Below are 71,388 nucleotides of genomic sequence, written 5' to 3'. Positions count from 1 at the left end.
CGTGTTCTCCACATCACCCACACCTGCATGTTATCTACATAACACCCACTCTGTGTTGCAAATAAGAGGAGATTCCCAGCTGGCATAAACTATCCAAGATCCATTGAAGTCACCTGTCTGATGATCTTCCTGGATATTCTATTGTAAAAACTTAAAAGCGTGTTTTATTGCTATGCTATTTGCATTAGAGCAGATGTTAGGATCATTATTCTATTGTTTCTTGAGGGTTTTATCAACTATTCTCTTATTCCAGCCCCCCACTCTCTCCTGAGCTTTTCCATGGCACCCAAACAAACCTTTGAAGGGTCAGCTTTCAAGGCGAGCATGCAGTTTTTATCCAACCCTCTTATATAAAAGGATGCACCAGCCTGACTGTGAAGTGCAGACTGGCTCAGTAGAAAAAGTTAATGGAAAGGTGAAACTACTTATTTTAGTAACTGGAATGTTGGCTTTTGAGGCAAATAAGTACTTAGCAATGTACAAAATCCCAGAAACTCCCAGACCTCCACTCTTCACTCATGACCATCAGAAAATGACTTTCACAAATGCTCTGCAGTGCTTTGTGTAAGCTGAGTTTCCCCATTTCCCCTCATTGTATTCCTCTGTGCAATTCATATTTGGAAATCATTCCAGGAAACTTTTTATTAACTCACAAGAGCCCTCCAAGACAATATCCTGTAGTTTCCACTGGTCTGAGTCAGACCTGCTCCTATCAGCTGAGAAATATCCATGACCTTTCTGTGTCGTTTTACTTGTGGTGATCACAGCAAACCGAAGGAACTCTTGGGTGAAGTTCTGCTTCACCGTTTGGAAGGGGAAAGTTTTGCCCATTCTTACAGCCCAGCTGAATTCACACTAAATAATTTCATTATGCCTCTGTAAATTCCCCTTACAGCTTGAAAGGCACCGAGTGCTTTTCTTTCATTGATTACAGCTGAGTAGTCTAACGCAGCTGCATTTCAATGGGAGTGAAGTGATTCCTGTATATTATAGCTATTTTGCCAACAGCATATGGTGTGAGGTGGATGAAAAGGACAATATTACAGACAGACACATCAGAACCTCATCTATCGTACTCTGAACCTCCTATAGCACGGTTTTTATGTCTCTCCATCACTAGCTGACTCCTCCTTGCAGTGACAGGAGGACCCACAGTTTCCTCCAAGCAGCTCAGACATCAGATCTTCTGATTCATTTCAACCCCAGCTCAACAAAACCCATTTCCTCTCCAAAAGCAAGAAATGCCACCACGTTAGGGCTGCAGGGGAAACATTAATGAGGGCAGGTGTGTTTTCCCATCCTCTCTTTTGCAGCATCACAACCCAGCAACCACGGTACCCAACGGGGGAGCCGCTGTTGATGTCAGAAGCGACCGGTGGCCCTGGGATATGGGGACTTCTGTGCCACCAGAGCCACAGGCTGTCAGGTGTATTTTTGCCATGAGCTACAGGTTGCAGGGCAGCCCTTTGTACAGTGGGATCATGATTTTTTTCTAGCAAAAATGAAGAACATTACCTACTGCATCCGAAACCACCTCCTGACAAACACTGCTTCCCAAGAAAGACAGAAACTCATTTTCCTTTGTTTTCATCCGCTTTCACAGTGTACTGCTGCCGAGCTGACTGACATTTGAATAAGCCCCAGGAGAATTCTACCTAGGACGTTTCTACTAAATATTGCTGTTGGAGTAGGAGGGTGCAAACGCAAGGGAGGCATTTGGAACAGGCTTGTAAACAGTTGCCTTGGTACTACCTCATTAGAGTGTTACATTGTCTGGTGGGATCCACTCCCAGGAATGTGAATAGCCTGGATTAACTTTTCCAGAGCCAGGGTGGTAGACTGTAAGCAGGCAAGATGAGGAAATCATTCGTAAAAGGAGCTGGGGCGCTTTTGAATCTCTTTTCTTGGGGGCTTTTTTTGCTGGTGAGAAGAAAAGAGGTTGTTCTGTCTGATACAGCAGCAGCTGTGCCTGTAAAACCGAGGGGTCCAGGTTCTTTAATGGGAGAAATTGTCCTTCATCCTCTGCCTGTGCGGTTGCTCCTGTGGGAAGCAGCGTGGTCCAAGGAACCATCTCCAGAGGACTTCAAAGCCCTGGGGTTTTACTGCTAGGTTTGCTTTTGACCTGTTTGGCAACCAAAACACTTTTTCAGCCCTTGCTCATACCTTCTGAATTGTGTTTTCCTGGTCCTGAGGCTCTACAGGTGTACCAATCTGTGCAGGAGCCAAGGCACACCGAGGTGCACATGGTAACGTGTCTAAGGAGGTTTCAGGACTGTATCATCTGGGTACCATTTGAAGCATCCTTCTCTCAACACTGCCATGAATTCTTCTACAGACCTTATCTATTGTCCAAATAATCTTGTGCTTTTTGCATCTTTTAAAATGTTTTATATTCACCTAATTTGTCATACTTACCAATGTCACCACCCATTATGACTCCAGATATGAGGCTATATGTATATATACATATATAGATATAGCATATGGCTATGGGAGAGCCATCAGGTGAGTATGTTCTGAGCTACTTCCTTCTTCAGAACTAGTCTATGGCTTGGTATAACGCAAAAATCACGTGCCCACCTTCTATGCTACCAGGGAATATTGGTAGAGCATCTCTGAATAAGGAAAAAAGGATCCTGATTTTCTCCTCACTCAGAATTCCCAGGAGCTTTCTGGAAGTCTTTGCTAAGCAAAGGACTGCTGAGAATGCAAATACTGGTACTTGAGGCTGGGTGGAAGATTTGTGCATGCAGGAGATCTCCTGGAAAAGGAAAGGAAGTGTTCTCATCCCTCAAGAGAGAATCAGCAACACAAGGTGATCTTCCCTGTGCAGAGGATCAGACTTGACTTAGGATATACGAGAGATCTCATTAACACAGTCTAGCCATTTATTGCACACACTAATTACTTACTTAATGGTATTGCTATTTGATTATTTAATGGCTGTAGCATCCCTTTTGATCATTCTTTTGTACACGCTTAAGTGGAGCAATTTTCAATTAATTAAATGGCTTTGGATTTCATATTACTATTTAAATCAGGAGAGGTTAAAGCCATTTGAATAAATACTGGGATTCCTGAGATTATTTTTTTCTAAGTCTGTTTGCTCAGTTACAGAGGAAAAGTATTTCCAGGTTCTGAATTCTGAATGTCCAGAGGTAAAAAAGGCTGGGGACCACAAAACCGAGAGCAATGTTTCTATGGGGCTTCTGATAACCATCCTTGTGAAGACATCTAGATAACGTAATTTCAGCAACTTGCCCTACTGTGATTTTTTCCCCTCTATAACGGCAGCAGAATTTCTGCTAAATGTATTTAAAGTGATTTAAAAATGTTAAAACTACCTGAAAAAAAACCAAAATACAAACTTGCCACCACAGATCTGACCGTGAGCTCATCCGGCATCGTGTCCATTGGAAATGCAATCAATTCCACCATAAATCCTCCTTTTATTAATGAGTAGCTGATTGGATTTGGCTTGCGTGAACAAGGTCCACCTGCAGCTTTTGTGGCTTCAACCGTCCCGTTTTAGAAGGTTTTTTCCTCTTGCTGTCTTTCCATCATTGTGACAAAAAACCGCACCCTTGAAGAACAAAAGGAAACTCCTGAAGTGACCGCACAGTGGAAACACTGAAACCAAACACCCCGTCCGCAGAGCGATATCGGATTAACCGAGTAAACAACCTGGGAAGGCGGAGATGAGCCCATTCTTCCCGTCTCGTTTTAGTGATCTTAGACGTTATTTCTGACCACAGCCAAAAATCAGACAGAAAGGGGATTTTGAGGAGTTTAAAAATCTATGTCAGGACTCTGGTGGAGCCGCTCCTGGTTCAGCCAGGTCAGGCTTGGCCAGGTCAGGATGCGTCCCTGGGAGCCCGAGGTGGCAGAATTCGGGTTGTTTGCTCTCTCCATCTAAAACATGGTGTTCTTTATATTGGTGTTAAGTGAGTCACTAGCCAGGAACTGCGTATCATGCGGACCATATGCAGGGAGCTGCAAAGATCTGACTCAGAGATGTAAATCTGTGTCGTGGTGAGGCACCGAGGGGTTCAGTGGCACTTTATTCTTTCCGCCTTTCCTGCTGCTGTGGGGGGGAGGTAAAAGAAACCTTTTGTCATTTGGGGGATGTCTCCTTGGGGAGAAATCGATTTCTTCCCTATGGTTGTGACCAGGGGTGCGTGGAAACCGCGCCGGAGCTCGGATGCTCCCGGGGTCAATCGCCTACAAAAAAATCCCTGGAGGTCTCCGGCGAGATGATACGTGAATCCGATCGCTCGCATTCCTCTCGCCAGGACCACCCACATCCGATGGGAGCCGTGGAGGCATGGAAATCATTTTGCCTGCGTGTGTATGTGTGTGTCTGAGCGTGTAACCTCAGCGCTACGACAGCCCGGCTCAGTTTGGGGCGCTGAAAGCTGAGGCCACCAACCCGTCCTCTCTCAGGTCGGGGATGGCTCAGCGGGGTGGCAAGAGGCACCCAGTGCTGCCCCGCTCCCGGGGGATGCCGGGGGGTTGGTGGTGGGTGTTTTTCCCAGCTCCCTGCCCTAGGGAATGCCCAGCACCCATGGGTGTCCCCCCAGGTCCCGTCCTACCCGTGTGAGGCTCCACTCCGGCTTTTAGGGCGCCGCATATTTTGCTCATGACATATGGAGCGTCTGGGGGTTCACGGCAAGAGGTGGGGTGGACTTTGCCTGGGGAAACCTGGATCCTCATTGAAAAACCCTCATTCATCCAGAGCAAAGAGAGGGAAAGGAAGAAAACCCAACCCAGCTGCAGCGCCTGCAGGCAGGCTCTGCTCTGCTGTAAACAGACGCTGCTTGTTTTACACCCATTCACTGCACGGTACCACTGGATCATGGAGCGGATTTCTCCAGGTACACTGGCTACCTGTGCTGATGCCAGCGGGCTGTGCCCTGGTTCTTTGTGTTGCTTTGATACCTGGAATTATCATCTGGTAAAATCTTCCACTGGGATGGGGAGGAGGAAATGAAAGGTGTTAATGGGGCTCGCTCAGGAGGAGCGGCTTCTTTACATGTGGAGCTATAAAGTTTTGGGACACGACCACAGGTGGGCATCCTGTTGACAAAGTCTTCCTTAGCCTGAGCAAAGCTTCACTCCGTGCCTTTCCCATACAAAATGGCCTTTGTCATTGGAGAGAGAAGCTGCCGCAGGCATCAAGCTGGGCAGAAGAAACCTAAACTGAAGAATCAGTTGGCTTTTTTAGTTAAACAATTAAAATCTGAGCAAATCGAAAAGAAAACAGCATTTCCAATGCCTTTTGTCTCGTTTCTAAGGGCTGACAGCACTGCTCGAGGCCCACTTCTGCTTCTCAAGTTTGGGTCCTTGGTCTTGCAACTATTACAGACCCTGTGCAAGAGCTGCTTGAGGCTGGACCATTGCATCATGCCCATAAACTGCAGATGGACTTTGCATAACTCTGCAGGTTTAATTCTGCTGTTACAGCACGCTCTGGGTGTCTGCAGTGGCTCCTCTGAGCAGTGCACGTTCAGAAGCTTTCCAGAGGCTGGAGCAAAGGAAGATCTTAATCTCAGTGGTGCTGTTCCTGATGGAACACAGGGGTTGTGCTCTGGGGCTGTGCATAAGCTCATTCAGGGCCTGCTGTAAGCTTGGAGAATGTCAGGACCATCCTAACTGTTGATCTGCTTCTCCCTAACCCTCAAAAGCTGAGCAGACCCTAACAGAGGGAATGCAGGCTGCACATCTGCATTCTCTGTTGGGAAAGCCCGTTAGTGGGGAATACACTCAAGTGGCCACATCTTCCCATAAACCATGACAAGGAGGTGTTAGTGCAAGGCTGAAAATCAGGTGGTGGCTGCTGTGTCCAGAGGGATGCCCAAAGAGCGGGTCCAGCAGCCACACCATGAGCAGGGCGGGAGGAGCTTGGGATGCCCGTGTGCCTCTTTCCTCCCATCTCCTGCTGCTGGTCCTCCTGGGGAAACTTGGATTTCATTTTGCCACTCGTGAGAAGAGCAACTGGAGGCTGGGGGTGCTTCCTGGCAGACTGCACCGCACAGGCTGGGTAAGGCAGGAGCAATGTGCAATGGCAGAAAGAAAGAGGATGGGGGAATAAAAGCAGGAGCTACAGGTCTGGGCACAGTCATGCCGTGGGTAGGAATTTTGCAAGTCCCTGTCTGCATAGTGTTGTTGTTGATTTTGCCATCTTTGATCCAGGTAAACAGGACTTGTGTGCACAATGAAAACAAACAAGCCAGGCTGGAAAATATCATGAGTCAATGAGGCTCTTTGGGTGCCTCCACCTTTCCTAACCCCGAGTCAGCAAATGCCTCAGTGCTTGGGAAATCAAAGGAAGAGCCCAGGACTCAAAGCCTGGGGCAGCCCAGCCTCCACACTGGGCTCCAGCCACCTTCTCCTGCTTAATTAAAAGACCATCAACGAAATGCTTAAATACTGGGCAATCAGCGTTGTCTTATGCATAATTGTAGTGACACTACTGGAGAGCAGGTTCCCTCTGCATCTGACACCCACTGCAGAGGATCCTCCCAAGTTAAATCTGTGGATCAGCAACACACCATTCTTCTCTCGCTGCAGATTAGCAGCTCACTCCCTGCACTCCTTCTCACCTCTTTCATGTCGATACCATCAGCCAGGACTTACTCACTTTGTTACAACGCAGCTCTTTACTTTCATCTGGAGCCATCTCTCGGGATGATGCAAAGTTTGGTCGTTTCTTCAATGTTTTCTGCATTAGGCTGATGGAAAAAAAAGATCAAGTGGAAATGTAAAACCCATTCTCTTTCTTTGTGTATTTTTACTCTGGCTGGATCACTTCCTACATTATTTTTATGACGAAGCACTCATGCTTTTTGACATCAAGATGAATACTGGAAACCTTCCAGGAGCCCAGGAAGTGCAGTGCATATTAAAACTGCTCAGGCTGTCTTCTGGTGTGAATGGAAGTTAGCTGGGATGGAAAGAGCTTTTCCTGAGCACTCGTTCTATGCCCTCTAATAGGCTCTATCAACTCTGCCCCACAATACATCCCTCAGCTCTGCAGCCTGGGATGCTCGTAAAATTGAATGTATATTATTAACACAGCACAGACCGGTTGTGCGCCATGTGGGTGCTTTAAATTTGATTCTTGCAGTCTTTGTTCCCTTCTCAAAACGTGCTCACCCTCTCCCCAGTTAAGCCAGAAGGGCCTGGCATCTCTGAGCATCATTTAATTGCTCTTAAACCTCTTCTTTTACTTCATTTATTTAGCTCTAAGAACACTAGAAGTCATAGAATCATAGAATAGTTAGGGTTGGAAAGGACCTTAAGATCATCCAGTTCCAACCCCCCTGCCATGGGCAGGGACACCTCACACTAAATCATATCACCCAAGGCCTCGTCCAACCTGGCCTCGAACACTGCCAGGGATGGAGCATTCACAACCTCCCTGGGCAACCCATTCCAGTGCCTCACCACCCTAACAGGAAAGAATTTCCTCCTTATATCCAATCTAAACTTCCCCTGTTGAAGTTTTAACCCGTTACCCCTTGTCTTGTCACACTTCTCATCATTAACACTCTTCTGTTTTATCTGTAGGTGAGACCTGTGATGCTCTTCCCCACTCACTGGAGTTGATGCTCCCGTTGACCTGCACAGGATTATGCATAGGTGATGGTCCAAGAGACCCAGGGTGGGAATTCCCAACACATCCCTGACACAGAGCAGTTGCTCCCTTGTACCAGAACATGTGGGACACGTCTTTGCTCAGCATCATCCTTCCCCGTGGGGATCACCTATCTCGGCTTTTCAAAACCCAAAGCCGAACACCCCTGGGAGCAGTTTGTCCCTTCCAGAGTGGTCTTTGTGACTCTTTCCAACCTCCTAATTCACACCTAATTTCTCCCTCTTCTTGTAAGCGTGGCTATTTTTCCCTTACAGACCAAAGATCAGCAACACCCCCCCGTTGTGACTGATCAGCTGCTCCTTAGCAGGCTTTTTTTAATGCCCTGATGCCTCAGTGATGGCAATGTGGGAGCACTGCAATGAAAGTTCAAGATTCCAGGAGGAAAAGATGTTGGAGACTCCCCCAAGAAACCAGGGGTGGGGGTCACCTCAACAAACTCGTCCTCTCTCCGTGACACCCCACGGGCATGTGAAATCATTTCACTCATATGGACACGCTGGCATCTAAATGGCTTAATGGCAATTTTGTTATTACTTTGAAGAACTCATGAGTACTGGATATTTGGGAACCTACAAAGAGAACTCAGCCCCTGCCTAGATTTAAAATTACATGCTTTGTTGAATAAATGAACACAAAGCACTGAACAATTTCTCATTTCTGGGTGAGTTTGAATAGACAATAAAAACCCCCAAGATAGTAGATACCATTTTATTGCAGAACACAAATTAATCTGTCTAATTTAGGAGAGAAAATACCACCCCAAAGTTAAACACTGGACTCCTAAAAAGTGCTACAGTAATTAAATAACAGAACTAATAATAAGGATGTCCCACAGAATTATCTCTGGTTTCATCATCCGTCGCTCTTAGAAGCACTTCTGATTATTCCCGTTTTATTTTCTTGTTTGAAAAAAAGAAAAAAACCCAGAATTTTATTATTTCCATATTTAAAACCTTGCCCACAAACGAAATGAAACCTTTTATTCCTGCATTGCTGAAATGAAGTACCATTATTTCTATTCCAGAAGTATCCTCTGTAAAAGTATAAAAACTCTAATGGAACGAGAACAGTAGAAGGGGTCTTCTTTTTGCAATATTTGACTTGTTCTTTGGAACAGTTTTACCGTTTTCAGTAGAAATATTTGTCTGTCCACTTCATGAAGAGCCATTCCCTGTAACTGGTTCCTCAGCAGCTATTTTAACCTTTTCTGGTTTAAATTAAATTCTTTTAAGCACAGATTTGATGTAAAACTTATCCAGACCAGCACCCATTGCTATAGCTAAACCACTTCACTGATGATGCACCGGTCAATGGACCAGAGAACTGTACAGATAATTCTCTTTAGTTAGTTTTCAGACTAACAGAGTATCTTGATGTTAACTTTGCTTCTTCTAGAAAAAGAATGAGTTTTCCAATTTAGGGTTTTTAAGGGAATAGCCAGTAAGAGGAATTAAACATATTGCATTTTCCAATAGCTTTCTGCTGGGGCTTTGTGAAAAATGGTCCCATACCCAGGCACTTTACTAAGTATTTTTTCCATTGAGTGTAACGGGAATTTATGTGAAAATGGCCATCAGGCTTTGCTGTGCAATAGATCTGATTCCCTCCTCAGTACTACAAGAGTAAATCAGGTGTAACTGCTGCACCCAGTGGAGTTGTGTTTGTGTAAAACCACCGAGAGCAGAGCTAGAGGGTGAGTGCTTAAGAAACACAGCTATTTTCCTAACAGGAACCCAACCTGTAAAACTGATTGTCTCTGATGATCTTTAACTCTTTTCATGTACAAGTAAAGACGCCCCAGTTTGTTGCTTTCAAAGACATTTAATGGCAGTCAATGCAGTGGCAGTGCGTGGTTTCTGAAGAGAACAAATCTGTCCCTCTGTATCCATCCCGTGGGTAACCAGTACCCGGGGCCATGATAAAAGAAATCTGAGTAATTCTGAACATGTGCTACAAGGAGCAGCCAAAACACCAGTTGTGACAGAGCAGTCGTGGCTCTTGTGGCGGCAGGGGTCTGCCCTACCCCCGGAGAAGTCGATCCCATAGCAAAGCCTACGCCTGCTCCACGTCGAAACAGAAAGGCAGATGTGGCAGAGTGTAGTTTTATTAGCATCCTTTATTTTTAATTGCATCAATTGGGTTGTAAGTGAGGGGGCTGGAAAGCTTCCCTTCGGATACGCGCATGCAGCCCTTCCATGGCATTCACAGCCATCGTTTGGATTATTAGAATAATGTCTGGAAAACCCAGCTCTGAAACGTGATGCCCGTGTCCCAGGAGCCGTACAGACTCAGAGCCAAAAGGATAATCCTTGAATTCCCCAACCTAAATAAATCACAGCGGTTTTCAGGAGCTGCGTGCAGGATTGGTAAGGTTTGCTGAAACTGTTATTTTGCTTTGAAATTGGTGATGGAAGAGTGACTGCCTCAAACGAAATGAAACCAAAATTATGCCTTTGGTAGAATCAGGCAAAATTTTCCCATCACAGTGTTATTGTATTTTATATGTTTTATATATATATATTCTCTTCAATATATTATCTTTATTTTATTTATTATATAATAATTATTCAGGCTTGCATTAAAATGGGAAATATGAATAGCGTCATTCTGCATTTTTAATACTGAAAAAAACACAAATGAAAGTGTAAAACCGATGGGCTTTAATTAACTCCTTTTTCTTTGCAAGTAAATTAGTAACTTTTCAATCTGCATTTTTCCCATCGACTCCTGAGTTTCCTGATTGCAGCCATGACCAGGCTCAGAATCAATAAAATTCGATGAGAAAGGACAATTCCCAGAGCTTTCTGAGCCAACATTATCCACCTCACAGGCTGGGATCATTCAAATAAAGATCAGTTTGATACCAGAACTTTTGGTTCTTTATCCAAACAGCTGAGTCCTTTCCAGCTGGCCCGTCGCAGCTCAATAATCATATAGAGTTATATCAGTGATGCTCATTCATATTTCACAGGCTATAATAAACACAGCAAAAATTAGATGAGGTTCTGTGTGAGGTTAAATGTTTCCATGAGATAATAATTTCTGTTTATAACAAGAAAGGGGGAAAAAAAAAGGACCACTGGTCTATTTTTAAACCCTAATTTAGAGCCGGTATCCAAAATACCAGTTCACAACAAAGCATGAATGAGACAGGGTTATGGTCTCCTCTTCATAGTGCTAAATGTAAATGAGGGTGTCAGGAACTCTGCTGTGTGGAGGCTGAGTGAGAGGGAGCTGCAAGCCTTTGTCTTGCCCACATTGCAGCTGGGTTTTGTTGTATCATCCCCAACAACTCGCACAATAACAGATTTTCCTGCCCTGTCCAGGGCAGAGCCTTTACGTCCTTGTGCCACATCCTGGTCTGTCCATGAAACTTGAAATCATCCCAAGGAAGAGGCACCGCATCCCTTTCTGCTCCCTCACTTACTGGGTTTGTGGTCCAGTCCTGGGTACCTCCTGCAGCACCATGGGGACAGTGGGATGTCACCAACTGGGACATCAATACTGGGCAAGAGCATGGAAAGACAAACAGGGGGAAATGACAACACAAGTTCACACTGGGAAGGACACAGTTTCCATTGCCATGGAGCTCGCCCAGTGCTGTGGGCACACAGGAATGGGCAACATCACCCAGGAGTGTCCAGTGCAGCAGTGGGTTTGGCTATTTGTCAGTGGGAACCTTCAAACAAGCACTTAGAAACACCCCCCCGTTGATGACACCAGAACACGCGGCTCTTTGGAGCTGTAGGTAAGCAGGAGCCTGATAGGGAGAACAATGCTGCTGCCTCGCTAAAGGGAAGCAGGACCAAAGAGTTGTTCATTGTAGCTTACCAGTGTGCCCAAGGCTCAGCTGAAGTCTGAGCTGCGATGTGCTGGGTGCTGAGGAAAGGCACCAGCAAAACACGGTCCCGTGCTGCAGAGCTTCCCGGTGAGAGGAAAGGGTGAGAGGTAAATGCATTTGTCTTGTTTTGCAGTTAGGAAACTGCAGCAGCAGAGCATTTGCAGGTGATTTTCCTCAGGGTCCTACTAAAAGTCCGGGATAAAGGTTGAGCACAGCTCTGAGGCTATGTTCAGCACCGTGTTCACCTGGTTCTCCTCCCTGTGTTGAGCTTGCAGCTGCGCTTCCTGCCCTCTCCTTGACTTCAATGGATATGTAGGGCATGCAGAGAGCAAAACTTCCATGAATCCAGGCACCGATGTGTTAAAGAGCACTCCAAATGCTTTCCCTGTTTTTGCATGGTTTCTCTTTCTTTGAATCATATGGTTATTTGGTGTTCAGGTATTTCTGCCTACGGAGCTGTATGTTCTGGTTTTATGCCATGTTGCTGGCAAGCCATAGGCTGCAGTGTCTTTTCAACCAGAAAACAGTAAAACTACTTGCTTTTGTTTCCTTTCAGGCACAGAATATTATACTAGCTAAGAGGTGCCTCTTAGAACCATAGCTCTGCTTGTGGAAGAGGGCTATTAACATGTTACCCCATCCTCCAGCAGCTATAATTCATTGTGCTATTAAGACGGTGTCACAGGCTGATAGCGAAATAAATAGCTATGAGAAAACGTTCAGTAAATTATCCTGCAACTTGAGGTTATTCAAAGTGTGCCCTTTAGCCTGGCTGCCTCAGAAAGATTAGGCAAGGCAACAGGGGATGATCCTCCTCTTCCTGCGGTGGGCAGAAAGGTGTCAGGGCAATGCAGCAGGTCCCACCAGGATGAAGGAGATCGGCTGCTGCCAGCCCACCCATGGGATGGAGCCTGGGCCATGACACAGATTCCTTTGCTCCTCTGCAGACAGCTCAGGCATGAGGCTGGAATTCATGATCTACATTAGCGCAGACAGAAACCTCCTTTCCATTGGGGTAAAGAAGAAATGAAGCAATCCAGATAACTCCAGCAATGTGACCCTGCAGGAAACTCCATAGGGGGAAGGTGGGGAGGAGGCACCATCCCTCAGACCCACCGCTCTCGGGCCCTTGTGTTTGTGCCCATTTCCTTTCGGTAAACCGCAGGGCCGGTTATCGAGTGTTCAGGGGAAAATCCCCAATTCTGGAAGTTTTGCTGTTGCAGAGCCAGATGAGCTCAGAACGAGAAGCAGGGCTTCAGCATCAGGCAGACACTGAGTGCTCTTTGGGAGCGTGCAGTTGGAAGCCCTGTCCCTAGGGACAAACGATGGAGCTCCTTTCCACTGAGGAGGAGCAGATGCAGCAGGCTGGTGCTTGGCTTAGGGCATGCGGTGGAGCTGAGGAGTAACTTGGGATTGTTCAGCCCATAGCACTGCCAAGGAAATTAATACAATTAATACCCCTGCAGTGTGGTTTCATTGCTCCTTCCCGTGAGATGCAGCTGAAAGAGAGCATCTTATGTCAAAATCTGAGGGAAATCAGGAACTGTGGGACTTGAGGCTTCCTTCCAGGAAAACAAAGCCTGTTTGGCAGAGGGAGGGTTTCCAGGCAGGACATAGCTGCCCATACAAACAGGCAGTGAGCGGAGGGAGGGATTTTGGACATCTAAGCAGTGTTTAAGTATCATTAGATGTGGCTTTGTTTTAAAGCAGACCGGTAACTGGGAAAGCTCCACTCAGCCCAGTTTGGGACTGGAGATACCCCATATGTTTTGCACTGTAGCTTCATGCTAATTGTGCTTGCTAAGGGCTAGCTCAGCCTCCCCAGCATCCCTCCCTCCATACCCCTCCTCCATGCACAGTCTCACCTCCCCAGTGCCCATCAGAGGGTGCTGGGGGCCAGGTCCTGTGCTCCGGGTGGGTTCCTGTCAGCATGGAGATCTCCTGTGGGCAGATGTTCCGCTCCCAGGCGGAAGGGCTGGACGAGGAGGTGGGAAAGGGAAAAATCCTCAGCAATTCCCCCCTGTTCAACAACTGTAAAGTGGATGGCACTGATTGTCTTCGTGGTGCAGTGTGTTTGGCGCACGGAGACAACACAAAAGCATGAATGAAGATTAACTCCTTTCCCCAGCCCCAGAAAACGCTGAAGAGAGTTACCAGAGTATTTGAACATGTTCTTTAATAGTTTGGAACAACTAAATTTAGCCAAGCTGCACACAGGCCTCTCTTTATTACAGCTCGAGTTACTATGGCAACATGCTACAATTATTTATCGCCATGACGATCCAGTGTAGAGTTTTTAAATGCATTATCTATTTTGGTTTGCATTGTCATTCCTGCCAGGGGAGGGAAGCCACCGATTTGGTGCGCTCTGAAATGGTCAGCATTGCATCCAGAGGCTGGGGGGGGTTTAAAAGGAGCAGCAGTAAAAGCCAAGGAACAACCCCTCGCAAGGTTATGGGTTTTCCCCTTTTTCAATCAAAAATAAGTTCCTGTTTCTAACTGACAAGTGAATGGAAGCTTGTTCTCTGCCGGTCTTCCTCCTGGCTGCTCTTTGATAATCTGAGGTACCAGAAACAAATGTGAATGAATGAAGTTCTGTGGCACCCGTGAGCCATTGTTATCTGTGCCGTGGAGGAAGGGAAATGTGAACAAGCTACATTAGGCAACTTCTCTAAGGTCACATCACCAGGCAGTGATAAGGGCGTGATTAAGGCCTGCTTCCTTGCCCACATCCTCCAGTGTGGCAGCAACATCACGATGACAGTGCCACTGTCACAAGTGCTCTGTGTTGTTATCATATATATCAGCTCACTATGGGAAGCTGGAAAAGCCTGCCCATCCCTCGTTTGCAGGAGGAAGAGAAGGATATCTGCTATGTGTTGCAGCTTCAGTTTAGCTGCGACAGTACAGGCGTTCCACCAGCTCACTATGGGATGTTTCTTGGGTGCAGAATGGGTTTCCACTGACCTTGCTCAGCTCACGTCAGTGTTTCAGGATGTGGGAGCTGGGTGCTCCAACCCAGAGATGTCTTACCTTGGCTGAGGTATGGTGGTGGCAACCCTGCCTCATTCAGGAATCACACCATGCACCTCCCTGGACTCCTCTGGGGGAAGATGCTCAAGTGGAGTGGACACGCTTGAGGAGAGGATGGTGGATACTGCTCTGACACATCCAAATAACGCTCTGCTGGCCTTGTCCGGAGTGGTGGTGAAGTAATCCTAAGGAGGACTTGGAAAGAGCTCCCTTTGTGGCTCTCTGACTAATGAAAAGCCCTTTATATAATCCTGCAATCAACTGCATGGGGCTGCTGGGACGGGTAATTGGGCTAAGAACAGGCTCCATTTACAGGAGATGATGTAATTTACCGTTCGGCCACCATCCGCTCCCAAAACCGTGATCCTTTCTCCAAGGCCTGCATTCCCAGAGGGACACGTAATGACCAAGACTTGGCCCTTCACATCTTACATCATGAACGGATGCAGCTGGTTCAGGTGACACGGGTGTGTGTGCGTCACCGCCTCCAGAGTCCATTGCAAGGGTCCATGAGCAGAGAGAACAGGAGCAGGTGGGTCACCGTGGCTCGAGACCCTGAGGATGAGGAGGCTGCACTGAAGCGAATGGGATTTCCCCGGCTTTGCAGGTTTGATGCAGGATGGGGACAGGGTGAGCGCACCCCTGGTGTCGGTGCCAAGGGGAACATGAGGTCACTTTTGCAACACAGCGTGAGATGACAGCTCCAGCACAAGCCTGTGCAAACGGGACCTCTGCAAGTCCCTTTGTCCCCAGGTAACTCAGCTCCTGCTTGGGAAGATGCACATATAGGTGGGTTTTCATGAGCTTTGCAGGACAAGGTTTTAGGCCCAACAGCTCCCTCCGGGTACAAAGAAAAGGTGGGATTTCAACAGGAAACTGGAAATAGGAGCACATTCAGTGCACTCAGCAGAGTGCTTTCTCTGCTCAGACCATTTACTGATGTGAAAACCCAAACCCTGCCTGCAAAATCAGCCCCACACTGTTTGGAAAGGTGTTTTCTAAGAATTAAACCTGGTCACAGCCCTGAGCCATTCTTCGCACTGGGGGCCGTTGCAGTGGAGGACAGATTTAGGTTTAGGACAGGTCTGTGGGGTCACAGTGAGCCCTCTGATGCCTCCCAAGTGATGAATTACTCCAAGGAAGAACCTGGGCTATGGCTGCCCTTATGTCATGGTGGCAGGGTGAGAGAGGGTGACTTTTAAATGTTAATTAGCAAGGGAAGAGCTGTCTTGCAGCTGAACACAGAGATCTCCGGTGATGGCAGGAGGCAAAGGAGAGCCATAGAGCATTTCATTTGTAATGCATGTTTTTATTTCACCTTGGAGATCCCACTCATTGATGGATTTGGCAGGCAGATAATGAAACTGCATTGCTGTAGGGTTCCCGAGTGCAAGGTGCTTAAGCACAAAGGGAAGCTCCTAGGAAACCTCCTGGCAGGGGGCATGAAGCCTGACACTTGGCAGGGATTATGGGAAGAGGTAACAGGAAAGAGTTGTACCTGCAAGCAGGTGAGAGACTGCAGAGGCTGCTGATGCAGTGCCCAGCTGGGCAAGGGAGGGTGAAATGGCAGAGGGAGGATGGAGCGATCCTATGCAATAAGACAAAAAGGAGGAGCTGGGTGATGGGGCCAGCTGGAGCTCACGTGCTCCTTTCTGCTGCTTCCTTTTTCATGTTGAGATCCAAGCAAACCCCACTCATGCACCATTGCCATCAAGCTGGGAGCAGTTTCCAGTCCTCCAGCTTCGATTCCCATCACCCAAAGCCTTCTCATTAAGCAGACAGGGGTGCCACGGCTCTACCACGTGCAGTGTTTGAAACACAGCCAAACCGGGGGCATGGTTCTCCCCTGCCCTGCCCCGGTGCTGTACTTTGCACTGGGAAGAACCGGGTGCTGAACGCTACCGCATCGGAGCAGCCACGGCTCTGGGGCTACATGGGGTTTGCTGGAGTGGTGATGTGCCAAACCCCACACCAACGGCTGCATGCTCAGAGCAGACCTCCAGCCACTGCTCTGACTGGGTTTCCTCCAGCGGGGGCACATGGATGCTACCACAAAGGCTGGACTTCTGCCCCAGGCTGCCCTCTTGTCCCATGGAGAGCGATGGTGGGCTTATGGCAACCTCCACAACTCAGCCGTATCTCAGTTGCAGCAAAACCCACCTACAGGCCCTCCTAAACTGGTGTGAATCACAAATGACTTCACTGATGTTAGAAGGGCCATGTACGGTGTCAGACAAGAACGAAGCCCGACGCTTGTGCCTCAATCCTTCCCTCTAGTTCAGCTTCAGTCACTGGAAAATAAGAGCTGGGCAGAGGAACCGGCTGATAACGTGTGCTGGGCTGGTGCAACCGGCGGCTGTGCCTCTCCTCAGGGACTGCTGGCTTCAGTGGCTGCATTCTGCTCAGTTGCAGAGGTTTTAAGGTGCTTTATGACCCAGGATGAACAGTGCTGCCTACACGTCGCATTGCCCCATGGAGCTGTCTGGCTGTCCCCAGAGCACGCTCTGCAGCTTGCTTATTTTCTGTGGCTAAGGGGAACCACAGTTAGAGTACTCCTGCACGTTCACCATTATTTCCAAGTCCCTCTTGACTTCCCTTTTCATCCTTCTCCAGGGCTATGTTTAGACTCCGATTTCCAATCTCCAGGACTGAGATTGTTATTAAAATGCAGCACTGGTAAGGCTCCATGCATCCCAGCCATAACAAACCACTGCAAGCAAGCACAGCGGCGGGGAGGGGGTCTCTGAGTGACCACGCAGTGTTTAGGCTTTAAAACCAGCCAGGTTTGCTTTGTTTTGATAGATCTAAAGACTATTCCCATCTACTGTATACAAATATAGCAATGGGGAAAGCAGAGGGGGGAAGAAAGGAGGGATAAGAGTGCAATCTGCAGAACCAATTGCAAGGGCTATAATTAATCAGGTAATTGCAGTATTTGCATGGAGTGTCTGTAAATATTACCTCTATTTCTAAGCATAGCACTTTGGACCACGTATCTTACCCCGAGACAAATAGAAAACACATCCACTTGACTGGGATGTAATGAATATTAGGTCAGCCAAAACGCAAACTGACTGAATTAATTTGTCGCTGTGTTCCAGCTGATGTGGGTGCAATAACTTAATGAAACCCTCCCAATAAATACCCGCGGGGGGAGCAGCGCAGAGGAGCAAAGGGAGTGTGTGCTGCACTGATTTGTGATTGCAGGGGGGTAATCACAGCGGGTTGGGATTACAGGAGGAGGTCCCCAAGGGCAAATGGAAGCGAGGGGCGATTGTGCAGAGCACAGGGAGGGTGCAGGGGCTGAGCAGGGGACCCAGTGGTGCTTTGCAGCCTGGGACCTCAGCTGCCCCTGTAGGACCTCAGCTGGGACACCAGGGCTGGACTCATCCCTCCGGAGCGAGCGTGACGCAGGCAGAGGCTCCGTGTGTGGCCTGGGCTCACACAGGGTCCGGCTGCCTGTCAGCACTGACAGCAGTTTGGAGCCGTTTGGGAAGCCCTGTGAGGGACACAGGGCAAAACAAACAGGTTTGAACCCTGCTTCGGGTGCTTTGGTCCCTCAATCGGGTGATTTGGGGATTCTGAACACAAACACGCTCCCCATTCCTGCCTTTTTCATAACCCTCTGTTTCCTTTTTTGTTTGGATAAGGTCAAAATAATAAATGAAACAGTTCATTTGAGGAGCCACAATATGTTGATCCCAATAGGAATATGGTGGCAGAATGAGACCCTTTTTGAGGGGGAAGCATATCCAACCTCCTGCATGGGAGTGATGCTGCCCATCCCTCCAGAGCATGCTGAACTGGATGTTATCTCCACAAAAAAGCACAGGGTGCTCAGACAAGACCCTGGGCATCGCACTGGGGCTTGGGGTCACCCTCTCCAACAGCCCTATAGCAGGGATCCTGATGGGAAAACCTCCCATAGCACTTGTAGGCACAGGGGCCCGCAGTGGGGTTGAGCAACTGGTGGGAAATGCTGGCCCTGGTGGTGCCATTTCCCTGGAGCATCCCATAGGCAGGCGGGTTCCCGGGTGTCCCACATGCTGCTGCGGCCCCAGCCCAGCGATGCTGCAAGAGCCAGAGCCCTGGGCTGGGAACTGGTCTGCCTCTGAGCTGCCACATGTTCCAATGCAAACCTGCCTCCTGCAGTGCCAAGGACAGCCCAAGAGCAGCCATGAGGCAGGAGCTGCCTCCTCTCAGGGGAGGTTGTTTTCTGCATTCACAACAGGGAACACACTTTGCTCCGAGTCCCAAAACTCGGTTTCTGTTTAATGACTCAAAGAAAGGAATGAGTGGTTTACAGCATGAGAACCGGCTGAGGAGCAATCTGCGTTATTCCAGTCGCTGGTGAGCGGAAAGCTCCCCATAAGAGCTAAACACACATCTCCAGCTCAGCACAAGTGGTCAGAGCTGCTGCCCCATGGCGAGAGGGGAATCCCTCTGACCTGGGTATTTCCTGTGCTGTGTTCCCGGGGGAGCACAGTAGCTCACTTAGTGATGTTGACATAAGAGATGCCCTTGAAGTGGGATTACAGGACACACACTGGATTTACTGGGGGGTCTCTTAATTTGCCCACATGACATGTCATAGGACTGTCTGCTAAGTTTACATCAGCTATTCACAGCAACATCAGGTGCACTTCATCACATTCAGCGTTAGTCACTCCGGCGTGAAGCAGCAGAGGACCAACTGTTAAGGGCTAATAAAGTAACAGCTACAATGATGATGGAGCGGTAGATGAGGGTCACGCTTGGGGTGTTTGATGTCAGCCTGAATCCAGGCAGAGCGCAGACAGACAGGGGGTGGAAGCTCAGGCAGGGTCAGGAGCTATCAGGGGTTGCAGCCAGCCACACTGATGATCCAGCATGTGTCCTACAAGGAGAGCCTGGAGCAGAGGCCACAAAGGGTCCTTGCTCCCACTGAGGAGGCTCCAAGTTATCCCTGCTCATCTGGGATGCAAAGGATGCTTGAGCAGACTGGTGCTGGAGGGGCTGTGTGGGCCCTTTCTGCAGCTCTGGGACTTGTTGTAAAGCAGCCAGGACAGCAGATGGCTGGGGCAGAAGCAGGAGATGGGCTGAAGGCTGGGGTGCAAACAAGCTCATTCCAGGTATGGGGCTCTGGTAGGATGGGCAGGGAGAAGGGGCAAACACACACATTCATGGACAGGCATAGCCGCAAGACTGCACTGCCACAAACCAGAAGACTCGGTATTAACTCTCAAACTCATTCTGGTAAGAGGTACCCTCCCATACTACATGGGGCAAGATAAACATCGGCACAGGATAAAATACAGGCTGAGGGCATTATCCAGTTTATCCACAGATAAAGAGAGAAGGAACTGAGGGGCTTACTCAACATGAACGCACTTACCCCATGCAACACAGGTGCTGCTGCATTTGGCTCCTTGACATCTCCGGCCTCCACGTTTGCCCCATTTGGCACAGGGGATCTGTTGGGTAAGCACTGGAGCTGCGTTCCCAAGGTGGCCCTGGGTGTGAGCAGAGGGCTCTCCCTTCCTGCAGGCAATCGGATGCTGCCCAGCGCGGTCCTTTCTCTGCCTCCAGCCGGCTCTGCCATGAGCGTTGCCATCACCTGAAGAGCAGGAGGAGGAAGGAAGCTCTGCTCCTCGTCTCCCTGCTGGGCTGGGGGAGTAGGGACGGGAGGATGCTGTGGAAGGGCTCTCCATGAAGCGCCTCGGAGGCACCTCTGTGCTGGAGCCTGCCTGTGCCAGTCCGGGCAGAGCCTCCCATGACATCAGCTCGCAACCAGCTCCACAACAACAGGCTGGAGGAGACCCTGCGTGCGGCACGGTGGGAGCCTGCTCCTGGCCATGGGGCAGATGTGCTGCAACCCAAACAGCCTGGCCCTGGTGGAGCTCAGGGGGATGCTGCTCTGTGCCCAGAGCCTCTGGGGCTTTGCCACCTAAATACTTGCCTGGGGATGCTCCTGTGTATACGGAGGCGAGCTTCATCTCAAGGAGTAGTGACCTAACAGGCTCAAAGCACCCTGCGAAAGCCCTTTTGCTAATTGAGGCTTTTATATGAGCTTAATCACTCCCTCACACCCTCTGAAACACCCGTTTTTACCTGCATCTGATTTACAGAGCAGCAACCAAGAGCTGCTCCCACCCTGGGAACCAGGGTAGGACCAAGCTTGTGGTGCTACTGTTGGTCTGGGGGAGCCCCAAAGAGCCTCAGGAGCATCACTGGGGGCTCACCCAGGCAGAGGCAATCCCAGGGAAGCTGTTTTCATGCTCTTCCTTGTCCAAGCCCTCCCGTCCTTGCACTGAAGCCCTTTATTCAAGCTGGCTGTAGAGTGGCATCAAATTAACCTGGCTGTGAGCACCTGCTTGCAAATGTGAGTGCTCTGCCCCTGCTTTGGGGCTGTGTCCTCACTGCAGCCGGCAGAACCCAGCTTCCCAACCCTGTGTAATCCCTGTGCTGCGGGAGGCTCCCGTGGGAGCAGTCATCCCGCTCTGCCCCAGCTGCCTGCCAGAGAGTGAGCCCTGCCTGGCTGTGGGCAAGGGCCTACAAGCCCACAGGAGCTCGGGACAGGTGAGTTTGGTGCTGCTCTCATGGGAAGGCATTGCAAGGGGTGGGAGGGTGCTGGAGACTCTGTGCTGAGTCCTCAGTCCCGCTGTGTGCAGGAGTTCTGGGATAGTTCATGCAGCCTAAGCTCAGCAGCACCTTGGTGACAGCATCAGGACTCATAGGCTGTAGCAAGGTGAGAGCTCTCACCCATTAATGCTTGCATGGTCAGTGACTGCTCTTTGCTTTCAGCAAATGATGGGGAAAAGAAAGAGGAAAAGGTGAAGGAAAGCACCCAGAGATGCCTTTAGTGACTGCAGAGCTCAGGGGATGCCTTGGCTGCTCCTGCTTGGGTTTGCTTCTGCCTCTGAGCAAAGAGCAGTAAATAAGGGGAGAGGTTCATGTATTCACGTTGAGTTTTTTCCACCTGAATTAATCCCTGCTGCGTACACAGTGAGACAGCTCCTATCACTGCGTTAAACCCCCTCTGATGCTCATCTCCTTTCAAACCCTTTAGTTAAAAGGGGCTCATATTGGGCTCCCAAATTCAGGGACATCATCTGGAAATGGGATCCTACCCTCTGCAGCTTGGTTTGCCTCCCGCAGGGGACAGCAGCAGGGCTCCATGGGCTGCTTGGTAACACGTGTAAAGTGCTTGGAGAGGTTCATGGTTTTCAAGCAAGGGATATCAGTTCTGCATGTTGTTTCAGCACATTTATTTAACAAGTATATCTGTATGCTCTATTGCAGAGGCCACGCTCTGCCCTCTTTGTCACCTGCAGCCTCAGCAATGCTTTCATTCACCCTCCTCCCCTGGTGCCTTACCTTATCCATGCAGCCTTTCCCCCTGACTGCCATGCATGCCTTCACACCCCAGGTTTGTATGTGTAAACTGGGGATGAGGTGTGTGGAGAGCAGTTACTGCAGCCCAGGCACCCTGGGCAGTTTTCACACCCCCTTGGCCCCAGCAGACCCCTCGGTGATGCTATCACCACCAGTGTTCCTGTGCTTTCCAGAATGCATTTAGCTTTGAGGAGAAACGTAAAAGCCATCTCCATCTGTTGCTTGTGCAGCATAAGGGAAGGAGAGCAGTTATTGCCAAGCTCCCCCGCAGTCCATGGTGCTCTCTTGGCTTGGCTTTGGCACAAGGGAGCTATGGGAGCTTTGCTGATGTGAATTCCCAAAGACTTGTGACAGAAGCACTGAGTTAGACCTTCAGCTACCTGAGTTTTCCTTGCTGAACCTGAAATACGCAGGGGCTCAAGATGCCCTGTGTTTGAAAGTCCATCATTCACCCTCTTATCATAACTCATGGAGCCAACAGGCTGTTTCCTCCAGAATAATAAATATACCTTGAAACAGAGGTTAAAATAGGGCCAGTGAGCGCTGGGAGCACTGGGACAGGCAGTGACACGTTCACGTTGCTCCTTTTCCTCTCTCTGTATCGGTGGCAGCTCTTCCTGCTCCAGGCCTTAGACAGGGATGTGGGGAGAAAGAGTTATGGCCTGTCCTGGGTGAGGGATGCATGAGGTGACAGCAGAGCAGGAGCCATGGTGAGGTGTTCCCTGACGTGGTAAGGAAACCAAAGAGATGTGCTGCAGCTAAGTAATGCCATTGCACAAAGCTTTGCCTCAAGCATTTTGCTTTCCCTGTCCTAAACGGATGAGGGCAGCCAGCAGATGCAAAGTCTAATTGAGGACGGAATCTTCCTCGTTCCCAAAACTGCTTGTAATTTGGGTTTTTACATTCCTAAGTGCCATTGGAAAATGTATATGAATCAGATACCGAAGTGACAGGTGATAACTCACACTTACTGGAGCAGCAGCTTCTCGCACAGCTGTGGGGTTTCTAAAGCTTGGAGACATTCAGTGTGTTCACACCTCTGCTCTGCTGCCAAAAGCCATTGCAAACTTCAGAAATGACTGTGTGGAGAGATGTGCTGGTAGACACAGAGAAACCTTCCATGCATGGCCACAGAGGGGAGAAACAGCCTGCAACAGGCAGGGGAAAGCATTAGGTGAGTGATGGTGAATTCTGCCTTTGTGTGTGCATATCCTCCCGTGCAGCTCTTTTATACACCCAGGAGATGCAAACACGTACACCTGAGCTTAACTTCCCCACGACCCAGGTGTGAGCAGTTCAGACTGGTTGGTCATCAGAAACAGCAGGAAAGCTGGGAGATGTTGGCAGGTTTTTTAGTGTAACGTGGTTGTACCAGCACTTGAGCAAGGTCATGTCACAATAAAGAGATGCTTTCCCTCATCATGGCTGCCTTTGGCTTTCACTGTATTTGTGAGAGGAAACAGCAGGTCTGAGCCTCCTGCCTGTGTGTAACTCCATTGACACGAGCTGTGAGACTCGCACAAGTGAGAGCAGAGTTCAGCCTCTGGCTTTGAAGTATCCTTGTCCCAACAGATTTATCACTGGGGGCACACGAAGGCCTTGAGAGAAAGGCAGCAGATCTGCTTTGCAGCCCTTTTTCCCCCAAGTTTGTTTGCAGTTGTCCTTTTATTACTAATTTAGCTGCAGTGATTTCACATATGGGGCCCTTTGAGGGCTTTTTGCTGTGTCAGAATCTCGGGGCTGTTAATGAAAAGATGATTCAACAATAAAAGTGCCTTTTTAAGTGGGTTTAGCTGGTGCTGGACCTGGTACCAGATCTGACCTGGGGAGTCATAGTCATTGCATAAGGACTGGCGAGTGGGAGGCAAAGGGTTACGAGCAGATGCTGGAGAAAGGGAAGATAGGTATCATTAAATAAAAATGTGACCACCCATGATTACAAGTGTTGCAGTCCTCCTTTTAACAAGCACACACCGTACTTTCATTAACCCGGGCCTGCCTGAATAGCAGCCTGTCTGACTGAGCAGGCAGTGATTCTGTAAAAGCTGTCCCTAATGACAAAGACAGACCACCTACCCTGAACTTTTCTCTATGACTTGATTCTTCAGCAGTGCTCAAGTGTAAATAAACTTGTTTACTCCCATCAGGATGGTAATGATAATGAAGCCTTATTTGTTTCGCCACAATGACAAAGTAATTTGTGCTTAGCCCAAGCGGAGAAAGGGAGGGGGGGTTGAGAGTGCAGTTATGCTTTATGGTTTCTCCATAGGCAAAGTTGCTGCAGTCAGTGTTTTTCCTTTGCTCTTCATTGTGCGCGACGGGTCAACGAGGGAGAACTTTGCATCCTGAAGCTCCGCCGCACAGCGCAGGCTGGAAAGGGAACAGCAAGGAAAACAGAGTCATTATAAGGCAGGCGTGGAGTCAGACAAGCCTATCTGGGAAGGGAGAGAGTGACTAAGTGAGAGGGAAGGGGAGTTATCTGGTCAGGCTTGTGAGTCACTATAGAAAATGTACAGAGCAGCACAACCTGATGTTTGGTTAGGTTTTTTTCCATTCAGACCGGTATCTCTGAGGCATTTATGAATCACAGCTATGGCAGCAAGAGGATGTACAGAAGGAGGAAGGAGAACCTGAGACAGGCCAGGCAGAGGGGCAGCTCAGTGGAGAGGAGAGGGCCAGGAGCAGCAAGAGGCAGAGGCTGGAAGGGGATAGGAAGAGCAGGTTGAAGTGAGGGTGTGCTCATGGGTGGCTCAAGCTGACCTGAGGCTGCTGTGGCAGAAAGGGCCCCTCCTGGCTTCACTCACCCTGCCTGTGTCCTACCCCTTACCGGGGTTTGGGCAGCCTTGCAGGTGAGGACCTGACCGTGGTGGAAATCCACCCCTGCATTTGTCGGTACGGGTGGTTTTCAGCTGATCCCACCGAGCTGGAGACAGCACATATGGGAACAGATTTGTTTTAAATGTTAAAACAAGCAGTTTAAAACAGGCTTCTGTAATCGCTGCTGGAAGTAAGAGCAGAGATGGGGCAATGTGGGCTCATCATACCCACCACAGAGCAGATTTAGCTTGTGTTTATTGTTTGTAGCTTCCTGAAAAAGCCCCATGATTAATTAAAAAGAAAAACATAATTAAAAATAAACACCCCCCCCCCACCCCCCGGAATTGAAAGAGGGGAGGAAAAAGCCAGCCCAGGCAAAATACCCACTGTCAGGCTCCTCAGGAAACCTCAGCAGCAGCTGCAGACTTCCAGCACTGGAGAGGCCAATGCACCTAGAAGCTGGAGAGGATTCGGCAGGGGACCCACCCTATGGGGTGCAGGTATAGCACAGAGGGATGGGGGAAATAGGGCCCAATCCATCGCTGCAGAAGTACCCAGAGTTGTGCAGCGATTCCCAACATCAAATGGGCTCAGCAGGAGACGAGGTGGGGCTGGAGAGCTGCAGATACCTGAAAGGTGCTGAGACACTTGTTAGGGAATAGAAATGCAAAATCCCTGAGGCTGTAGCATGCTGCATTCCTGAATTACAGACAAGTATGTGGTATTACCCTGCCACAGCATCGGGGTGCGATCTGCTCCAAGCTATCCCAGAGAGCTCTGCATTCACACCACTGAAGTCAGGAGCAGAAACTGGCGTCCTAATTGCAACTGGCTTAAGTGGATATACACCCCTGAAGTGGCTGGATATTTTAATAGCAGTAAATAGCATCCTCTAACAGAGCCTTTGGGGTGTGACTCTCACCTCCGAGGCAGCAGTGGATCCCCAGTTCCCCCTGCTGCGCAAAGAGCTGTGAGCTCTCACCAGAGGCTCTGTCCTCCTATCTAGATGCAATCCAGAGCACAGGAACCGTGTGGTGCCATTTCTTCTCAGGAATTCCCTCCATTTTGCCGGTGTAAACCAGGCTACTGAGCTTTCCAGAGCGTGTTCCCTGCCTGGCTGCAGGCACACAGGTTTTGCTCAGAGCTCCCATCGGTGGCGAGGTGACTGCAGCAGGGTTGTGCTGGCAGAAGAGCTCTCCAGGAGGCCATCATTACAAGAAGACCTCGCTCCCTTATTCTGTCTTCCACCAGGCACAGCGAACACTCACAGCTGTGACTCCAGAGCAAAACAGAAACAGTTAATCTGAGTTAATAACACTTTGCTCCTCTGTAGCACCTTCTTCAAGGACCTCAAAGTGCTTTTCAAACATTAATGCACTAAAGCTTTGCAGCTCTCCTGATGGAAGCGAAAAGGAAGGCGAAACACAGCGCAGCGATGCTACAGAAGCTCAAAAACTCTCCAAATTGTTTCCATGGGGACTGAAGCAAAAGCCCTCTCTGCTAACAGCAGCGGGGATCAGCCCACCCCTCCGAAATGCCAAGGGAGCGGGAGCACAGCGCTTGTCTGGTGGGAGATGGAAACCAGGGAGGGAGCCTGGCTGGGAAAAAGACCTCTGTTCTGAGGGATGTGTTTGTGTAAGTGTCTCTCTGCCTGGTCAAACCCCAGGTCACTGAATCCTCCTGTGAGCACCTGATCCGACTCCTCTGAGAAGTGATGGTTTGCATGAAGCCTCCTAATCCATAAGAAGAAAGTCAGGGCGAGGCTGAGAAGCTGTGCATGGAGCTCTGCTTTAAAACTTCCCTCGTGCTGCACAGGGCTCAGCTCTGCTCCAGCACCGAGCCTCCCGCATCCCCCGTGACCTTGTTTTCTCAGCTCACCCGAGGGGCACCGCACAACACCCTTCCCCACACCACCTCTGCTCTGGCTCAGCAAGAGCAGCAGTCACCTGCGAGGCCTCTGGCACCACCCTCACACGTTTCTTGGAGGCCTTTTGCCCCACGCCTGTCCCGTTTTGAAACTGTTTAGGGAGGAAAACCTGACAGGAGCCCTAACAGCGGGAACGCAGGAGCCAAACCCCCTGCGCAAGCTGCCTCTGCTGCATGACTCAGGATGCTGATGCCCTCAGGCTGTAGGAGCAACTGCCTCTGCACCCAGAAATCACAACATCTTCGTGCCCCTGCCCTTTCCAGCAGCGTGCCCAGCGCCAGCAGCTCTGCGTGCCCTCACGTCCAGCGGGAGCAGGGCTGTTTCTGGGTTTCCAGTCCTGCACCCTCTGCCCGCAAGGCTGCAGCCTTCCCCTGCGAAGCTGAGGCTCTTTACCTCAGGTACGTTGGGAGCTCTGGTGTTATAAAAGAACCCGGAGCGGAAAGTGGGTGGTTACAGTTCTGGTTCTTAATATACCTGGGCTCCAGGGCTGCTTCAGAGGCGCTGTCAAAGGTGAGGTAAGGGACTGGTGGCTTTTCTCTCTGTGACAGACCTAATGCGGGAGAAAATGGTTTCAGGGCAAGAACTACAACTTGGGCTGGGACTCTGAAGCCTGAGAAGACAAAGCAGTTGCAGGTATCAAGACCTCTGAACTACCAGAATTTATCTTTCTGATGTGGATAAATGTTAGTTCCTAATGCAGATTTGTTACACCCAGTGAATTGGGTTAATAATTCAAATGATAGATCCCCCCTGCTTCGTAAGCTTTCCAGTACCAAGCCAGAGCTAAATCTAATGAGCATGGGTAAATAACTGAAAAGGCCAGCTAGATTGTTAGAAATGAGTGTAACACACGTAAGAAGCGCTGAGATCAATAACAATAGCACGATACAATTCGATGGTGGGGGTCTATTATGAATTATCAAGTTATTTGTCTTTGGGATTGATTGCCATAATAACTGTCTTGCAGATGTGACTGTTGTTAACTCCCAAGGCCTTGAAGGGGACAAATGGCTCAGATTATCCTTTATAAAAATGACTCCTTTCAAGGCTTTTTAAGCTTGTGATTAAACATTATCCTAAATGAGGATCCAAGGTTAACGGGCAGCGTTGCTGGAATAACAAATTAAACTCGTCTCCCTTAGCTGACTGTCAAAATAGGTAAGGGCATGGGAGGACAAATGTTAAGGTTTGTCCTGCAAATCTAATTGCTTGAACTTTATACGAGTCTGAGGTAAAACGGGGGTGGATGTGAGATGGTCTCTCCCACCACTGCTCTATAGAAAGCTGACAATAATCTCATGGCTTGGGAAATGCATTTCTTTGTGCACGGAGAATGTGTCTTCTGTGTGTGAAAAGAGCCAATGTATCCCTAGCCAGAATGATCCGAAGGGCTGAATGGGGTGTGGAGAATTTGGGGAAGAAGATGTTGCATCAACATGTGGCCTGAAAACATCCGGTTCGAAGGCTTAACCCAAGCTACCAGGGCTAAGAGGAGATGAGACACCAGCCAGGCCCCTGCAAGCTGCCCTTATGGGGCTCCCCTTGCCCTGTGCCACTCATCCAGGTGAGGTAGGACCCACGAGCATGGGATGCAGCACCCTCTCCCAAGAGTGTGATGGCATTTAACCTGAAATAACAATTACAGCTGATGCTAAGCCATAGAAGGGGCCAGGGGAAAGCAAGAGGATGAGGCTAATGTCAGAGGTGATGTATCTGTGTGAGCAGATCTACCACTTCTCCCCACGTTCGCCTGCACAGACACCCGGCTGACAGACGAGAAGAGCAGTGCTGTTGCTGAGGCTTCTCTGAATATTTTGGGCCTGATTAAATTCCAAATGCAAAAGCTCTCAGCAGCTTCCTCGCAAACAACCTGCTGTTAAAAAATGTGATCAACAGCCTCTCAGGTGTGTTTTCCAGAATCTAAAATAACCCAGCTGTGGTGCTGCCCTTCCTGACGCCCTGAACACAGAGGGGAGACAAGGGGGAGTTTAGAGGCCAAAAAGGTAGAGAAGGTTAAAAAGGGGTGAAAGGCTGTAAAAGAGGCTGAAAATAGAGGTGCCAGACTGGAAACAGGATTGCAGGCTCAGAAGGGGAGGGAGGCCAAAAAGGATGGGAGGTTTAAAAAGGGGTGGGAGGTTGAAAAGGGATGGGAGGCTGGGAGAGGGGTGGCAAGCTGAAAAAGGAGGTGGGAGTTTAGGAAGGTCTGGGAGGCAGAAAAGGGATTGGAGGCTTGTGGTGGGTGTGAGGCTGGACAGTGGGGTCGGAGGCCAGGAGGCCAAAAAGGGGTAGGAGGCCAAAACATAGTCTGAGGTCTGGAGGCAGTGGGGGTGCAAGAGAGGTGGATGTCAGGAGGGGTTGGGGTCCCTAAGAGGGTGAATGGGAGGCCCAAAACTGGGGGAGGCTGGAAGGAAGTGGGAGGCCAGCAAAAGGTGAGAAGTTGAAGAGTAGGAGGCCAAGACAGAGCGGGAGGGGGACAGAGGAGTCCCCTGAGAAGGCTCCGAGTGCTGTCTTTTCCTGCTGGCTCCTGTGTTGTGTCAGGGATGTCTGACATCCACGCTAACACTGGGCAATACAAATTGAAGGAAAGAAAAACCCCAAATGATGGAAGAATGAATCTCAACACCCACCTCCTGCATCTGTAACCAGTGAAGGAGAAGGTTGCATTAAGTCAGGACCCAGCAATAACCAACCATGTGGCTGCTCAGCCCTGGTCACATCAAGCAAAACCAGAGAGGGGCTCTGCGGGAGAGGTACTTCTGATGGCATTTATGGCCCTCTCAGCAATCAGGAGGAGAAATCTGCTAGTAGCAGAACGAAACCCTGTAGCAACACCCTGTGATAACCACATGAAAGCCTCATTCCTGCCTGGTGGCCTTTTGTCAGGGACCTGCCAGAGGAGCGTGAAATGCCGCACGCTGCAGTGAAGCAGCCCAGGTTGTGGCCTCGCTCCTCCCGAGGCTGCACCTGGAGAAAACAGGGTATTTAGGCAGACCTAACAAAGCTATTTATAGCCTAAGATGTTCTTTTACACTTGGGAACTGAGACTGTAGCCTCAGCATCAAAGCTAACTTCTTAATAGCCTTTTAGTGGGAATAACCCTTATTTACAAGGAAGTTCTATCGCTGAGATGTAAAATAAAAGCTGTGGGTATTACTCATAATGCAGTAGAAAAGCTGATTCCACGCAAGGCCTTTTCTTACACTTCAAGAAGCAGCAATTTCAGGTTAGAAATCACAGGGAAAATCCTGGACCTGTTGAAGTCGACATGAGCAACTTCCTTACCTGTGGTATGAAGAACATTTTAGCTTGCTTTTCTAAAGTGGCCAAAACTGGTGTGTGTGTGTTTGTGTGTGTGTGTGTGTGTGTGTGTGTGTGTTAAATTGTCTTGTGTTGTTCCTGTTAGGGAAATGCTGACATTCAGAAGGAAACCACTTTCTATTTCAAGTAAGCCACAAACTGAATTTTGGCTATTGGGTTAACCAGGGTGTACTGCTTACTTACACTCCTCAGTACTGAAGGGTATTAGAGAATTAAACCAGAATACCATAAGTGGGGGTGTTTGTTCTTCTCAGACTCTTTGGACACTTTTCCTCTGGACTATCTAAAACCAGGTCCAATAATATAAATATCAATATAAGATAAAATCACAAGTCCAATGATAAATCAGGTTTTGATCCTTCCAAGACATTTCCGTGGAGCAATTCTTCAAGGTCTGTAGTACAGCCCTATACACACATAATGACTGCCCAGTTATTGCACATCCCACTATGTATCTAAAGCAGCTGGGATGTCCTGAAAGGGGCCTGGGACATGAAGAGCGTGTCAGGATCACTCAGTCTGCCTCCCAGAGAGGTTTTAAATCTTCATTAAGATTTGGAAAGAGTTCTTTGACTTTTTGGGCAGCATGCCCCAGAGAAACCAACTTAAACCAGTCAGGAATCATCTGCACAAGCAGCCAGCGGCTCTCAAAGAACTCCAGGAGTTTGTAGGAATGTTACACACTTGCTAAAATGCTTTATTTTGTTTCCACCAGCTCTTCATAGCTCTAGTCTATGCTGTCCGGGGAAAAGAAGTGTAAATACTGTGGATGGAGTTAGTTATTGCATCACCATCACCATTTCAGCCTTGGGGTGTTACCATCTTTGTACCCGCTCTGTCGTTACATTCAAGCACAGAGCAAAGGCACTTTACGCGATAGAAAGTAGACTGTTTTAATTTATTTAACACAGGAATGAAACCAGAAGACATGCAGTGCTATCAGTTACATGCTAGATATGTTACTCACATGCCAAACCAAACGTGCCGGGTAATACACCTTTCTGAAGCATCTAAATAACATATTTTTATCGTTTTCTCATTACACTGCAGCCAGATCCTCACGTTAAGAAAACAAGGAGCTACTAAAATCGGTGTGGATTGATTGAAGCCCGTTTGTAACCTCAGACAAGGGAGCAGAAGTTATGTAAAGGCCCAGCCGTGAAGTTCTTCTGAGCCAAACACACCATCTAGAGGTGGACACCACTTCTGCAAGCGCTCTTCAAAACCCCTGCAGATGGAAGCGATGCAACTGCTCACAGAAACCAAGGAAACTCACCTTGATAAAGGCAACAAACCCTCCTTTATCAGAATTCTGCTTCCTTTGAGACAAATATTTCTGAAGGAGTTTCTAAACCAGGCGCTTCTGTGCCAAGTCAAGGGAGGCTCCTGGTTTCGACAGCCTTTCGAGGAGAAAACCAGGTTACTGCTCCTGGTTCTCACATCCAAAGGTCACAGAAGGCCAGTGCTTACTCTCAGGGCTGTGGTGTGTGCGGCCAGCACAAGTGCCTCTGCAGACAGACTCTTGCTTTCAGGTTGTGTATCTGCAAAGATTTATCCAAAGGGGTATCCCCTGATCTGGAAGCAGGGAGAGGACCCCCAGTTCCAGCCTGTGTCAAAACATTCCTTCCTCTGGTGTCATTTCAAACCCATTTTGAGGGGTTGTAAAGCCCAGTGAAGGGGATGCAGAGAGCTGAAGTGCAGCTTTCCCCAGTACTGTCTGACAGTCATTAAGGTAGTAGACGGCTGGTGTTTGCATTATTTTCTCTATTACACATGAGGGTAGCCATGAAAGCCAAAAGGTGAAACTGGGAAACACTGCACTTCACATTCCTTCCCCACCCACCACGGGGGAATATTCCTACATTGATCTAACTGCAGGAACTGCCTGTAAACAAACGTGTCTTGAGCCTCCCATACCAACAGGAATCACAGCGTCTTGCACCATTTTAATGAACCGTGTTTTCTTTGTGTCAGTCTATCTCAAGGATGTCGGCATCAGAACATCTCCCCAGTGACAGCTTCATCCTTTAAACTCTGCAGATGAGAGAGCACGCAGAACAAGCTGTGCTGAAGCAGAATTAAGAGTTACCAGGGTGACACTTCGTAGTTTGTAGAATGCTGACAATGAGCCTCTCGAAAGCACAAGACCTTCACTGGAGCTGAAGAGACCACAGAGACCCAGTTTGCCTCTGTCACTGTGGCATTGAAGATTATAACTCTCCCCTGCCCTCTCCCACCCCAGATCTTTGCTACTATTGCTTGTGTGTTACAGGTGGCTTCCTAGGAGCAGGATGTGGTCCCTGGCACCAGGGATTTACCTTGGGAAGAGGGATGCTCTATGACACTGCTTGTGTTGGTTGTGCTGGGTGTCTGCTGCTTCATTTTCTCCTATGTGAGGCTTTCCTGCAGCCATCTTCAGTGTCAGTGACAGCACAAAGCTGTGGCTCCACCACACTTCTTCCCACAGCAAAATCCTTGGGGTATTTTCCATTTGCCCATCGCTGGTGGAGTGCATGGGGTTTCTTTCCCCTTTTCTGCAAGTACACGTTAATTCATTAAAGTCTGCAGAGAGAAGGGCTCCAATGAGTGCATTTCAGCTCTCCACATATCTGCACTGGTCAGGGGATTCTCAAAGACCTTGTGAGTCTTGGAACTCAGTTAACAAAGCTTCAAGGTCTGTATCAGAACTGGCTCACCCAAACTTTGCCCATTTCAGGTATTCCCTGTCCTAGACCACAGATTCCTTACTCAGTTGCAGGTCCAGTCCCAGGAACTAACTCCAGGCAGTTTAGCAGACATCAGTGTATACAACCTGAATGGAGAAGTAGATCCCCCAGCCTGGAAAGCCATCCAACATCTAGAGAGGTTTATGGTGGTTTTTCAAGAGACAAAAATAGAGGTTTCATCAATAACAATGAAACCATAACAAATTATGAATACAGTGGCAGCAAAACATTAGTCAAACAGTCGGTAAGGAAAAGACAAGCAGTGGATGCAGTGACATGCGGCAGAGCATCCCCAGTGACCCCCAGAAAGCTCATTTAAGCCAGTGCAGCAGCGTTGCTCTGTGCAGGATGCTGGCTGTTGGTGTGTTCTTTACTCAGGGTTCTTAGTGACATCAGAGGTAGAAAAAGCCTCATAAACCACAGGAACTTACCCCTTCCCAGAAGCATAGTGGTTTCTCCTCACAAAAGAGCAGCAGGTGTTGGAGTGTCACTGAGGGACTTGATTTTGACCACAAAGGCAAGAAAAAGCAAGTGTCTTTAGTAAATCTCAGCTTCCCAGTGACCTCTGACGGAGCAAATCTGCCAAGGCTAAATTAGCTGACTTTTAGGCCAAAGCCAATGATTTATCTGTGTTGGTTGGGCTCAAATCCTGGAGGCTTTATCGAGATTAGAAGGAAATTTATTCAGCAGAGGGCAAAGAAGCAGCCAAGAGCAGGCCTTTGTGTCAGCAGGGAGATGTGGGGCTGAGGTGGGAGGCTTCGGGAAGGGTGCAACAGAGCAGAGAATGGGGTGCAGTGCCCAGAGCAGATCAGTGTGGTACATCTGCACCCTGATCCCAGCTTTGCAGGGCTTGCGCCAGGTTCCAGTCCTTTCCCTGTGTGAGCTTTGGCTGGGAGCAGTCCTGAGGGGTGAACGCAGAGGTGAGAGCTGTGATGCCTTGCGTGAAGCAGCAAATCACAGAATCCTAGGATGGGCTGGAAGGGACCTTAAAGCTCATCCAGTCCCAACCCCTGCCACAGGCAGGGACACCTTCCACCAGAGCAGCTTGCTCCAAGCCCGTGTCCAACCTGGCCTTGAGCACTGCCAGCGATGGGGCAGCCACAGCTTCTCTGGGCACCCTGTGCCAGCGCCTCAGCACCCTCACAGGGAAGAGCTTCTGCCTAAGAGCTCATCTCAGTCTCCCCTCTGGCAGGTTAAAGCCATTCCCCTTGGCCTGTCCCTACAGGCCCTTGTCCCAAGCCCCTCTCCAGGTTTCCTGCAGCCCCTTTAGGCACTGGAGCTGCTCTGAGGTCTCCCCTTCAGGAGCCTTCTCTTCTCCAGGCTGACCCAGCCCAGCTCCCTCAGCCTGGCTCCAGAGCAGAGCTGCTCTCTGATGTGTGCACAGCTCCCAGTGCTGCAGCAGCAGGTGAAATAGAAACGTGTGTGTCTGTGAGAGGGAGAGAATGCCTGGGGAGAGGAGTAAGTCGAAATGAGTCACTCCTCATCTCTTTGATTTGGCAGATAACACCGGGTGTGATGCTGCGCTGCTGAGCTGCTGCGGCAGAGCCAGGGCCAGCTAATGCGCTGACTTCCCTGGATCCAGCCCATAGACGGTGCAGTACAAGGCAGAGGATAACTGGGCACAGGGATGCGCTGCTGTGGGATAAACCCGGGAAGCGGGAATGCTTTCCGGTGTTCAAAGACTTTACGGAGCCGCGGCACAGGCTGGAGGCATTTCAGTCCTCCCTCAGCTGAACAGAGTCGTTCTAAAAGGTACTTCATGTGAACGGGAGCACGGTGACAGCAACACGCGGACCACAAAGTACCTTTGTACGGGGTGCACGGGGGAGAGTACGGGGACTGCGGGGGTGGAGGGCGGCATGGGCTCGGCGCGGGGATGCCGGGGGCACAGGGGCGCCACCAGAGGGAGACTCAGGAGCCCGGCAGGGGGCGCCGCAGGGCAGCGCCGCGGACACTGGGGCGGGGCCCTGGGCTCCGGGGGCGGGGCCTGTGGGTCCCGGGTCGCGCAGTGCCGGGAGTGGCGGCAGAGCCGAGCGGGAGCTGCGTGGCGGTGGCAGCGGTTGAGGGGGTGCCGCGGGCCCGACCCCGCGTCCCGGGCAAGATGTGGCGGCGGCGGTGGGAAGCGGGATGGGACGAGAAGAGGGAGCTGCAGGAGCTCAACTCCCGGCTGCGGGTCTTCGTGTCCCGCGTGCGGGAGTTGGAGGAGGAGAACCGCTTTCTGGCGCGGGAGCTGGCGGAGCTGCGGGAGCAGGAGCTGGTGGGGCTGCGGGTGCCCGAGCAGGAGCTGGCCTGGCTGCGGATGCAGCTGGAGGAGCTGAGCAGGGCGAAGCTGGAAGCGGAGCTGGAGCGGGACGGGCTGCGGCGGGAGCTGGAGCAGCTGCAGCTGCTGGGCTCGGAGGTGCTGGCGATGCGGCGGCGCCTGGAGCCCGAGCTGGTCGGGCAGCAGCGGCTGTTGGAGCGGCTGCGGGGAGAGTGCATAGCTCTGGAGGAGCTGCTGCTGCAGCTGCAGGCCGAGCACGGGCACCTGGCGGAGCGGCAGCGGCGGGAGGCGGTGGAGATACGGGAGTTGCGGATGGACCTGGCCGCGCTGCCGCCGCCCTTGTCCGGGCTGAGCCTGGAGGAGCTGGAGGAGACCTACGAGATGCTGCTCAGCCAGAGCTGCCGGGAGACCCTGCTGCGCTACCAGGAGCAGCTCCAGGTGCTGCAGGAGCAGGAGGCGCAGCGGAGCCGGGAGAACCTGGAGCTGCTGCGGGAGGAGAGCCGGCAGTGCCGGCAGCACCTGGAGGACCTGCACCGCCAGGGCCGGGAGCTGTGCGGGCTCCGGGAGCGGCTGGAGCAGGAGCTGCTCGCCTTGCAGGACCGCCACGGCGCCGAGGTGGAGGAGTATCAGGTGCGTGGTCGCCTCGGGTCGGTCCCTGACCGGTGTCTCCCCGGTCCCGGGCCTGTCCCAGGCCTCTCCAGCCATGCCCGCCCCCCGCTGCTTCCCTTGGCGCTCTTCTGAAACTTCTTCCCCCCTCCCACTCGCGTTTTCCCCCCGGTTCCGGTCCCTCGTGAGACATGAACCGGATTTCCCACGACCCTGGCACTCCGATCGTGTAGACTAGCTCCCATCCCTACTCCGATCCCCTAAATTAGCTCCCATCCCTACTCCAATCCCCTAAATTAGCTCCCATCCCTACTCCAATCCCCTAAATTAGCTCCCATCCCTACTCCGATCCCCTAAATTAGCTCCCATCCCTACTCCGATCCCCTAAATTAGCTCCCATCCCTACTCCGATCCCCTAAATTAGCTCCCATCCCTACTCCGATCCCCTAAATTAGCTCCCATCCCTACTCCGATCCCCTAAATTAGCTCCCATCCCTACTCCGATCCCCTAAATTAGCTCCCATCCCTACTCCGATCCCCTAAATTAGCTCCCATCCCTACTCCGATCCCCTAAATTAGCTCCCATCCCTACTCCGATCCCCTAAATTAGCTCCCATCCCTACTCCGATCCCCTAAATTAGCTCCCATCCCTACTCCGATCCCCTAAATTAGCTCCCATCCCTACTCCGATCCCCTAAATTAGCTCCCATCCCTACTCCGATCCCCTAAATTAGCTCCCATCCCTACTCCGATCCCCTAAATTAGCTCCCATCCCTACTCCGATCCCCTAAATTAGCTCCCATCCCTACTCCGATCCCCTAAATTAGCTCCCATCCCTACTCCCATCCCCTAAATTAGCTCCCATCCCTACTCCCATCCCCTAAATTAGCTCCCATCCCCTAAATTAGCCCCCATCCCTACTCTGATCCCCTAAATTAGCTCCCATCCCTCCTGTGGGAAGTTCCTCAACCTCTCTGAGGGCTCCCACTCATTCTGTGGTGGGACAGGGCTTCCACTTTGCCTCCTGGAGTGCCTCAGGCTGGAAGAGCTTGTCACAGCTGAGCCCTTCTCTGGTCCCTTTGAGACCCTCTGCTCCATTTGGGAAGAGCTGTGTGCGAGGGGTGGGGATAGAAAGGGAGATGGTGACCCTGAAGGTACCTTCCTGGTCAAAGGTGCTCCCTTCCCAACCTGCCTTCCGCCAGCACCCAAGAGCTTGTGTGCGAGTGCTCCTGCTGGGGTTGGCGTGAGCATGTGGGGGGACAGAGCAGTCCTGGGAGCAGGAGAACCAACTCCTTATGTGATGGGACACAAAGTGTCTCTTCTGAGACGTGAGGTTGACCTGCCTGCCCTCAGAGGAGTGATCCAAGTTTTCTTCCTGCTTTACACTGCTCCTGAGCCTGGAGAAAAGCTTTTGGGCCCAGCATGGTTAAGAAAACTTCTGGTTTAAAGGCAGGAAGAGAAAATATGTAGTTGTTTAAAGGCAGGAGACTCGTTGCTGTGCTACAGGCAGTGAGCAGAGTGGGAATTCCTTGAAATAAAGCTTTAAAGGATGTAGGTGACAGGTATCTGCTCAAGGTGGATGACTGGAGCTGTTCAACAGAGGGTTTTAGCACCTGTAACTGAGAATTAGCTTGCTGTCAGGATAATGTTGGGTGAACTGATCAGCAACTGCTGGCACAGCAAAATACCAGCTCATCATCCTCAGAGTGGAGAGCACGTGTTAGGTCATCCAGGCCATGGATCGATTTCCTGAGGGCAACACTTCTTTTGTTGTTAGACCTTTTAGTAACACTCTGCTGGAGCCGGGTGTTTGTGGGAGCCTGTGTGCTAATGCTGGCATTGTGTCCAGCAGCTGGGAAAGGACTGGGACCTGTTGCTCTGTGTGTCTGGGGTTTGTATGTTGCCAGATTGTTTGCAGATGCTGTGAGCTGAGGCAGGGTAGGTGTGTAAGAAGTAATCAGAAAGACTTTAACTACCTTTTTTTTTCCTCATTTTTGACAGGACAGTTCTTTCAATTCTGTATGTAAATGTTTCCAACCTTTAGAAGATGTTATATATAAACTACTTGTTAATTAAATCAATCCATCAGTCAAAGCCAGGTGAAAATGTAAAGAATAAAAGACACCTTTTCATTTTTTTCCTGTTCTCTAAGGTGTCTAAGTTTACATAAATACACATAAGCCTACTAATATTTAATGTTACTTGGATTCCCGAATTCTGTTCTCCTTGCTGCCTCTATTCAGTTTTAGGGATTTATAATGAAAATGTCACTGACTTTCAATCATCATGGCTCAAACTGAAAACCTTTAAATACGGTGTTATTTTAAGAGGAGCACTTTATATAGCTCCTATTATATATAACTCGTTACTCCATGCTGCAAGTTTTCTTTTCAAAGTCAGTTAGAATGGCTGCGTGCAGATACCAAACTCTCACCTCAGCAAGGTGTTTTTATACCAGTGTGGTGTCTCTGTATCTGGTTGTATCTTTCAAGACTTTTATTCAGGAGAGCAAGTGGAGACAGAACATCCCCATTGCAGCAGTCAGGTAATTGAAATCAATGTGTGCCCTTGAACTGTCCTGCATCTCAAAAATAGATTGATATTTTGATACCAACACAACAAACTTCTATTTTACTCCCATGAGCATCTGGCCTGCTTTGGATTTTACAGGAACAATGACTTCAAATCTTAGTAATACAAAGAAAGAAGTGCTTTGATAGTCAGCCTGAAAACATGTGAGTTGTCTGATCTTTGACTATGTATCTAGATAGTATTTGCATTCTGGTGCAAGTCCTATCATAAGGTTTATAGCTTCCAAGCAGTTTCATATTCATGGTTTCTGATGAGAAAAGCCTTTTCCAGTGGCCAGTCTACTGTACATGAGAAATAAAATGCCTTTTGCTCACATCCAGGAAGAAAACTTACAGGTTATGTAGAGGCAGCTGTTAGAGGTTTTGTTCTTGTGATGAAAGCTTTTTTCCCTCCCTCATTATTTCTTTTATTAGCTACAGTATGCTCAGCATGGATTTTAAACTACTCTTTAAAGAGCATCTACTTTATGCTTATTTATTGTAAGGTGTCACATAGAAATGATAGGTATGTACAGATTTAAGTCAAGTGATTGTTGTGCATTGCAGCTGCAGTGGCAATTAGATTTATTCATATTTTCCATATATCATCCAGTTGCCTTATATGTCCATCTTTGCCTCCTGCACTGCCCTTATCCTCACTAAAGCTTTCAGCAATGTTAAATAGAAATATGTATTTGGAGTTATAATTTAGCTGAAGGAGGCAAGCTGTAAATCATACATTGCTTGGAAAATTTTCACTGCCATGGATGCTAAAGGGATGAACTCAGTAGGTCTCCTGCTTCCATAATTTTAGCTGTGACAATACTTACGGAGAAACTCTGTGATCTGAGAAAGCCCTGTAGTTTTTGGATGTAAAAAGGTCATGGCTCATCCTGCTGCTTTGAAACGAGGCATGTATTATCACTAATACGGTGGGTTTAGGATCAGCTCCTGTGGCAGTGTTGTGAGCCCCAGAGAAGAAAGGATCTTGTCAAATGAGCATGTAAATATCAGTATGTCCTGTGCATTTTTTTGTACACCAGTTTCTAGCCAGCTAAGTGTAGTGTCAGTTCCTCCCTGCTGAGCCACTGAGTGAGCTATGGGATCAGTAAATAGTACCAGATGGAAAGGGCTGGAGCCTGGAATACTCTCATTATTCCCTTAGTAGGTGCAGCTTGGACAACCCAAGTAAATCCTTTTCCTCCTACTGCCCTTCTAAAATTTCCCACTGCTGCCTGGAAAGGAATATTTGAATGGTGAGAAGATCACTTCTATTCAGTTACTTAGCTCTAGTAGGGCATTGCTGGGATCTGGGAGGGCATGGGATTAATGTGGTTAAGAAGCATCTTTCCAAGAAAGCCCTGTGTGAAGCTAATGCAATTGCAACACAGGTTACCTTTGGCAAAATGAAGTTTGTTACTTTGCAGTCTCCCAAACTTTGTTGAAGTGGTTTATGTACTTTTTGGCATGCTTAGAAACAAGACTTGAGACCAATTGTCTCTCACATTGCGTTTAAGCATCAGTGGCTGGAGGGCTGGATGACTGGCTGCCTGCCATCTAGTCTATACAATGTCTGCTCCTGTTGGAATGAATTCCTTTGGAACTATTATACAGCTGGCTGGGTTCTCTAGCCCCTTATGGTAATCATTAACTCTAACTTTTGGGTTCCAAGTGCTCTCCAAATCCAGTGGGTATAATCTAGGTGGCTTTTCAAACCTGGACTACAGAACTTGGGGGTAAGGGACTCTTAACACCTTTAGGGGTTGGGCCCATAGGGATCCAGTCTTCCTTGTCAGTTGTTCCTTTTGCTTACTCCGCTGGGTTTCTCAACACCCTGTCCATTCTTGCTTGAGAGCCTTTCCCTTTTAAAAGAAGGGCCTGGCACTTTTCTTTCCTTCTCATCTTGGGATTTTCCATTGTGTCAGTTCTTGAACAGGATTGTTGCTTTAGAGCCGCTAAAGGTCAGTGGTTTGCTTGCTGCTGTGCGTGGCTGTACAGGATGTTACCTCCACTGCAGTCTGGATGAGGCTGCTGGGTGGCTGATAGTGCTTTATCAGATGTGGATATGATTTCTTCTGCCATAAAAAAGGGAGTTTTAGGTACACAGAGGAATGTGAGAAAGGTTTGTTGTGTCACAGAAAACATCAGTATAATCACTATAATTTAACAACAGCTATAAATGCAAATGAAGAAATGGATTAATATGAGTTATAAAGAGAGAGATATCCACATGTATTGGAAGATACAGCCTCCAGAACAAAGTACTGCTCACAGTGTTTCAGTTAGCATCAACCTGCTGACTGAGGATTGATCTGGGTTAATAAATTCTATCCACAGTGAGGAAACTGTTAAGAATGACAGTGAACAGCTAATACCAATACTTTTAGTTCCAAGTCTGTACTGAACAAGTTTCTCCTGGTTATCAGGGGAGGGCTTATTTTCTGCAGGGTGGCAATTTGCCCCTGGAGGTAACAACAGTGATTAAAGCACTTGCTTTCTGTGGTGCTTTTTTCAAGAGCATGAGAGTCAGTTGTCTTGGTCTAAATCAAATCTTAACGTTGTGTTGCATTAAGTCTTCATGGCTGTTTCTGTTGTGTACAGTTATTCAGTATTTAGTATTTCAGAGTATTTCTGCTCATCAGTTCCTTTATCCATTTCCAAAACTGGTTAAGGGAAGGGGGGCAGGCGTTACCTACTATCTCATAAGTGCTACTGCTACAAGTAATTTGTGGGTGTCATGTAAACTATGCTCCTCCCATAGCTACACACACCTGTGAAGGTATGAAGTTTAGTTATCAAGGTGAAGATGAGCAATCCCTTGTACATCTTCAGAGTAGCAGTTAGGACAAAGCTGGATGGGCTACAAAGCAGGTGTCCAAATACTGTGGAGAACTTGGCTCAAAGGAAGCACTGGAGGTTCCTCCTTCACCTTCTAGGCACTATGAAATTCTGCAGATGGTAGAATCCAAAACCAGATTTTGACCTACATGTCTATAGAACTGACAATACCAAGAGAGAGAAATAGGCCAGGTTCCCGTGGTAAAGCAATTGCTGGAATTCCTGATATCAAATATAAACATCTATACTCTTAAAATGACAAAACGAGTCACATTAACAATCACATATAGAAATAAATGTATTCTCCTTGCGTGTATACTTGATAATTTTTGTACAGGGCATCTGAATAGGTTTTACTGAAATATGTAACTAGCTTAGTAAGGCATAAAATGAAATCTTAGCATGAAACTCTGCTTCAGTAGCCATGTATGTCAGATTGTACACGGGGAGGTCCTACCTGATTAGTTCCGGGTTTTGAAGTGATGCAACATAGTGATTTCTTGTTCTCTCAGATTACCTTTTTAAATAAAAGGTTTGTTATTAGGCATTCAAGTGTACAGATTTCTATGCTAGCTCAAGACTAAAAATCAATATTTCTGTTTAGAGGATAATCGATGCTCTTGAAGAAGAAAAGCAGTTCCTCACCGCATCAATCACAGATTACCTGAAGGACTATCAAGAACTACTGCAGGTGAAAACAGGCCTCATCCTTGAAATTGAAACCTACAGGTAAGAATTGCCGTCTCACTAAATCATCTAATCAGAAGATGATTTAAATTGTTCTTTATAGGTTTCAGGAGCCCCAGTCACTCTCTTTCCAGCATTTAGAGTATAGCTGCTCTTAGAGTCCGAGATCAAGACTCCTTGCATGTCTTGTGGTTTGTTAAACAGAGCGAATGGGCCCCTAATATGGGTTTTTAGTTTGCTGTTGGCTTGTTCTGTGACACAGGTCACTATACTATTCTGTGCTTGACTATGATGTCTGTGAAAGGAAGATAACACCCCTTCAGAAGGCTGCTAGTATGTGTGAAGATGTCTGAGATCTCTGGGAAAACTGTAAGAATAGTAAAATAACATTATTAATTAGTAACACTAAGAATTGCCAGTGGGCAGAGGTGACTGTAATTTGATCATTCAAGCAAAACTATCTCTGTTAGTATTTCCTTCTATTCCTCTGTCCCCAGAACAACATGTTAGAGGAGACAAAACATACAGCTTAACAAATGCAGTGATATGTAAGAAACCTTCTTAGTTCTGATCAAGTTGATATCATGTGATGTGAATTGTTGAGGCAATATTTGATTACAAGCTGAGGAGCCAGTATCCCTACATTGCAATCAATAAAACATGAGGTAGCATAGTTGCCAGCTGTCAACTTACATGGCATGTGTAATTGTTTGAATATGTTGATTAGCGTTCACCTAATTTAATTGTAGTTGTATAATTGAAAATGAGAAGCTTGAAAGAGTAGATTCTGAGTAGCTTGATAACAAGTCGGTGAGAAAAGGATGTCTGTAGTCCATCAAAGAGAAGCAATGGTCTGTTCAAGATGCCTTGAGTATTGTGTTCAATGAGGTACAGACCAAGGCTGGCTTCTGGATGACATGAAATCACAAGCAGTATGTGGGACAAGTAATTTGCAGTCAGTTGGTGAGCAACAATACCTGGATGTTTGTTGGTGGAGTGGGATCCCTGTGATCCTTGGAAAGCCAATAGTATCTGGAGCATTACTAGTAGAAGAGAAACTGAGGAAATGGTAGCCAGTTGTGGTCCTTACTGGTGTGTGTTAATTCTGTTAACTTTTCTAAAATATACCATTCTTTTAATCCTAGCTCTGATGTTGACTTACTGTTGTCACTTAAACTTTCTCCCTTAGTTTATTCATCTGCAAAATGGGATTAGCACTTTCACAATGACAGCATTATCAGGATTGTTCTGATGATTAGTATTCATCCAGAAGTAGGCATGATAATGCCCAGTTATTTAGTTGTTTGGACACTCTCTTAGTTAATAAGTGAACCATCATCAGTGCTTCTGCTCTGTAAAACCTTGTAAGCCCATTAAATTCCAGAACTTTTCCAGAGGTCGTATCACCAATTATCTGAGCACTATTGGTGTGTCTAAGGATTCCCTACCCTCCTTAATGAAAGGAGAATGAACAGTTCGGCATCAGCTCCAGCATATGTTTGTTGTCTAGTTAAGAAGCTCCTTAACCTGTAGGGTTTCTTCAGCTGATTGTAGTGAATGCCACTTGTATCACTGATTGGGTTGGCAAGGCAGACTTCAGTGGACAAATGAGCACCTATCTACTGAAAAAGATGAAAACAGAGAAATGAGTCTTGCTAAGATCAGAGAACATGCTATCTAATGCCTGCAAACAAAGTGATTTTTGAAATACCAGAAGCTAAAAAGGGATTGGTTTGTGTTTTTACGCTTATGGAGTTTTGCCATATCTTCTCATTCTCCCTTAAGAAAATAATGCCTTCCCTACTGTATACCTTCATCAGCACTGTTGTGGAGGGAGCCAGTATGGATCCAGTTAGTAAGCTGTCTAGCAAGAGAATTCCAGACTGCTCATCTATGTACTTTTTCACATCCTGTTCCTCTCACAGGTCTTTTTATCTGTGATAACCAGGGCATGTGATACCAGATCCAGGTTGTTTTCATGAAGGATGCCGGCATACCCCCTTGCTTATGCATATTGAAAACAAAAGGCACCTATTCACACTTAGTTCAACATCCTGAACTTTTCACTGAGGGGTTTCCATGAGGGCCTTGGCACCATTTTTTGTCCTGGCATTATAGGTTAAGGGTGTGGTATCTGGTCTACTTCTTGGGGCTCTCTTTGTACCTCCCACCCTGTATTTTCTCTTTGTTTTACAACTACAGATTTGGTTTTAAAGCCAGTTCTTTCTATTAGTCAACACTGCTCCTGGACTGGCAAGAGGGATCATTGTTGCAAGGAACACCCTTCCTCAAAGACCACATGTACTTCCTCTCTGAACCTGCTCACCCTTCCTGCTCTGGGACCTGAGGCTCTCTGATATATATGATATATATGTCATATGATATATATGTCTTAAGTGGCTTTATGAAGTCGTATCTCCTGGGAATCTTCATTCCCAATCCTTTTTCACCAGTGTTGAAGTAAATATTTATGTCTTGCAGTTTTGTTCTGTGTTCTTGGAACCCAGCAAAACTGCAACTACGTAGGCTATTCTGAAGTTTTATTTCCAGAGGGAAGTGGTGAATGAATCACTGTGCAAGACTCTTAATTCTAAAAGCACATAGAAAAATCTGCCTAGGATCGTAATTACTAACAAGCCTTTCTCATCAGCTATCAGAAGCTTCTTCTCTTCAAACAGCAGAGGCTGCCCAGAGCTTCTGCCATACGTTAAGTAGTTTTTCTGCACCCTCTAAAATATGGTATTGTTGAAGGGTGAAAGATTTTACTTTGAACTCCTAGAGCCATGCCAGTGTTCTGTTCTAGGTTACCACCCTGCATTTTGAGGCCGGGAAGGCTACAAAGCTTTTTGTTTGTTTTGTCTTTTTGCCTGGTCATTGTCAGGATCTCTCAATACACTTGCCAGGAACACCCTGCGATCCTCCTTCAGTTGGTTTACAACTTGCACAATTCAATATGTCCCATTCCTGGATTTGTTTTATTTTGAGACCATTCTGAGTTTTCCACACCCAGGGAATTTAACATGCAGGCAGTTACTTGCTGTTCTTCATACAGTCCTTGTCCTCCCATCTTGAGATGGAAAAAAGATGTGGAATGGACTTGGCCTCCAAAAATTCCACTTCCTGGAGGGCTGTTTTTTGGTACCTCCTTACCAAATCCCCACGATAGAGAGGATGCATTTTTATAACCTGCTGGCTAACAGTCTGTCTGAGATTGTGGGTTTCTGCAGTTGAAACAAAGTCACTGCTGTTGTCTAATGACCATGATAACATTTGCACTGCATCCTTGTAACTTCTTCCCCACCCATACCAGTTTATTTCATCCACCTGCTTTCATGGACTGGTTATTTCTGTTGTCATCCAGCACACTGAGGGCTTCAGCCTGGCAAGCACGTCACTGCTAACTTTAGATAAGTGACGTTAATGATAAGATGAGCTAAAGGTGTAGCTGGAACTGGCAACACTTACACACATTGTGTTAACACTTGGTTTATGTCATTTGGGATCCAATTTCCAGGAAGTAGCTGATCTGGTTATTTTTTAGAAGTGCTGCTCGGAGGAATGTTTTTTGTCACTACTGTGAATTCTGAAGGGTTAATGGAGTTGAAAGTAACACCCTGTTCTTCAGGCAGTTCAAGTTTAAAAGCACTCCTCATCACAAAGAGGTTATAGTTTAAATGAGTAGTATTAGGAAAGGATGTAAATGAACAGAGAAGCAAAATTACTTGTGTGAACTGAAGCTATGGTCAAGCTGAGGAAGATAACCAGAGTTTACTGGCTTCCAGGCCAGTGCTCAGTACATTACAGTTTATTAAGCCAAAGTCAGTTTAACATTTTCTTGCTTATCTGATAAGCCTGAGGGCATGCATATTTACAGGGATTTACTGTTTGGTTTTATAGATGTTTCATGAAGCTTTGCCTTTCATTTTCAAGTACATTGTATTTTCAGTAGTAATATTTCAGATCCAGCTTTTCTGTTTGCTGTTGCCCTTTGCCATATACAGTTACCTCTTGGAGCTTATTTTTAGTGACTTCATACGTTGCTGCAGCAACTGAACAACTGTTGTTTTAACAGCAGCCAGAAATCCTTAGTCAAACTACCCACATTCCTGGTTTCCTTCGTCATGGTTAACCCTTTCTTTACCAGCATCTTGATATGTTTTGCAGCGTCACCACCAGCTTCTTCAGAGGATCTCTGTTGGAGCTGTTAGTTTGGCACTCAGTAGCTTCATCAGATCAGATGTTTGGTCTGGGAAACATTGTCTGTATGTGGTGAAGTTATCTAATTCCTATAAAGCCTCTCTTAATATGGAGGAAGATAAATTGCTTTTACTTTGGGTTTTTTGACAAACAAAATAGAAGTGAAGGTGTCCATTTGAGCCTGTTTTAAGGGGGAAAGTGATCTGTAAATATGTTAGGTAATTCTAATCTGGCTTTTCTTCTGAATTCAGGCAAATCCATGATTGCAAAGAACCTTACTAATATTTTGCTGATGTAGCATTATCCTACTGAATCTAGAGGCAGTCAAAACCCAAGAGGCATTAAGTGTACAAAGTGATCAGCCACGTGAAGTGTGAAGCCTACAGCTGACATTTGAAGTGCCTACTTTGTTAATTTTGACAGAAATGCCCAGCAAATGTGTTTTATACCACAATCCTAAATTGCTCTCAACTCCTCCCCCCCACCCCAGGAGTCAGAAGCCTTGGCTATCATAATCTTCCAGCTTTACTCATGACAACTTTAATGCTGCAGCTGTATGTTATCAGTGCAGAACATCTGGCATTTCCAAGACTGGAAATGATGAAATGAGTACCTCACTAGTTGAAGTGAATACGAAAACACCAAAGTTTCTGTACTGATTATAGTGTTCCGTTGTGTATTGAAAGAGTCTGCCATAGAATTTCTAGGCTGTTGCACCAGAATGCTGCAGTTGAGCACCCTTCTTGGGGGGAATAATGTAGCTTGAGGCCCTGCAAAAGCATATGGACAGCAGGAGGGAAGGAAAGCACAGAAAGACTTCCAGAGAAATTATCAGGAATTCTGGGTCTCAGTCTTATGGAGAACCATCGCTAAGCTTGTAGGACTGAATAAGATCACCCTAATACTTGCTTTTTGTATTTGGTACATGGAAGAAGCCAGCAATTTTGTTTAGTTTTTTTTTAGAGCAGTTGAGTAATTTTAGGGAATGCGCTTATTCTTTTTCCGTCCCAGGAGGACAGAAGTATGCTGTGTGCCTATTGGAATATTCTTAGTGCAAAGCAATTGCTCCTGGAAGTATTTTGCCCCACAGTTGTGCTAATTTCTGTGGGAAATGCACATATGGAGTCCTTTCCACCACTGCAGAAAGGACAACATGTAGTGCAGTAACCTTATTCAGGAATAGGATAAGCTTGTGGCTGCTGTTAGATGGGTCTTGAGGAAGTATGCTCCTTGTACATCCATGCTATATCAGGAAGAGATTTTGGCCTAAAGAAAGGATAGCCAGTGTTCTCTTGCTATCAGCTGGGTACCATGTCTCCAAGGACAGCTAATGTGTATTACCAGCATAGAAAAAGCAACTCAAAGAGTTTCCATTCTGTATGTCAATACACCAAGAACAGTAGTAGACAAAATGATGAAGAGCATTATTAACAGTTGTTGCCTGCTTCTGCTGTTTGTTTGTAGCAATATAATTTCTACAAGGTAAAGGTAAGCAAACTGGCGTCCTGTCCATTTCTGAGCAATTGCTGCTGAGCTACCATGTCTTGGTTGGTCAACAAGAGGAAGCCTTGACCACAGTAGTCATGTGGAACTGGACTACAGAAGTTATTATGGAGTCATTGCAAAAAGGATGAATGGAAGGCTGAGAAACAGGGAAAACCAAGCAGAGTCACAAGGGATTTTCCTAGTCCTTTGTTGTAAAACAGGTTTTGAATTTCTGATTGAACAGGAACTAAGAATAGTTACTTTAATACTGTAAATTGTTTGCTCTTGCACTAGCCAGCGTTTGACAATAGAAGTAATACTTTCCTTCGGTTTTCATTTGAAAAGGATAAACGTACAAGTCCTGGATGTAACAGTCCCCTCATATATGACCCTGCACAGACACCTTTGGTACTGTATTACCAGCAGGAATATTGCTGACTATTTACTTGCAAATATTCTTTTCAATTTTGTCTTCTCTTTATAAACCATCTCCATGTGTTTCTCTGAGAAAGCTTTACTGAATATCTGTCAGTTTTCTCCTAACTCTTTTATATGATCATCATTCTGGAAAAATTTGTTAGCCTGTATGATTCCATAGTGGAAATCAGCAGATCTTTCCATATCAGGAAGCAGTTTGTTGGCTTATGTGGAAGATTTGATCTAAAACTGTATTGTGGCTGCTGCTGCCAGATCATTGCAGTGTCTCATGAACTGGACTCTGCAAACTGCAAGTCTGGAAGATGCTGAGGATTTCTCATTCTCAGCAGCAAAACATGGGGTGTGAAAAAACACTCAGGATCTGACCCAACTGCATAATTGTTTCAGTTTCTAAGACTTTGAAATGTTAAATGTGATTATTCTTCCCAACATTTTAATGGAATGCTTTTTTGCGTTTTGCAGAGCTTTGTTAGAAGGGGAGAGCAACCAGTGGATTATTACATGGAGAGAGCAGTATGGAGGAAAATTGCCTCAAGGTAAACATTGAATGTTATAAAATGGATGTTGAATTAAATATAACTGCTAACTATTGTGTTAGAGTATTCCTGAAGAATACTTTTTATGATTGCATTGCAAAATGAATATTGGTTTTGAGTTTTAATATTTTAAATCGGCGTAGTGCTATTCTGTAATGAGAATTCATAAAACTGTGACTCAAGTGGAGGAGGAAAGTAGGGAGTGGTGTTTAATAGCTCTAATAGTGCAAGAGGTTTTTGATACCCATAGTTCTTAAGAGTGCTTTGAAGTATAAAGCAAGAGGTATCTAACAAAACATGTAGTTAAAACCACAGAGTTCGTCATCACGAGGCACATGAGGGTTAAAAAGTGTAGGTGGGTTTAAAGAGAAATTTTAGCAGAGTAATGAAAGAAAAATCCAAGACTTACTAAACATAAAGATACCATTTCTGTCTTAGGAGCTGCAAATCTCTGGAGGCTGTGAGAGTATACCAGGGAAGTATCGCTATCTACTTGCCCTGTCCTTACACACTTCCCTATGTATCTACTTCTGGTCACTGTACACAGGATACTAGATCAGATGGACCTTCGATCTTACTGCTGTGGCCACTGTTATTAGTAACAGAATTAGTCTCCATAATACTCCTGAGTTTATCAATGTGTGGTGTTAAAATCACTGGGCTATCATAGATAGTAGTCCCATAAGAGATGTGAAGGCTGTGCCTGTAGTAGTGAATTAAACAGACTAGGGCCTAGGCTGAAATGCTCACATAGAATTGCTCATGCTGTTAAATTGTTAGCACTGTCCCTGGCAGTTTTGATCTGCAAACAGAGCTCAGGCACTTTTGGTGGTACCAGTGTAGGACACACTACTAAAAATCAGAGGAGATGTGGCTGGCTTCTTAGGATTTGGAGATTTGAGTTGTGTGGTACTGGTTGGTCTTGGAGTCCATCAGTGATTCCCAGTGCATGTTACTGAATTGTATAGATTGGTGTAATTCATTGTATCTCGTGGCTATCAAGGGTTGTAGTTGCGTTTTCATTTTCTAGTACATGGTGGCAGATATGCTGTTAATTCTCAATAGGAACTTCAGGCCACTTTGACTAATGAAACAAAAAAACAAGCCTAGGATATTAGCATAATTTATTTATGATTTATTATATCTACAGACATGAATGTGACCTCTTTTAATAAGAAAGAAAAACCAAATGATGGGAAAATAAAGACTGAGATCACAGTGCAATAGATATTTAAATGCATGTTTTCTTTCAAAAATGTAGCATAAAATTTCTCAGTTCATGCCCTCTGTTCTGTATTATTTCAGATACAAGCCATTATTTTAATGTTTGGTTACTTATGCTCTTTTTTTCAGATATTATAAACACTTCATATAACTACACTGATATTTACTCTACTTATCAAGAAAATAACAGAAATAAAGCTTCACCAGCTCTCAGGATCACTGATACAAGACGCAGGATGCCAGTGACAAATACCAGCAGTTCTGCACGTTATTCAGCTCGGTCAACACAGGCTGGATCGCAGACTACAGCTAGTGGAAGAGGTTTTGGAAGAGATGTACTTGGTTCAGTATATCGCCCTTCAACAACTGTTAGAGAGGATGAAAGGATTTTAACAGACCACAAAGAATTAAGAACATTTACTCCAGCTTACAGTAGCTGGAAAACCACTGAAATGCAGCATAAGACAATTCCTGACAGAAAGAAAACGGAAGTTACAACTTCATCCACAGTATCTTTTTCAAAATCAGCACATGCTGAAAGATCAGACAAGGACCACAAGCCTGACACAAAGCCCGGGACTACTGAAAATATAAGAACAAAACCAAGCTTCACTAGATTCCCAATGTATGAGCTGGATACCAATTATAAACCATCTAAGTATGAAGAAACCATAACTGAAACTTGGACCACACGAAAAGAAAACAGAGGAAGCAGCAAACCAACTGAAGATAAATCTCTGCTGAAAGAAAAAGATAAGCCAGAGAAACAAACAAAGGAGGAGGAAAGGAAAACAGATGAGAAATCCTTTAAAGAAGAAAGAAGTGTTGATTTTGGAAGGAAAATGGAGGAGAAAACATATATCCGTGAGGAAGTCATTAACCAGAAGTTAACGGGGAGTGATATTTCTAATGCAAGAACTTTGAAAAGCGAATCAATCAAAAAGGATATAAATGCAGCTTCGGAATCGAGAAGCAAAGGAGTCATTGAGATACCTATCACGATTGAAAAACCAGCTCCTGACAAAGAATCTCCCAGTAATAAAGATATAAGGTTAAAAGGTGTTAAAACTTCCATAGGAAGAGAAACAGATGAGCATGTAACTAAGCCTGCTGAAATTCACCGAGTGAGGATTTCAGAAGCAGAATCCAGTTTGAAAGATGAAGAGCAAATGAGTGACAGAAGTCATAAAACGGGATCTCTGTCAACTGAAAATATAGCAGAGAATATTGTTGCTGACATTCTTAGAAGTTTTACACATTCTTCTAGCTCACAAGTATCTACAGACACAAAAGTGACCTATTTTAATAAGAAAGAAGAACCAGATGATGGAAAAATCAAGACTGAGATCACAGTGCAATCTCAAATTCAAGAAAACATAGATATTTCTGGTGAAGCTGATGCGGGAGGTCTATCATACCAGGATGTTAGGAAAGTGGTTCGAGAGGGTGTTGAGGGAACTCCTTCCAAAGAGGAGATAGAAGATATAGTACATCATGGCCTGAAAGGCAACGAGGACAGGAAGAATGTGTCTGTTAACGTTGAGATTGTAGAGGAGCCACTAGATTATGCCACTGATGAAAGGGCTGATTTTTCCACACCTTTTGAAGTAGAGGAAGTGGAAGATACATTCCCTGAGAGAGATAGGCGTTACGGTGAGGAGGAGCAAAGCGTAACGTTCACATATGAAGATGTTAAAAAGAAGAAACCACGCCATGAGAGTTTCACTCATGTGGAAGAAGTAACTGAGGAAGATGACTCACCTACTGAACAAAAATATTTTGTGTCTGTTCCTGATGATCATCCCATTATTAATGAAAAAGACGATGACTCAGTATATGGGCAAATACATATAGAAGAAGAATCAACTATTAAGTATTCTTGGCAAGATGAATTTTTACAAGGCACGCAAAGTAAGAGAGATGGTGTAAGCTCTCCAGAAGAAACATATCAGGTGGTAGGGGAGGAAGCAAGTGCCCATATTTTAAAAGAGCATCCTGAAGCTGAAACTTCCCATGTAGAATCCATGGTTATTGAAAAAGAAATTAAAATTCCCCATGAATTTCAGACTTCAATAAAAGGGCTTTTATCAAAGGAAACAAAGGACCCTAAATTGCAGTTGAAGGAAGCTTTGGAGCAGTTAGAGGGCAGTCTCCCAGACAGTGTGAAAGAGGAGCTATCTGCATTAACAAAACAAAGTCAAGCTGACTCCAGTAGCTTAGAGGTAGATATCAAAAAAGTTGATCAAAAGGAGGATGCTGGTGTGGTGACTATTGTTGCTGAAGTCAATCTATCACAGACCCTTAATACTGATGAATTCGATGCAGCTCAGCTTGATGAAGTAATTGCAAGTGAGAAGGAGAAGGCAACACTGCATTCCCTGAGAAAAGAGAGTTCGGAGAGAGTTGTTGATGGTGTAAGCAATATAGAAGTAGATGGTGACAAATGCACTTCTTTGGCTGATCAAGAAATCTACAACTCCTCCACAGTGAGGAGAACTGGTAGCACAGGGTATCATACCACTGAAAAAGTTATTTATGACGGTTCAGTTTTTGAAGCTTCAGTTTTTGGAGAAGTCTCTCACTCACCACAATCTGATGAGACCAGCACCATAAGGCATATTAGGATTGGTCCAGCAGAAGTTCAGAGATTCGAGCAGATCGTGCATGAAGGGTCTGGTGCTGAAACAGTGGAGATCAGTGCTTCAGAAGATGTTGTTCAGAGAGAAGGATCGTCAGAGTTCAGCCGATCTGTGAGACATTTTAAGCTGGGTCCTAAAGAAATCCAAACCACAGAAGAAGTCATTTATTCAGGCCCTATTTCTACTACAGAAGAAATAATTTATACAGGCCCTATTTCTACAGCTGCAGAAGAGATTGATTCTGGAAATCTTTCCCAGTTTTCAAGAGACTTCAACAGGTCCACAAGACATGTCACAGTAGGATCAAGGCAAGTAACTGAAGAAGTATCTTTTGAAGGACCTGTTTCAGACTCTCTGGAGCTCAACAGCTCAGGTAACATTTCTCAGACAGAAGGGTCTGTGGACTCCAGCAAATCAATAATGCACTTCAGATTAGGTCCAAAAGAGAGTCAAACTGAGCAAGTTATCTTTGAAGGACCAATCTCTGGTAAAGTGGAGGTCAGTGACACTAGAGGCTTCTCACAGACAGAAAGTTCAGTCAGACATATTCAGTTGGGTCCCCAAGAGTTTATGACAGCTGAAAAAATCATCTACCATGGGCCCGTCTCTGAGCACACAGAAATCAGTGAACTGGAAGACCAGACTCTTTCAGGAGGCTCAGTAAAGCATTATAGAGTAGGTCAAGTGGGAGTTAAAACCACTGAACGAATCATCTATCAAGGCTCCCTTTCTGAACCTCCACAGCTCATTTACCAAGAAGGACATATTTCAGAGAATGAAGGAAGCTCAGATACCAGTAGATCTTACAGGCATGTTAAAATAACTCCTGTAGAAAGTCACACTGAGGAAATAATCTTCTCAAGACCTACTTCTGAAACAGCGGGAGACCTTTCACAAACAGAAGAGTCATCTGAGAGCAGTAGGTCTGTAAAGCATATTAAAGTAGGATCCAAGGAAGCATCTTACACTTTTCAAATGGATGTTTCCAATATGGGTGGAATATCTATCATAAAAAGTGGAGAACAGCAAGGAACAATGCTCGTATCCAATAACCAAGATCCTTCTGTTAGTCAGTCACAGATGGCAGAGAATGAAAAGAATGAGTTTGATAAAACTGTGCAATTGCAAAGAATGGTAGACCAAAGGTCAGTTATTTCTGATGAAAAGAAAGTCGCTCTTCTCTATCTGGACCATGAGGAGGAAGATGATGATAATGATGGACAGTGGTTCTGAAAGGACTCTTTAATGAAATCTAGTTGGTAACTTGTTTATACATTTTTTATTATCCGTTTTCTTCTAAAAAGAGAAAGAAAGGGATGGGGAGACACTCAAACTATTCAGATAATTGACAGTGGACTGAAATATTGAATCTAAGCCTCTACCTATTCAGCACACTTTTTATTTTGGGGAAAAATCATGTTATTAGTATGTTTTCCTCAGAGATCCGTGTTCAATAATTTCAGATGTTTCCACCCATAGAAACAGGAATTTGCTACTAGGGAATTCAAAGGATTATATTTTGTGTTTGTTTTTATAGGATGTCAACTAATAAGTGTGTACTTGAATAGGTTTTTTAAACTTAAAAAAACCCAAATACTGTATTGTACTTGGTTACTAAAATATTCAGCAATTCTATTTAAATCTCAAGCTACTAACCACAGCTATAACAGAAAGTAAGACTAACGAGCTGGTAGGTAGCTGACTTTCAGTTCTGTTTCTGTCTATTTACATGCAATACCTAATGAAAGCATTTTAAGATTACCTAATGTAAGCATTATTACAGCTATAAAAACTAAATAGGATTCTGTAGGATCAAACTCAGCATAGCAAGAACTGACAAAAATATATTTGTGTAAAAAGAATGCAGTGAAAAAGACAGAACATTGAAGCAAGGATTCCTCACAGTATTCCTTGTGAGAAATAGTGATTTTTATGGTTAGAAAGTAGTACATTTTAGTATCATTAAAAGGAAAGAAATGATAAAAATAGGCTGGATAGTATATCCACTGAAGTAACTTCAGTGGCTATGACATGAATAACATCAACTTATTTTACAGTACATGGGTTACCTTGATACTAGGTATTGCTAAAGGTAAGCATGAAGTCAAGCATTACATAATGCCTAATTTCTTCACACAGTGAAATTAGCTGATACGTGTTCTGTTCTTGTAAAAAGAACCTGAAAACTTGTAAAAATGGCATTGATGACACTTAGGATCATGGTGTGTGGAGGCCTTCCCACACAGTCCTTTCTTTGTTTACAAATGAGAAGATGCCCTTTTCAATTGCTAGCCATGCAAATCCAACCTGAGATTGGAGTTTCCCTTTTTTTCTTCTTTTTTTTTTTCTTTTTTTTCTGGTGACAACATTTGCTTCAGGGCAAAGTTTCTACTTAAATAATTTGAAAATAAGCTAATTTCATGTGGATTGCACATTGGTTAAATGAAGGACATAGTTTAACTTTATAATTCAGTGACTTCAAAGTCCAGATCAGAAACCAACACCACTAACTGTACTACACTGTGCAGTGCTAGCAGAAGCAAAAAATAGCAGCCAAAATATTTTTGTTACTGGGGTAAGAAGATACCATACTGGACACAGAGGAGAAACAGGATCCACAAATGAGAAGCTGCTATTTTTACGTGCACACACACACGCACATTCACTTGCTCACCCTCTCACACCTTCTCTGCAGAGCAGAAGCACACCTGTATCCGGATGGCTGTGGCGTGCCAGGCCGGTGGTTGCTGACTCAGATTAGGGTTTTTTTCCTGTGGTTACGTAGGAATAGTTTTGTGTGTGCTGTATTAGAATCCAGTTATACTATCTTACTCTGCCATGTCTAGTCACTTTTCAGATTCCTTACTATTAACAGAAGCTAGGTTTTTCAAAACTGACTGCTGCTTTATAATATGAATGTAAATGCAAAGCTGAAGAGAAGCTCCATGCTGACTGACATATGCTGTTTCAGACATGGGACAGTTTAATTGTGTGCCTTCGTTACTAAGTTTGAAACGGTATAAAACTATTAATGTGCCAAAGATTAACTCTTAAGGCTTGTCTGTGCTGCAAACTTTTGTCTGTTTTCCTTCTTTTGTTTGTGTGAGTACCAGTGTACTCAGGATTGGATGTTTTTCGATCATGTCATATGAAATCATTTGTTGAAATTGGAAACGTAACTAAGAGCTGGAAAATGAACAGGAAACGGAGTTGTGTAGAAGCACTACAGGCATGTATGCTGAGCTCAGTGATGCTTTTCAATGTGGAATGGATACTGTTTATTCAAAATTATTCATATGTGCTCAAAAAAATGTGCTTCCATTTATAAATAGGGTGTTATTAATTGTAATATTTCTAGTATCATCCTATACTTCTGTTTCCTTAGCTGACCCTATGATTTTAAAGATGGTCACATCTATTTTAATAATTGTGTATAAGTCAGAATTTTCCAGCTAGATGCCTAACTGGAAGCAATCAGATTCTGTGCTTCAAGTATTAAATAATTGTGTAAAGGGTGAAGGAAGGTCTGTAATAAGCAAGAGTTAAAAATCAGCATTAGTTTTCTTGAAGTTTTATTCTTAGCTGAAATTTATTCTTCCTCTTCAAAACAGATAGAAGAATATCTGCAGAAAATGTATTTTGTAACCATCAAGAAGCTACTTAAAAGGTCAAACCTTGTTATTGATACCTTGTGGTATCTTTGACTGACATGCTCCATAGGAATAATTATACCAAACCTCTTCTGTTTATTTTCACCTGCTCAGAAAATTACAATGTCAGGTGAAGGAATAAACAGTAAGGAACAAGTGAATCACAGAAGGTAGATGGACTTACAATTGAAGGAGGAGGGAAAAAAACCCAAAATAAATCAGTATTGTTTCTAGTGAGGCCACAACATCTCTCTAAAAATTCCTTTACACATCAGTATCAGAGGTAGTACGTTATACCAAGTTATATTTTGAATGTCTGGAGGGGAAAAATTGTTCTGTGTACTTTAGTTCTATTTAAGATCAGGTTTTTATTAACTGTTGGAAAGTTATTGTACAGGAAATGTGCATTAGCATGACATTTAAAGATATGCACAGTTCCATTGCATGAATACTTTCAGGCTGTGAAGACAAAGATATCCCTTGCAAAAAGGGCTTAAGTTTTAAAAATGTTTGTGTAAGCAGCCCATTAACCTGAGATGTTTTGACATAATGATAGCTTTTGGATAATGTTACCTTCAGGCAACAAAGTGTAGTTAGGTGGACAGTTGCATCCTTCAGGCCTGATGGTTGCATTTGCAGAAGCAGGGCTGTAGGCACATGCATGACTAGTAAGAGTAAACATGACTTACTTGTCTGATATACTAACTCACCTTGTACAATGACTTTCTGCATCAGTATTATAACCTGTGGCTGATATACCCTCGGTCAGCATGCACTTCTGAAGCTTTGTCATGTAAGTTGTGCCTTTCATTAAATACAAATAAGAACTTTACTGCTCAGTTTGGATTAAACAAAATGCTTTAAAAATATAATTAGTAATTTGAAAATATAAATATCAACTATATATTTATATGCCAATATAGATCAGAAGTGGGGCACTGTTTTCCAAATGTGTAAACCACTGGTCTAGAAAGCAAATATTAGCATAGAATATAAAGAAAGATGTGTGAAAGAGAGAATTCTGGATTGACTGATGTTTGTGAATAGCAGGTGTTTAAAAAGACGGTAAGAATGTTGAAACTGGTTTGTTGATGTCAGCTGTGTGAAACTTTGCAGGCAGCTTGTGTTTTGGTCATTTGCAATGAACCTGCATTTTTGTGGTGGTATAAGCTTTGTGATTTTACACTTTTTCACTCTTGAGTATTAAACAATCAAAATCAGTGCAGACGTTTCTCTTTCTTCCTGTCTAATGTTTTTAAGGCTGCATTGACAAAGAGAAAGCACTTCATGTCTGTAAGTATCTTGCTCTAAGGGCTCTCAGACTGATGAGTTAATTTTGGTTCAAAGAATGAATGCAATTTTTCATTCTGACAAAGACTTACCTCTTTCACTTTGATAATAGAAATGATGGCAAAATATAGCTTAATCATTATTGCAACTACATACAACATGGGTGGACAAGTAGTGGTTCAACAGCAGGTAGTGGGAGAGGCATAGTATAAAACAACCAGAAGGTGAACTCCTGGAGTTGCCAGCATCAGTCATCCTTGGATCCTGAGATTTGACCAAGGTAAGTCTTTACTTTTACCATTTTTTAGCAAAGCTTTTCATGCATGTTTAGACATTTAATGGAAAAGGATATATTTTTAAAAAATGGTACCTATCTCTATTGGGAAGTTTATTTTTCCTTTTAATCACATAGTTTATCTGCAATGAAGAATCAGTCATATGAAGACTTTAACACAGTTTTCTCTTGATCAAAGAAATGGGTCATAATCAGTTTTTTTGTGTGTGTGAAAGAGTGAGACTTTCTGAAGAGATCATCTATTTTTAATACACTAAGGAAAAACAGTTCTCCATTTCTCGCAGAATAGGGAAAAACACTATCTGAAGCTACTAAATCACAGCATATTCTGAGGATGGTTAAATGATCAGTGAAATAGTTTCCACTGAAACTGGCCTCTGTCAGAAAAATATGTTTTCAGCCTTCATCTACTAAGTGGAGTAGTATTGCTGCTTAATCTATCTGTGGTGAAGATCTGATTTCTCTGAAACTTGAAGCGTGTCTCTGAATAGTAAGGAATGGGACTTGCAGTGGGTTGGTGTTTAATATACCGTTGAAGATTTTTTTCCCTCAGTTTTCCTGGGTTTGACACACTTGTCAGTTGTGATAACATTTTAATGAAAATATGGGGGACTCTCAATGTTAAATTCTAGAAAGGAGTGCTTAAAAATAAATGGGGGGAAAAAGGGTATTTAGTCATACTACAGGTTTTTCAAAGGTAAATCTTTTTTCATGATGTGTCCCTGCAACCAAATGTGAGCAAAGTAGGCAAAAATGTGCCCAATAAACAAGAATAAGCTTCTCTTAAGCTAGGAAAACCTCTGGTTTTTGAAAGATGTTATCTCCATCTATTAGGTTATTACAAACCACTAGTATTGCTTTTGGGTTTAATTTCCAAATCGCGATGTGAAGTTGGTGTGGCAGAAATTTACAGCTGGCATCAAGCCTATTTTGTTCACCTACAGACCCTTTTTCAAGTAAGAAAGTTAAGGGACACTGAAATCTAACATACTGGCTAGAATTTGCTTTGGGTTTTTTAAACCTCATAGGAAAAGCTATATATTTTAATGAAAATGCTTCTGACAGGCTAAGATTTCTACTGTGATTCATTCTACAGTAAAACGTTTACCTTGAATAGATTAGAAAACTAAAATCTAGATGTATACAAGAACTTAAATTGATTTGTAGTCCACAAGCAGATATGGCTGCCTGGATTTTAACTTTATTTTACTTTTGGTACTGCATTTCACTGAGTTTTCCTTTTTTACTTAAGGAAATTAAACAACAGTGACTAATATCCTGAAAAGACAATATAAGGAATATGCTTGTGAAACAAATATGTTTACCTGTCAAAAGAAGACTCATGGTGGGTTGATGATTCAGTGTGTTGGTCTATGTTGATCTTTGTTTTCTGAGCTTTTTTGTGGCCCTGAAAAACAGGCAGGGAGATACAGGTTATGGTTTATTTTCAGGTCAATGTTCTTTGCCATTCTAATTTAGTGTTGTAGAAAGTGTATACCTGCAAGATAGCCAGTTATTTCATACAACTCTATAAAAAGGCAAATTCTCTTTGTACTTGGAAACTTGGTTATTTTTCTCCATAATTTTTGTTTCTTTCATTTATTGCATCATCCTGTAAAAACCATGAGATACTCTGACCACATCTGACACTATTTGCTTTTATTACTTAAGCAAAGGAGTTACTGATTTTCCTCCTGTGAGTTAGAAATAAAAGTGAAAGAGAACATATTCTTACTTTTCACTTGGTGCTTTGATTAATCAAGAGGGGTGACAGTGGCACATAATCAAATCTCTTCAGGCAATGGCTGTTAAATTGGTGACACATCTGACATTTAGAAGAGGAAAAAGTCTGAAGAGCTAGCAGTCTGAACTGCTGCCCTGGGAGCATTCCAACAGTTTGACTCATCTGTCTTTTCCATCAGGCGTTTGTGTGACTCTTGTACCTAAATATCTCTGAGAAGTGCAAAGGAACTTAGATTCTAACAAGATGCAAAAAGATGCTAAGCCAAGAAGAGTTCTAATTAAAAACTCACTCTGAATGTCAGCAGTTCCTTGAATTGCTATCAATCCTTTTTTTTATTGTGGGTGCCAAATGAGAGTTGTAAGTAAAGGAAGTACAATGCTTAATTCAATGATACAAATTTCTTAGACTCTCACTGGAGTAAACTGATAAGGAGAACCCAGATACATCTATTTTTCACAAGTATATACAGATGTACTGAAAAAATAGTATCACTCTGAATAATAGTCCTGTGACAGTCAAACTAAATAATAATATGGTTAATTTCATTAAATCCCTCTGCTTTCATAGAGACATTGCCTCTGGCAATGAGCTGTGCACTGAGGCAGAAATGTGAATAAGATAATGTATTTGCTATCACATTACTGGGAAGTGTATTTATTGTAGATGGCTTTGACTATACAGTGGTGAACACTTACATAAACACTGGTTGTTACTTAGCTATCATTGCTAGCGCAGCCCAGGTTCTTTTCAGCAAGAGGTTTTGGTGAGAGCTTGGCCAAAGGTGTGTGTATTTTTTTGAGGCCAAGGAAACTGCTCTTGCACCAGAGCTCTAGAAATTAGCATTAGGGTTTTATAAAGAAATCGCTGATGAGACGGGTAATATTTATTCTCACTTGCTTGATGCTTTCCTGCTGAACGCTATTGTACCCACAGAAAAAGATAATGTGGTGCTATTTAAGCAGAGCCTGCCTCAACCAAATTTTCAGCAAATACCACAAGAAATTTTATTAACTAGTTTTATGGTTGGTTTTAAATGCAATACTCTAAAGTTTTAGTCTTTACTTTTGCAGTTAGACACGAATGTACAAGTTTTCAGAGATGCACTTTTCAAATGCCAGTGATGCTTCATACAAAGGTAGGTCTTGTTCCTGTAGTGGGAGGAAATCTGAATGCTTTCAAGCCCACTAGCTCTAAACATCAAGATTTAATTTCAACACTCAGTATATTAAAAACAAATGATTTGCAAGTACCTTCATGAACTCTGAGAGGCAGATGCAGAGGTGGACATTCATATCTGATAACTGGCACTACAGCTGAAAAAAAGATGGTTTTTCATCATTAGGACTGTGCATGGTAGAATGTACACGTAAGGATCCTGCGGTGATTTGGAGACGGGCTGAGAGAAAGTAGGAAGAGGATAAGGCTGGTAATCTATCCCTTCCTTGTGTTGAGGGTAAATAACATACGGCATTAGTGGGTATTTTAAAATGTATTACGGGTATTAAATCAACTTTATGAGGCCTCTGTAGAAATCCCTGTAATTTTATATAGACTATTAGACAATTAATATTACTGGGAGGAAAACAGAAAAACTGGGGGGGGGAGGGGGAGGGAGGAGAAGGCTTTGACACATTTTTGTATCTCTCTCCAAATTAAGCCCTGTGGAACCATTCTAATTTTTCAGTGCAGGCCGGGTCTTTGAGCTGAGCATTGATTAAAGCTGCTTACTGCAAAAGCACTATAGTCCCAACTTCTAATTTGCTTTTTATACTGAAGAGCCAGACTGTTTGGCACACTCAGGCCTGCATCTGGAAAAACTTCTATTGAAATGGTTTCCAGACAGCTATGCTGGAAACTACCCCTGCAGCTGCCTTTAGAATGCAGAACGGACAGTTAAAACAGTCCACAAAAACAGCCTATGCTAACAGACTACCGGCTTTGCTTTTTGAATCCTGAATTGGCCAACTTTTGTTGGCTTGAATTCAGCTTTGCAAGTTTCATCTTTTCATTAAATTTTGCTACTCAGCATCAGATTAGTTGTTAAAAAGGAACAGTCTGCACATTTTTTTTCTCATTGAAAAAAAATCTTTCTCTAGAATTTGGTCAAGTTTAATAAACATCTTCCTATTAGACCAGTAACAGCACACTTCTGGGTAGAGTAATAGGAATTTCCTGCAGAAGGAAAAGAGCAGCTTCTGGGCAATGTAATGTGGAAAAAAAAATCGTTACTGTAGTGTTGTGTATTCTTAAGTGAGCCATAATACCTCTTAGACCGCTGCAGATGCTTTTGAAATAAAGTAAAAGATTGCACTTTCATAAAATCCAACAAGCTACTTTCATTTTGTATAGGAAATGTTTCTAAGAGTGGTTGTTACTTTCAGTACTGAACTTGCCAAAGAGGAGAGGACAATCAAGCTAATTTCTTAGCTTTTTTTTTAAGAAAGACAATAAAAATAGAAAACAGTGTGTTAATTCTTTAAAAGAAATGTAACACAGCCCATTTTTTTCTTTAATAATTAACTGTACATCTTATTTTACACCATGGTTCAATTAAGACTAAATAGCAATAAGTTGAACTGGTGTTATAAAGCCTAAATTGGAAATCTGCTGTTTATGGGACACCAAATATGGTTTTGCTTACTTGTAGCTGAAAATAGTTTAACCTCCTTTGAAGCACAGAAATTCACTTGAAGTGTACAGTAAAACTAGGGAAAAACAAAAAGTAAAACTTGTACTAGCATTCCTCAGTGGAGCTAGTTCTGTGTCAGAACAAAACCCTAGTGTTCTTAATAAACGTATTAGTCTTCCCTTCTCTGGAAATGTACAGAGTTTCCAGAATTACTAAAATCATTCCACTGAGTTGCTAAATTATAGTAAAATTGTTTCATGTAAACCAGTTGCTGGCAGGCCATTTTATATATCGAATGATCCCCCTCTTATTCTGGCAGAATACCTTTCAGTTTAGTGGAGTTGAGGGCAGAAGCAACAGCATGTTTCTAAGCAATGATTTGAATGTGGTATGATTTGCAAAGAATGGCTGATAGTTGCACCCTGATCCCCCATCATTAAAGTAAATAGTAAGTGGAACATTTACTTCATGCAAGGCATCATCAAACCCATAGCAATGTAACCTGCTGCCTCCCTTCTGGGACTTGTTTTCAGTGAATAGTATGGAAAATATTATTTTTGGAAAGCAAGCAGTGATGACTCCTGCTCTTTTGTCTTGAAACAGAGCAATTATTTTGTGGTATCATAAATAAAACACTTCCTGCTGGCAAAAGCAGAGGGGGGGAACCTCCCATTATCGGTGCCCGTGAGCCACCAGCCAGATTCCCAAGAGTATAGGAGGGCTCTGGCAGACGGGCTCTGTCACTTGAAATTATTGCCCCCAGTTACCTGCCAACAATTAGTGTTGTTTCAAGGACAACAGAAGGGGACATGTGCAACTTCTTCACCTTCTACAGTTCAAACATGAGTGTCAGTGTTGGCTTAGAGTGAAATAGGTATTGGTTAAATTCCTATTGCAAGTGCATAGCTGGCTGTGAGCTCTGGATCTGAGCAGGTGAACAGCCTTTTATGCTGCTCTCGCAGGAACCTGGTGTCTCTTAGTCTTGTTACATTAATGTTCTGATGCTTGCTTGTTGCCCCCATGCCATGATTCTAGCAGGGGAAAGCAGGGAAGTTAGCAGAGATCATGATAAATCCAGTGTTCCTTAAGGAGAAGAGTACTTGCCTCCTACAAGAGCAAAGTTTTCAGGAGTGCTGACAGGGTAAGAATCAAGTTAGCTACAGATTAATACTACATAGCAGAGCTGAAAAGCGTAACTTTTTCCATGAGCTATGGAGTGCAGATGCCAGCATCAGATTCTCCAGCAGAATCAGTCAGCAGCAACTACAAATATGGGATATATCTTCACTGCTTGCTTTCGCACTTCCCTAGTTCTGTGGATGATTTGGATGAGCCAAGTTCCTGTTGCCGAGATGAAGAACCCTGGTTCATTGCAAAGAGTCAGCCAGAATAAGATCTGCCAGGGTATAAATTGCCTATCTGAAAGGCAACTTTATAACACTGCCAACTCTTCAGCAAACGGTTGTACCTGCTTAGGTTTCATGTGTGTTGTATTTGAGTGCCCTTTTACACGCTTTGTCACTTCCAGGCGCCCCTCTGTCTTGGTTACTTCTGGGCTAAGATCCCTGTATGTGGTCATTCTAATTCCTGGCCCTTCTTTCAGCAGTGCAGTTGCTCACTCTGGGTGAAACGGTGACAGAAACATTCAAGAACTGATGGGCAGAAAAAAAATAGTTTTTCAGAACAAAAACTAATTTTTGTTATGAAAGAAGACGAAAATAATTCCCACTTATTACAAACCCAAATCTTCTCTGTCTGCTACCTAGAGTGGGGAGTTTGCGATTGTATTCCATGAATTTTAGTTTGGCACTGTAGTTATTCTCCTTAAATGTAATTCAAATGCATGTGTAAGAATTTTTGTCCCTAAAGCCCGTTGATTCCCTGTGTTAGTATTTGCAAAAATACAGAATATGAAAAAAGGCAGGGTCTCTATTAGTAATGGCAGAAGAAGGAAATTGTGGCTAACAAAGGAAATGTAGACTTGTGAATGTATTCCACTGTGGAAGCACTCTCCCAGTGCATTTAAATGGGCACAGTATATTCAAGAACCTCCTCTTGTTCATGGCAATAGCACAGACAAGCTTTTCACTTGCTTCCAGGGGAGGTTTAACACAGTGGAGAGGTAATGACTAATTGTCTACACTTTGAAAAAGGTATGTGTAGCTTCTGCAGTAAATTTGCAGAATTACAAAACTAAATTATTTCTGCATGTACACCTGAGATCCTATTTTCCTAACTGAAAATGAAGCTAAGAAGCATCTACCTTGGTCCTATTCAAAAGCAAGTAATTGAATTGGTACTGCCTTCTGTGTTTGTGTTACTGACTAGCATTAAATTCTGTTCTTGACTCTTAAGTTACCCAATATGTACGTTCTTGTTTAGAGCATTAGCTCACTTTCTAAACCCTTGGCATTTGGGCCAGTCTGTAACTGGTACCTCAGTGGTAGCTATTTTAATCTTTCCTATGATCACTTGTCACTACCTGGTGAAGTTAAGGAGCTCTTTCTCTCATTTTATTCAGGTGCTACGCAAGTGGAGAGAAGTATTGCTCCTGCACCTCCTCATAGTTAAAGAGTGTGAATGGCAGTTCAGCTCTGTGAAGAAGGGGTTAGTTGCTACTCTGATATACTCTGTTTGTGACATTTGTTTGTACATGCAGATATATACATCAGAAGTGCCTTTCTAGTTTGTTGTACTCAAGCACATGCTATTTTAGGCTGACATTTTCCAACCTGTCCTGAGGGAGTTAGATGTCTAAATTAAATTCAGTTTGACTGATTGGGACATTGAACATTTCTGAACTAAAATCCTAGTGATAGACAGTGGGCCTTTATTAAAACACATTATTTGCTCTTCAGTAAAGCAAAAATATATGTCTACATCTAATTTTTATAACAAAATGGCCATATAATTGAATTGTGAATGCACATATAGGACTTGAAGACTAGGATGATATTTTATTAAGTAAACATGAAAAATACACATACTGAAAGCGCAGCTGCCATAGTGTTAACAGCGCCGAGCTGCTTTGATTGGGAAATGATATAAACACTTCCTATGAAAACTCTGTACTCTTGTTGATTTAAATATGTATTTGATTGAGTGACAAGTAATTCATTATAGCTGGTTCTCTCATGAAAATGAATGTATATTTTTCATGTTTGACTTTGATGGTAGAAATGAAATGTTGAAAAGCAATGGCATTGAACGTGATCCATGTTGAACCTCTGATCAGTGCCTCAGTCTAGTATAATACCATGGTATTTCTGGACAGAAATGTGAATAAGAATTTAGGTTCTATTTCCAAATCCTCACTTAAAACTTATAAGCAATTTTTTAGCAAAATGCCATGAATATTCTGAAGCTTAGTTTAATCATCTCTCAAATGAGTTTAAAAAGCCCCACAGTCTTAATGAGGCATAGTAGTGGTTTTGAAACATGTTTAGATGTTCGTATCAAAGGTGCCATGAAATTCTATACCATAATTTATATAATAAATTGTAAGGAAAGTACTAACGTGTTTTGCACAGCGTGAGGGCTGACATATATAAGCATGAAATATAAATTGGGAAACCTTACAGCAAATAGAACTGATTTCAAAATAACTGAACATGGCCCAAATCTGCCATTGAAATTCAGTACAATTAGCCTTGTACAGAGCTGTGACAACTGCAACTTGGGGAAGAACAGCAGAGTTAGAGACATGTCTGCCTGCCTGGTGCCTGCTGTGTTGTGCAGACTCTCTATTCAAATGCTCTTTAGAGAACACAGTCTGGAAAGGCCTCAAGCATTGAAATGCAGAGAGGGAAACAATTCCAAACAAGGCTGCCTGTGTGCAGCCCTGTTTCTGGTATCAACCTTGAAAGGTTTACACTGAAGTTCTCTGCCTCACAAGCTACTTCAGATTAGTATAATTTATGGAAAGGGCTATAAACAAAAGGCAAATGTCTCGAATGCTTTTCAGTGCTGGGGAGAAGTGTTAGGAAAGTCTGACACCAGCTGACACTAGCCACCCTGGTGAGGCTGATCTGCCTCAGGTTATCATTATTTTGCAGGCCAGCATAGTAGAAAATAACTACAAGACTGTCATCCATTGATTTCCCTTCTCCAAACTGACAGTGCATCCAGAATAGTTGTGATGAAAAAAAAAAAAAGAGAATTTGATAGAGCTGTTTTGGCAATCACCTAACCCAGTGTGAGCAGTTATCCGGTACAGCCTGTAAAACTTGGAACTGGGAGAAAAGGTACTTATCTTCTAAAGGCTTAGGGAAGATGATTATTTGTGGTCTGTATGTCTTTGGAGTATTAGGAAGTTTTATAAAAATAGTCATAGGGATAACATGCGAACATTCGTAAGTGCCCTCAGAAGGGACAGCTATGTCTTTTTGCATGCAGACCAGTCAGCCACTACAAGCATGTATAAACATAAAAACTTATTTTGAAATGAACTGAATTTAGAAAGGATGAAGTTACCAGCATATTCTACCTCACTGTCCACTATCAATTTGCTATTGATGCAATTCAATTGCAATTTCTCAAGGCCAGAATGTTCTGAGAGCTGCTTTACCTGTGTGATCCTCTCTCATCAGTAATATTAAGGAAGAAAGTCAGCACATTCCTTTTAATATCATCTACAACTGATGTTCTTTTGCAGTTGACAATAGAAGTCTTTCCAGAAAGTTCTCACCTCTTGGAATGACTGTTCATGGGATTTCTGTGTTTCAGGATGTAGTCCAAAACATCTTTTTATTTTTTCATCCTCTTTAATCCACCTAACAATAAAAGGATGAAATAACTGTAGGAAGTTTTCTGGCTGCAGTATGAGCAGTGGCTTTTCTTACCCTTTTAAGGAAGTTTTCTCTGTGGTCTCTTAAGATTTGTAAATAGCTCCGGGAAATGAAAGCTTTTAAAAAATCTCAAGTGGACAATTTGCATGTGTGGTTGCAGTTTACTGGGAAAAAAGCTGAATAGTGATCTGTAGCCAGAATTTATATGCTATTGCAGTCATCAGATATTGCTAATTGTATCAGTTGCACTTGTAAGTTTGGATTGTATGCCATTTTGAAATGATTCTCGCTGGTGCCCCACTGGAGATTCAGTGCAGTCCCAGACATGATACAGTTCTAACCCAGGGTTCATATATTAATATGCCATCCTGGAGGCCAAACTTTAGTCACTATGTTGGCTATATTATGAGTTCCTTCCTGTCTTTCCAGGTAGGATTAGATAAGGAGGAGGACTTGTACCCAAGCCTGCTGGGATTGTTCAGCTTGGAGAAGAGAAGGCTCTGGGGAGACCTTAGAGCAGTCTTCAGTACCTAAAAGAGGCTGACAAGAAATCTGCAGAGGGACTATTTACACAGGCATGTAGCAATAGTACAAAGGGGAGTGGCTTTAAACTGGAAGATGACAAATTTAAATGAGATATTAGAGAAAATAATCTTCCCTGTGAGGGTGCTGAGGCACTGGCACAGTTTGCCCAGAGAAGCTGTGGCTGCCCCATCCCTAGCAGTGTTCAAGGCCAGGTTGGATGGGACTTTGCGCAACCTGGTCTAGCGGAAAATGTCCCTGCCTGTGGCAGAGAGGTGGGAACTGAATGAGCTTTAAGGTCTCTTCCAACCCAAACCAGTCTAGGATTCTATGATTGCTAGTTCTTTGAAAGACAGTTCTTCTGTCTATGACGGTATAACCTCCACCATTTGTGAAAAAGGAAATTCTCCTTTACATACTGTATCTTCTGTAGGTTTGGATTCTACCAGGTATTGAACAAACAGCAGCAGAGGTCAGAACAGAACTCATCTAAGAGCTTATGTTGTGCTGCTTTTATCTGTTTACCTTTGCTCGTCTTTCAACATTGCTGTTATGCGTTTGTCTTGCCTTTGTCTTTCATCAAGGGAAAGTACCTTTAGTAGTTGTTTCATACTGTTTCAGTGCAGTCCTTTCCTTAAGGAACAAAAGGAAAAGGATTAAATATTTTCAAAACACCAAGCATTTGCCATTCACCCTGTATTTCTCTGAAAGACCTGTACGTGGGGTGAAGAGGTCAGGGATGGAACACCTACAAATGCCAGTAGGAAAAAATTATCTGCTTCACTGACAGTTTTCTCTGCATCAGGGATGGCCAAGTCATTGAGAGCTGAGCTTCTCTTCAGCAAAATACAACTTATCCTGTCAACAACCCATACAAACTTGACATATGCTGTTAAAGGCTGGCATACTGTCCCACATAAATCTTCCATGGAAGTGGGCTTCTCCATTTCGTAGTACTGCAACATGTTATCAGTTTCCTCTCTTTCCCCTCTTATTGATGGGTATATTAAGACTATTTAGACTGATATAAAGTAGAGGCCAATACGTGGTGCATTTATCCACCTGTTTTCCAGATTTAGACTGACCTATTTCTCATCACAGTGCGTATCTCGAGTAAGAAAATTCATTCAAATTAAAAAAAAAACAAACAACAAAAAAAAAACAAAAAACACCTGCAAAACCTCCAATTAAACAACCCTCTGTCTCCACAAAAAAATAGCTGTTAGGAGATCATGGATATGGTCTAAACCAGCAACAAAATCTAAACCAAACTGGGTTTCATTTAAGCTATATGCATTCTTTGCACTTCTCTTAGCATAAGCAATATGGTTTTAAACAGGTACTGAGCTTTTATCTGAGCAGTCTCCACCAGGCAAAGGTGGTCACTTTACATTGCCAGTGGTAGCCAGATTTTATGGTTTGTATGTGGTTGTCTGGCTGGCTTCTATTTTATTAAAGAAACCAGTATTAACTTAAGGATTATAATAAAGTTGCAGCTGTTCTTCTTTGGTAATCTGAATTGATTGGGCTGTCTCTGGATTACTGTTATAAAGGTGCCATCACTCACTAGAGAATAGCTGTTCTAAGTATATCAATGCATATTTAAGAAACTGGAACTCATTGCCCATGACTTCCAATGCTAAAAGCTCTAGGTCTCTAAAAGCGCTAGGTCACTAAATGGGTTTTAATTACTTCACTGTCCAGAATTATGGGGTATTAATCCCTGGAGCATAGTAAAAGGCATCTAACTCTTTTTCCTATGCTATTGGTAAAAAAAGGAGAAATAGTTTCAGTGTGAGTGTCTATAGTCCGTTGAAGTTACTCTGAGTCACCATTTCTGATTTTGAATGGAGGCTAAATTAGCTCCTTTTGTCAAACAGAATATGTTACCAAACTACAGACATATGGTCTGGAATAGTTCCTTAGGAGCAGAGCGGGTGGCAGACACAATGCCATATTGTCCAAAATACTACTTACTTACATTAAAGAAAATGGGAGCTGGCAGCTAGTATTATGCCACAATTTTATAATTTAGAAAGGTCTTTATTAATGTTGTAATGCAAATGGGACAAAACCAGGAAGGAGGTAAGGACTCACACAAAGTACATAAGCCAGGCAGACACTACTGCACTACGTAAGAGCCTCCTCAAGCCCAATTATGGCATGACTTGTAACCTGTTTTAAGCTTAGACTTCCCAGTAACAAAGTGCTCAGGAATTCACATGAGCAATTTCTGAAAGGATACACAGAGCACAACAAGAAAACAGATATCTGTCGACTTTTCTGGTTTGCTCTCAAAACCAAGAGATTGTCCCCAATACGTGCAACATCCAGGCATATATTTAAGCTATTCCTGGTGTGTTCAATAGAAAGAAAGGTCAGACCCCAGCTGTGACCAGATGGATGGTTTCCGTGAAAAAGAGAAACCTTTCAAGCTCTCTAAAAGTGAATTTCCCTCTGGTCTCAAGAACAGAAGATTCTGCCTTAACTATAACAGGTTCCACAATATGCTTGCATAAATCAAAGAGCTGTGTATACATGACACTTCCCCTCTTCACTATTTATATTCACTTGGAATGAAAAATAGCTCACCACCTGCCTCGTTTCTATCATAATGTAACAGGCCACAGAGTTAACACCCTTTGATATGAATGGCAGAATGAAATAACAAAAATGGTCACTCTTAGACAATGAAGATATTTGGAACCTCACCTGGAACTTTTCCATAAGAAACATAAACATCTCATAAATAGATGAAAATATGTTATTTCAAGTATGTGTATTGTAATGAAAAAACAAATGCGACACACTTCCATTTCAAGCTTACAAGTACTAAAATTATGGAACTGTGTGGACCAGAGTAAAAGGATTTAATATTTTATTAAAGTTTTAAAGTAAATTTATAGGAACAAAGGAGCTTTACTGACCATATGGGGCCTCTCTACAACATACAATGTTGTTCTGACTCATAGAAGACTGTGGGACTTTCCCTCAGAAAAATAAAAGGCTAAGAGAGGAGAAAGAAACTGACATTAGACATCAATAGTCACATTAAAGAATTAGAAGTTTGGTATTTGGAAGTAGGAACAGCTTCATAATAAGCTTAAACCCACTGTTTTCAGGTGAATGAATAACAGCTTTTGGTCTGCTGAGATCCAGTGAATCATTGGGAATACTTTTGACAATTATCACAAACTCAGAAAACCGGTGGGTTGAACTGAAGGGAAGTGAAGATGAAAAGAAACCACATCTTGGGCCAGGCAGAAAGATGGAGAAACAACCCTCATATAGCCTCAATGACAGCAGAGGGCGGTAGTAAAAAATAATGCTATTGAGGTCGTATAAAAATAGACCAAAGAGCATTTCATGCCGTTTGCATCCTGAAATTAATAAACATCCATGTACTGTCTAAGTTTGCTATGTAAGTTTTACTAATTTTCTGGTTTAAAGTGAAGCAAAACTGGAGATAATATTTTAAGTGGTTTTACTTGAATTAAATCAGTCAAATTGAAGGAGTTTCATGAAGTGAATTCCAAAAGATAAACAAAATTTTATTCATTAATGGATTTGGAATTAATTTTAAAGCCTTGATTATTTTGTCAACAAGAGGCAACACAAAATATCTCTGGGTCAGCTTCATGCACCTTCAGCAGTCATTAAAGAAGAACTAACAATTGAATAAGCCATGGAGAGCTGGCTGTGTCCTTTGTGGTTATGCCATATTGAGACTGCCTGATGGAGCAGACGCAGAAATGTTGTTTCTGCCTATTGTTATATGTGCTGAGCACATTAACAGAGGAATTTGGTTTCTGGGGCAGTGAGTGCGACATTGTTCTTTTTCCACTGAGATTAATTACATCAGTGGGAATTTAGAATAAGCACAAACTGCATGGTCAGGGTCAAAATCCAGTGCTCACTTATCCTCTGTTAGGGTTATTCCATTCAAACAGTCCAAATTACTAGTACTTTCCATTACTTCTTAGGAAATCTATTCCACAATATAACCGATGTGTTTACCGGGAAATTTCCCTCAAAAAATGAGTTCAGCCCAACAGTCTATCAGGCGACAAGACTGTTTTAAAAGCTTCTATTTTGAACAATGCTGATTTAAACCATACAGGGCAGTACAAGGAATTTTCTTTAAAATGAGCTTTTTCACCAGCATTACTGTGTCACTGAAAAATGAGTCAGTTAAAGCTTAACATCAATGACAAAGAAACTGGAAATGAAAATACTTTAGTCAAAGGTGGATGACTGTCTATAAATACCGACATGTTGGCAATCAGCATGCAGGAGCT

At 44.5% G+C, this 71,388-nt stretch overlaps 1 protein-coding gene and 1 long non-coding RNA gene across 4 annotated transcripts; one reads left to right on the top strand and one right to left on the bottom strand.

The window, feature by feature from the left end:
* The first annotated feature begins 34,725 nt into the window (after nucleotides 1-34,725).
* On the top strand, nucleotides 34,726-53,444 carry SYNM (synemin). 3 transcript variants are annotated; one of them, XM_061446688.1, is made up of 4 exons: nucleotides 34,726-35,583; nucleotides 41,572-41,696; nucleotides 48,237-48,310; nucleotides 49,664-53,444. In XM_061446688.1, exons 1-4 carry the CDS (start codon nucleotides 34,795-34,797, stop codon nucleotides 53,404-53,406), a joined length of 4,731 nt encoding a protein of 1,576 aa, XP_061302672.1. In that variant the 5' UTR covers nucleotides 34,726-34,794; the 3' UTR covers nucleotides 53,407-53,444. The 3 variants fall into 3 exon arrangements, with proteins under 3 accessions (XP_061302672.1, XP_061302673.1, XP_061302675.1); XM_061446689.1 differs by lacking the exon at nucleotides 34,726-35,583 and adding an exon at nucleotides 48,749-48,785; XM_061446691.1 differs by lacking the exons at nucleotides 34,726-35,583; nucleotides 41,572-41,696 and adding exons at nucleotides 47,229-47,339; nucleotides 48,749-48,785.
* On the bottom strand, nucleotides 41,695-60,611 carry LOC133265830 (uncharacterized). Its single transcript, XR_009742125.1, has 3 exons — nucleotides 60,403-60,611; nucleotides 58,734-58,816; nucleotides 41,695-43,276 (listed from the first exon to the last, which is right to left on the bottom strand). It is a non-coding gene; the product is annotated as an uncharacterized LOC133265830 (long non-coding RNA).
* Between the last annotated feature and the right edge of the window lie 10,777 nt (nucleotides 60,612-71,388).

The sequence above is a fragment of the Pezoporus flaviventris genome, unplaced genomic scaffold (genome assembly GCF_033815535.1).
Source record: "Pezoporus flaviventris isolate CSIRO_AGI_PZ_B2104156 unplaced genomic scaffold, CSIRO_AGI_Pfla_v1 ptg000006l, whole genome shotgun sequence".
NCBI lineage: Eukaryota > Metazoa > Chordata > Aves > Psittaciformes > Psittacidae > Pezoporus > Pezoporus flaviventris.
The sequence above is the reverse complement of the archived record's forward strand: the minus strand, read 5'-3'. Positions and strand labels throughout refer to the sequence as shown.

What these genes read in the sequence shown, in the direction of transcription:
- SYNM (XM_061446688.1), top strand. Translation starts at nt 34,795, where the DNA reads ATGTGGCGGCGGCGGTGGGAAGCGGGATGGGACGAGAAGAGGGAGCTG. An exon ending in CTTGAAATTGAAACCTACAG is followed by an intron (nt 41,697 to 48,236) that starts GTAAGAATTGCC and finishes TGCGTTTTGCAG; the next exon opens with AGCTTTGTTAGAAGGGGAGA. An exon ending in TGGAGGAAAATTGCCTCAAG is followed by an intron (nt 48,311 to 49,663) that starts GTAAACATTGAA and finishes TCTTTTTTTCAG; the next exon opens with ATATTATAAACACTTCATAT.